The sequence below is a fragment of the Megascapheus bottae genome, chromosome 3 (assembly GCF_031878675.1).
Source record: "Megascapheus bottae isolate mThoBot1 chromosome 3, mThoBot2.hap1, whole genome shotgun sequence".
In the NCBI taxonomy this organism is placed as follows: Eukaryota; Metazoa; Chordata; class Mammalia; order Rodentia; family Geomyidae; genus Megascapheus; species Megascapheus bottae.
The window spans coordinates 74,291,529-74,363,272 of record NC_143511.1 but is presented as its reverse complement, the minus strand read 5'-3'; the positions used below and the strand labels follow the sequence as shown (position 1 = coordinate 74,363,272).

At 44.6% G+C, this 71,744-nt stretch overlaps 2 protein-coding genes across 3 annotated transcripts; one reads left to right on the top strand and one right to left on the bottom strand.

Moving 5' to 3' along the window:
• Nucleotides 1–21,459: 21,459 nt before the first annotated feature.
• Tex48 (testis expressed 48) lies at nucleotides 21,460–39,961 on the top strand. Of its 2 annotated transcripts, XM_090330504.1 has the most exons (6): nucleotides 21,460–21,512; nucleotides 31,840–31,948; nucleotides 32,140–32,235; nucleotides 33,000–33,071; nucleotides 34,922–35,008; nucleotides 36,070–36,394. In XM_090330504.1, exons 2-6 carry the CDS (start codon nucleotides 31,945–31,947, stop codon nucleotides 36,168–36,170), a joined length of 360 nt encoding a protein of 119 aa, XP_090186630.1. In that variant the 5' UTR covers nucleotides 21,460–21,512; nucleotides 31,840–31,944; the 3' UTR covers nucleotides 36,171–36,394. The 2 variants fall into 2 exon arrangements, with proteins under 2 accessions (XP_090186630.1, XP_090186631.1); XM_090330505.1 differs by lacking the exons at nucleotides 34,922–35,008; nucleotides 36,070–36,394 and adding an exon at nucleotides 39,573–39,961.
• Nucleotides 39,962–42,823: 2,862 nt separating this feature from the next.
• Nucleotides 42,824–68,806, bottom strand: Tmem268 (transmembrane protein 268). Its single transcript, XM_090330501.1, has 9 exons — nucleotides 68,701–68,806; nucleotides 63,142–63,328; nucleotides 60,770–60,879; nucleotides 57,904–58,011; nucleotides 54,910–55,059; nucleotides 49,949–50,059; nucleotides 49,108–49,188; nucleotides 47,455–47,634; nucleotides 42,824–43,788 (listed from the first exon to the last, which is right to left on the bottom strand). Exons 2-9 carry the CDS (start codon nucleotides 63,248–63,250, stop codon nucleotides 43,609–43,611), a joined length of 1,029 nt encoding a protein of 342 aa, XP_090186627.1. The 5' UTR covers nucleotides 63,251–63,328; nucleotides 68,701–68,806; the 3' UTR covers nucleotides 42,824–43,608.
• Between the last annotated feature and the right edge of the window lie 2,938 nt (nucleotides 68,807–71,744).

The following is a 71,744-nucleotide window of genomic DNA, read 5'->3' as shown; positions in this document are numbered from 1 at the left end:
AAGAGTCTCACAGACTTTCCTGTGGACTGTCCTTGAATAGCAATCCTCAGATCTTAACCTCCTGAGTAGCTAGGATTACAGGCATGAGCCACCAATGTCCCACCAAATAAATGTTTTGTTTGGCTCTTGCTAAGAGACAAAAGATAATGTCATTAGAGTCCAAGTTCCCACTATGGTTCCATGTTTACTGCAATGGAAAGCACAATGGAATCTCACAGAAAACATGGCAGGTTTCTGTGGGTCTACTATTTCTTCATGCATGATGAGTATGTAGATGAGGATGAAGTCAAGAAAGTTGCTCTGCTTTGGACTTTGGAAGGCAAGGGCATTCATCTGGTATCAGCTTTCATATGTCCTTTCATACCTTTCTTCTTCCATCTATTCTGAGCCCATAAAAAGTAAAATTGTAAAAGCTCTTGTTTGTGTTACTATAGGAAGAATACATGCTGTCTGCCTGCTTCACACATTAAGTGCACAATACAATATAGTTAACTATCAGCACTAAGCCATAGAGTAGGGTCCCTAGCTCTCACTACTCCTTTGTAACTAAAGCTTTATATTCACTAAACAACTATTCCCCATTCCCCAGCCCATTATTTTCCTCAATACTTCTGTGACTTTATGTTATATTTTTAAATGTCATTGTAAAGGTGATGTACAGAGGGGTTATAGTTACATGGATCAGGTAATGAGTCCCTTTCCTTTTGAACAGTGCCCCACCCTCATCCTCTCCCAGTTTCTTCCCCTTCAGTCTCCCCTTTCTCCAAAGTTGTATACCTCAATTTCCAACATAGTGTCACTGCTGAAATGGCTCACCCTTTGTCCCACCATTTCTGTGCTTCTTCTTTTCCTCCCCGAATCAGATAAACTTATATTCAAGACCAAGGGTATGGAAATCAAAAGCTGAAACAGAAGGAATAGATTCTTTACAGAAGTTAAATTATGTAGCATTGGTCCTTCTGTTTGGGGCATATGTCACTGTGCACAAAGTCCTCCAAGTTCTTACATGTTGTTGCATATGTACAGATTTCCTTCTTTTATGACCAGGATTCTATTGTGTCCATTTACCTGTTGGCTTCTATCTCTAGACTTTTATGAGCCATGCCACATGCAGAGATTTCTTCAAGATCCCACTGTCAATTCTTTTAGTTCTCACACTGAAGTAAAGGTCTGGGTCTCATCATCCCTTGGGATTTTGGTTTAGTGCCATCGCCTAAGCCTTCATATATAAAAATACAATCACCATATTGAGGTATTCAAAGGGTAGGAACTTAATTCAATGATGGTGTTTAGTGGTGTGGTGAAACCTGTGGGAGACGACTGACACAGAATAAGTCCTTAGGTTGGAGCCCCCGTGATAGAATCTTTGTAACCTGTGAGAAATAGGGAACACACACACACACACACACACACACACACACACACACACACACTTGCATTTCAGTGTTCTCTTCTATAACACCAGTTTCTTAGGAAACATAACCTTGAAAGGTACTGTCAGGAAAGGTTCCACGCCTCTGTGGTATTATTGTATTTGTTTCCAAATATATGCACTTAGCTAAATTGTTTAAATTGTTAATTCCATTACATGGATAGCTCTGGAACAAGACAATCATTCTCCACAGAGAAAAACATCAGGGCCCAGAGAGGTCCTAAATCTTAGCAAGGAAAACCAGCCATAACCATCCTTTGCCTTATCCCCATACTCAGAATTTGTTTCTGGGGTGACATAATCAGCAGCATCTAAAATTAGAAGCCAAGCTTCCTCCCTCCCCCTCCTTGTAGCTCCAAGTGGCTCAACAGACTGAAGAATCACTTATAATAATGATGGAATAACTCATTTTAAAAAATCACAAACTGAGAAAAGCAGTTGACTGTCTTTGCATAGTTTGAATCTGAAATGAAAACACTCTTTTTCCCACCAAACAAAGGGAAAAAATGCAATTATCTGAGATGAAAACACCAGGCTTATGGAAGATGAGATTCACTGATCAGAGTCCAAGTGCCAGTTCTAGGTAGAAAAAAAAATAAGGTGTCTGCATCATTAATTTCAATAGAATCTCAAATAATGGGATGCACCCAGGCAAAACTACAATGAAATTCAATGTCCCTTGTTTCCTGAGACATCTGCCCCCAGAATATTTTAGTGCATCAAAGGACACACTCACCTGAAAAATCACTTGGCCTTCTTTTATTTATGACATTTGAGCCATCCAGGAAAATGTGAAGGGTCATACAATAAATACTAACACTCTACCTCATCATATAATGCTGACATTTTGTCTAACAAAGCTTTTTGTTGTTGCTGCTGTTGCTTTAAGACAGAGTCTCACTAAGTAGCCTAGACTGGCCTGGAACTCATGACCCTCCTAACTCAGACTTCTAATTGCTGGGATTAAGGATGTGTAATACCATTCTTGGCTTAAAGGAATAAAATCATACAGATTCAATACCCACTGATCTTCCAGAAAGAGCGAGAGAGACAGAGACAGAGAACACCACTATCTTGATAGGGAATATACAGTTTCCCATATAGGTTTTCCTCCATTTGTCTCCTGTACATTTATCTGAACACGTCTATATACAGACAGATATTTCATATTGTTTCATCATTCCAGGAAGAAATGCCATCCTATGTAAGCAGTTATTCCCCATTCTCTCACTCTTCCCAGCCCTGGCAGCATTAATGGATTTGCATCCCTAGATGAGCTAGTGAAATAATCTATAGACATCTATAATCTAGTGAACATTTCACATAACCGAATCACAAGACTTGACTTTGGGATCTGTCTTCTTTCACATAGAAAAATGTGTTCAAGGTTCATCCATGTAATCATAGGCATCAACATTTTGTTCTTCATTTACGGCCAAATAATTTCATGTAGTAACTATGCTATATTTTAAATGGTTTTCCATTCCTCTTCTCGTGAACACTTCACTTGTTCCTATTTTGGGGTTGTTATAATGCTGCAATAAATATTCATGGGAAAGTTTCAGTATGGGCATGTGTTTTCAGTACTCTTGAGTAGCTACCAAGGAGTTTAATTATTGGGTGATACAGTAACTCTGTGTTTAACAGAGTTGTGTTTAACAGTTGCAGAACTGCTAGATTATTCCCAATACCAACTTTATACCTTTTCCCTTGTCTCATATTTTATCCACTTTTTCCATTCTCTCATATATTGTGGAGATCCCTCCAATTTAATATTTAAACATACTCCAATTATTTGCATGGAATGTGAAATCTAAAAGGGTCACATTTATAGAAATAGCAGAATGGATATCAGAAGAGAAGATGGAAAGGGGGGGTGATGAGCAAGAGTACAGCAGGGTATTAAAAGAAAGATAAATAAGTTCTAGAGATCTACTATTCAGTATGGGGCCCGGATCTAACAATATTGTATATTTAAACTTCCTGTGAGAGTAAATATTAGGATAATTTTCCTATCAAAAAGAACCCCATAAACTGCCCCATGCTCTAACAATTCCACTTCTGGGCATTTATCCAAAAGATCACAAACTATGATAGGGTCAAGCCTTTGGCACTTCCATGTTCCTTTCAGTGCCATTCACCGTAGCCAATATATGGAAACAGCCCACATGTCCCTCAGTGGATGAATGGATCAAGAAATATTGTGTGTATATAATATATATATTGCGATTTGGCTCATTTATCAAAAAGAATGATATTCCATTCATATATAAATGAAATGACTTGAAAAAAAATATATTGCTGAGCACAGATGGCTAATGCCTGTAATCCTAGCTACTCAGGAGGCTGAGATCTGAGGATCACGGTTCAAAGGCAGCCCAGGCACTAAAGTCTGTGAGAGTCTTATCTCCAATTAACCACCAGAAAAACCAGAAGTGGTGCTGTGGTACAAGTGGTAGAGTGGTAACCTTGAGCTGAAGAACTCAGGGACCGCACCCAGGCCCAGGGTTCAAGTCCCATAACCAGTCAAAAAAATATTAAGTAAGTCAGGTGCAGAGGACAAAGGATCCATGTTTTCCTTTATATGTGGAAGCTAGATTTAGCTTAAATATTTATAAGTAAATACATTGGGTGGGTGGCATGCAATGTATTCACTGAAGTACAGTAGAATCAAGAGAGATCTCAAATAAGGTTATTAGAAAAGCAAAACCAAAGTTCAACAAAATAAGAACCAGGAAATGTGTACCTGAACGTGGTTGGGTGGGGTAGAAAGAAGAGTGGAAGAATGAAGTCAAGAATTAAATGTGTAGGCTGGGAGTTTGGCCCCAGTGGTGGAGTACTTGCCTAGCATGCATGAAGACCTGGGTTCAATTCCTCCAGACCATATACACAGAAAAAGCTGAAAGTGGTGCTGTGGCTAGAGCACTAGCCTTAAGAAAACCTAAAGACAGTACTCAGGCCCTGAGTTCAAGCCCCAGGACTGGCACAAAAAAAAAATGTGTATCCTACAAAATTAGGACAAGCAAAGGAAAGGATAGATAAGGGAGGGATGGGTGAGAATATTGAAAGGGGTGTCGTTGATACAATGCATTGTATTCATAAACTACTTTGTTAAAGGGCAGCTCTCTGGTACAACTACTTAAAGATAATTTTTAAAAATGATTTTAAGGGTATATAAGTATATATGTACCATATGTATATGCTAAATATATACTTCCATATGGTATATATAGTTTCCATGTCTCTATATGCAGGCATGTGTATTTTCTATACATATGACATCACATGGCCATAGGGAAATCACAGTCCTTTTGTGATATTATATCCTGATTGTGATCTAATGACTGAATGCTGACATGTCATTGTGGCATCACAAACCCATTTGTGACCTCAACATCATTGTGATGTATACATTTGTGATGTATCCATATGTGTGTACATATTTGTATCTGCATAGACATATGAGGGTAATAATACCCAATACCCTTACATGTACATAACAAGCCAAATAATCAACAATACCCTTATATGAATATAACAAGCCAAATAACATCACTTGTCTTCCCCAAAAGAATAAACATCACCATAAATAAGAAGACCAAAGAGAAAGCCCAGGATGACATCTTGTCGTTCTGCTTCAGGTTGGCCTCTCCCATGGCCTCTGCCAGTGGCCCTCTCCACAGGGCTATGGTTCCCTGAGCAAGAAATAAAGCAAGAATGACAGCAGAGAGCAAAGCAGAAGCAAAGCTCTTCTCCTAGGAGCTCCTACCCACCCTGCTAGGGCCACCCTGCCCACTTCCTGCAGATCAAGGTCAGGAAGCCCTCATGTGCAACCTGAAGACTCTGCCTCCTCTTGGGCCCTTCCTTCTGGGCAATCTCTACTAGACTCATCAAACAACTGGAAACTAATCTCCTGGAGGTTAGAACTCTAGCATATGAATTGGGGGTGGGAATTACATTTCAGCCCCCAGCATCAAGTGTATCATGGAGCTGGAGCAATGGGTGGCATCGAGTGAGTACTCAGTGAGTGGTGCTACGTGTGAGGGTGATGCGGGAGAGATGAGTTCCAGGCTGGGAATCACTTCCACAAGGTGGCAAGCCAAGCCCATTGCCTCAGTGGGAATCCCTTTAGGACCACGGGTATTGCTGGGATCTCGAAGACCATGTCCCTGGTAAATTCAGGCATCTGCCAGCTGTGCCACCAGATTGAGAACTGTGTAAAATGTCTCAGGATCAGAGTCACACAAGGATATTCCATCAGATAACCCTGGAATGCAATCTACCTAGTCTGAACCAAATCCTGACCTCCCAAAATCATATACTGAAAGCCTAACTCCCAGCATCTCTGGACATGGAAACAGAGTCTAACCAACCGGGACTGGAGTCTTTAAAGAAGTAGTTAACTTAAATTCACAAAGGAAAATGCAGCAAGGTATGTAAACATGCATTTTATAGACTGCAGTGAGCTCTGTGCAGATCAGCTGCCCCCCTATTCCCAGGATGCAAGGCCAGGTTGTGGCAGACCTGATGAGAAGGTGTGAGCACCCATATACCAATTCAAAAACAAACAGATCCCCACCCCACCCCACCCCTGTGTGGTTGTGTGACTCACAGAGATCCCTCCAGCCTAGTATTCAAATCCTGTGGCTAAAAGAGCTCTGCTCTTTAACTAGTTAACCCTTTGCTAGCTACGACCTCTGGATGCAACTCTCCTCCACTCTTCTCTGGTTTATAAAGGAGGCAGTGGCAGGCCAAAGATAACCTGGGGATTTATTTCAGGACAGTTCAACTCCTGCAAGGTAAAATGTCAAGGATGTAAATGGGGAATTAAGAACTGGCCCAAATGAGAGAGAACAGGATACCCATTGCTGATCAGAAGAGACTCAAGTAGACAAGCCTGAGAGGTGGCAGGGATCCGAAGAGAACTAATAGATGACATCTTGATCTACTAGAAATGAGTGATGGGTAGATGACAGGAAAGAGATGAAAGAGAAAGGACAAGGAAGGTAGGGGTCAGCCCAAGCCAAAAAGCAAGAGACGCCAAGATTACTAACACTATATGGGATCATTTAACACTTAGTATCCTAGGGGAATGGGGTCCGTAGACTGGAAGGATGGAGGCTTCGGAGATCAAGGGATTATATATCTCTGGCTACATGGCCCACGGACAGGTGGCTTAAACTACTAACACATATTCCTCATCCTGGGTAGCACTGAGGTAACCAATGACAAATCTGATTTCATTTTGTTTGTTCCTTTGTGTGTTTTTAGGGGAGTTGGGAAATTGGGCCTTGGTGTGGAAAATATATTCATAGTGGTGTTCAGCATCTAGCTTTATGACAGCCTCTCCTTCTTATGCTCCTTTCTTTAATTTTTTTGTTTGAGGTAATAAGAGTTTTACTATTCAGTTCCACAAAGCCTCTAAGGTACCCATTAAAAAAAAAAAGGAAACAGCAGCTGCTTTGCAGAGCAAAACAAGCAAGCTCCTATTATAAAGTTGTTATTACTATGGATATTTAAACTTGATTGGGATAGTGCCATAAAACAAAATGTGAAGTACATTTAAATATGACCATGGTTGCTTTTTTAAAATTAATCTTAGCTAGAATATTAGCGACCTTGAGTTCAACAATGTGTAAAATACCTCACAATCAGAATCACACAAAAATATTTCATCAGATAATGCTGGAATGCAATACACCTACATTGAACTAAATCCTGACCTCCCAAAATTCATATTCTAAGGTCTAATTCTCAGCACTTCAGGGCTTGAAGACAGTCTTGAACAGGATGAAATTGGAATCTTTAAAGTAACAAACTTAAATGCATTAACCAGAGCCCTAATTCAATGTTGTCCTAAGAACTTTCCCAACAGTTGTAGCCATACCAAAAACTGGAAATTAAAACTTCTCACAATAAGTCCCAGGCTCTTTTTTGGCTCAGATGTGATTCATTTGGAAAGAACTCCAATATCAGGCCCTGGGCTTTAGGGCCCCCTAAGACATCAGGGTTCCACTACGTTCCACACACTTAAGTCAACGCTGAGAAATGTGGAAGAAAGTCTAGAAAATGAGAGGAGGAAAAAACTAATCAAAGGTAAGAGTTAACCCCCAGGAAAGGTTCTTAGGACAGGGAACAAGGAACAAGATATGTGGCAGTGGCTGAGCAGCGAACCACCCCATTGAACAGTACCCCACTCTTCTGCACAAGGAACCCACAAATGGAGAGGTGAGGATGTTTCCCAACACAGGGAAGTCAGCCATAGAGTGGGCCTCCATGCCCAGAATGACGGACAGATCCTCCATCTTGGAAGCCTTGAAAGGCAACTTGGCCCCCAAATCCTCTGCTTCTTTCATTTTTCAGGACATCCCTAATCTGAATGGCTCTAAAGAGGCCTAAAGGATAGTCAAAGCAAAAGAATACAGTAGAGAAATGGATGGGAGCACATCTAATAAGAGACACACACTGAGTGCTTTAAGATCAGGGATATTCATTCAGTCTGAAAAGCAGGCTGGGATTGGGTTTAAATTTGTCTCAAGATAATTTTTTTTTATTCTTAGACACGAGCTACATTTAAATCACTCTTGATCATTTGCTGCTCTAACATTAGCAATGGATCCCAGAGATATCAAAGTCTTAGTTTACTAAATACAGGTCACTGTGACCCAGGGCTCTGTTTTCCTAGAGAATTCTTGGAAACAACAATGTGTTTCATCAAATGCTCACTTTAGACTTTAGGCCAACTATCCTTAAGATGGAACTCCTTTCCCTTTACACTTTGTGTGACCAAAGGACTCATTTTGATAAATGTTTTGCTCCTAGGCAAAAATTGTTTTTTAAGAGATTCGGTAATGGTTGCGATGACATTCATATACTGACATGATGAACTGAAATCCCTTTACAGAAGATATTTAATGACATAAGTTCAGATTCTGTACCTAGATGGTACTAATCTTTTGGAAAAGGCAAGGAGAGAGAGAGAGAGAGAGAGAGAGAGAGAGAGAGAGAGAGAGAGAGAGAGAGAGAGAGAGGGAGGGAGGGAGGGAGGGAGGGAGGGAGGGAGGGAGGGAGGGAGGGAGGGAGAGAGAGAGAGACTTTTTAAAGAAAAACTATTTCAGCTTAGTGAGGGAGTGTTGATTAAAACAAAGAAAGCCGTAGCCTGTGTGCTTTCCATCAAGCTGTTAGCATTTGTCTCTAGGTTTCTGGCTCCTGTTCCTTTATCTCATTTTCTCTGGTCTGTGCTGGCTCAGCTTTAGTGCCAGAGAGAAACAAAGGACCAAAGAGTTACAAAAGAATCGATAGGGAAGGGGGGCGGTTGGTAGGGTAATGGGTACCAAGACACGTGAAAGGGTATCAATGTATGTGAATTAAGGCACCTTCTATCTGGCAAATATCATGTAACCCTTTTACTAATTACAATAAAAAATTAAAAAAAAAAAAGAATCTCAGGCTCATGGCTCTGTTGCCCAACATGATTTCAACAGGCAGAATCAGGATCCCTCGGGCTGAGCCTCCCAAGATCCATTTGCCTGTGAGGGCAGGAGATTTGACCTACTCCCAGGGAGACCTTCCATCTCACAGCTGCCAAGGGCCCAGAGCCAACACTTTCAGTCTCCCCCACCCCTTCTCATTATCCCATCATGAAGTGCAATCATAGACCAAGCGTTAGGGAAAAGCAGGCATGTTACTGATATATTTCAGAGTAAGCCATGGAGGAAGGGGATGAAAAAATGGACACAGAATGGGATGAGCTCTAGATCCATTTAGCAAACGTATGGAGGTTTGGTTAGGATGTACTGGAGTGATGAGAAAGTGAACAAAAGGCCCCCTAGGGCCATGTTATAGAACATCGGTTCTTCTCTTCAGAAAGCAGATCTGAAATATATTTTCAACCAGTGCATCTAGGAACTGGCAAGTTAATGTTTGAAGGGACCGGAGTTGGTTGGGATGGAAGGGATCCTATACAGTGTGCAGCAGATGGTGATCGAGTCCCCACCTCACACAGGCTTCTTTCTGCTTTCCAGAACGTCAGCATTCCCCAGGATGGCACACTGGGAGAAGACAATTAGATATATTTTTTTCAAATGCCTATGCTCTGACATCCTGAGATTTCATCATAGTTATCTTCAGCCTGCTCTAAAACCAGATCAGAAAGACCCCACCAGGCCTCCAGTGGTCAGACCCTCAGAAACAGACTTGTTTCAGTACCTTTTTATCATAGTCCTGCAGAGGAGGGGGGATCAGATGGAGTTTTCTTTGCACTGAAGCCAAGTAAGCAAGCAAAGCATTTGTGTTTAAGATTCTGAGAAATCGCCAGAATCACCTCGATTTCTGTCACAGAAGGAAAATGAGTGAATCGTGCATGCCAACACTAGCAAAGCACACTGAGCTTGTTGTTTTGGTTTGTTTTTTGTCCATCTTTGTGGAAAAGCTCTCTCTCTCTCACAGCAAGTATGATGAAATTGAAAACCATCATTGATTTTTTATTGTAATTAATAGAAGGGTTACATGATATTTGCCAGATACAAGGTGCATTAATTCACATACATTGATACCCTTTCACATGTCTTGGTCCCCATTTCCCTCCCCCACCATCATTGATTTTTACACTAACGTTTTGCTTTAACTTTCACACCAACAATCATTCCATTAATTTAATTTTCATGGTACCCATTGTTTCATGGCTTACACCAAGATTTATACATTATTTTGGAGGCATTTAAAAGAACACATGTTCAAGGCATTTTTCATGTGGATAGCAGAAAACCAAACTAGTAGCAAAAAAACTTTTAGCTTCTAGAAAATGCATATGATCAAAAATGCAAGAAGGCTGGGGAAAAGCTAATCTTATACCTTCTTTTCCAGCTTTCCCTTTTACTGGCACATTCTACAGTACCTACAAATTACCTAAGAGAAATGCTTACCTCTAATAATTTTTATGATCTCATAGAAGACAGGACTGGCACAGATATGCCTGGGGTCCTGGTTCAATTTTCAAGCCACAGCAAGACTGTTCTTATGATGTGAACACGGGGCCTCTGAAATGCTTCTCATCTCCAAAACAGAGCCTTCCCCACCACAAGGTGAAGCAAAAGCTTTCACAGTGACTCAGAAGTAGATTCACCAGTGGAAGAACACATTACAATGTAAGCATCCCAGAGTCTGGGCTGCAGCAGAGTTCCAGTTCTCCATGAAAGTTCCAGATCCTCTGTGTGCCACACACAACCTGCAAACCAAGATGGCCCCAGGGTAGGAGTTCCAGAGAGCCTTAAGTGGGAGGAAACTGACCACCTTTCCTGTCCCAGGGGACACAGAGCATAGGATTTCTCCCTAGTCTGTCTCTTTCTCTCTAGCCACCTCTCCACCCATTTAGGCATCCATCTTTTTAGTACTATGATATGACCTTTAGGTGGTTGTACAAAGGAATTGCCATTCAACAACAGTTTATGAATATAATATATCTTGATGAATGTCACTTTTTCAACATTCTTACCCATTCTTCCTCTACCCATCCCTTCCCTCATCTTAATTTTGTAGGATATACATAGGATTCCCCCTAGGGGGGTTGGATCCCCCTACCCCAGTCTGCCTGGGAATCTAGTCACAAGAGGTAAAAAAAAAAAAAAAAAAAAAAACACAGGTAAGGGGGAAAATGCTCATTCATTGCACATGACCTCTTTCATTAGCAATTGCTAGGCTGAAGGGAAGCAAGGTGAAACAGAGGCAAGCTACCCCCAGGGACCCAGCCTGGCCTCTGTAGATCACCCAGTTGAAAGCCACCTCCCAACACATGTGACCAGGCCCAGCCAATCCTAGCATAACAGCCCTGCAATCATACATAACAGTGATAAATAGCATCAACATAAGCCACTGAGGTCTTGTGGTTATTACTTACATAGCATAATCATGGCAATAAATCATCTCTATATTCCAGCCAGCTCAGAGGAAGGATGCGATAATGCTTCTAAAAATCACATGGTATGCTGTCATTTATGTGTGATTGGCCAGAACTTAGTCTTATAATCACTTTTATTGTAAAGGCTAGAAAGTAATAGTTTTCACTCCAGGTAGTTCCAGCCACAAATGAGAGGTTCTATTCCTTGAGAGAAATAGAGGATGGAAACTGAGAAGCAATTAAAAGTTTCTACTGTATATGCCAACAGGTTTGGGATCAAGTAACCTAGGTCTATGTCATAGCTCAACCTGGAACTTGACTTGAGATCTTACATGAATTCTTTCCTCTCTAGGCCTCAGTACACCATCCACCTACACAATGGAGCAGCATATCACCCACCTACACCTGCATGGCCTCATAAGCCACTGCTGGCTCTTTCCACAACTCTGAATTAGGATTTAGAGGGAGATGGCCTTACATCACTGTCAGCACAGATATACCTATTTACATGTTCATGTGGCATGTTCCTTCCATCCAAAATCAAGAGTGTTGTCTTCTAAGAACTCTAGTTATAACCCTCAGGCTTCCAAGGATATCAGAGAACAAAGAACCAATTGGGCTCATCAGTTCCTGCCTGGGAACCAATATAAGACCCAGATATTAAACCACAGACCTACGGCCACCTAATCTTTGACAAGGGAGCCAAAAAAAATAGAATGTAAGAAAGATAGCCCCTTGAACAAGTGGTGCTAGCAGAACTGGTTAAGCACATGCAGAAAACTAAAATTGGATCCTTCTTTGTCACCCTGTACTAGAATTAACTCCAAATGGATCAAAGACCTGGAGGTAAAAGCCGACACTCTGAAAACTTTACAAGAAGGAATAGGAGATACACTAGACCTCCTTGGCACAGGTCGAAACTTTCTTAATAAGGACCAAGAATCACAACAAATCAGAGAAAGGCTGGATAAGTGGGACTGCATTAAACTGCAGAGCTTTTGTATGGCAAAGGACATAGCTAGTAAACTAATTAGGAAGCCTACAGAGTGGGAGAAGATCTTCACCAACCATACAACAGACAAAGGCCTCATATCTAAAATATATCAACAGGGGTCCGAGAGTTTGGCCTAGTGGTAGTGTGCTTGCCTAGCATGCATGAAGACCCGGGTTCAATTCCTCGGGACCACATACATAGAAAAAAAAAGCCGAAAATGGTGCTGAGGCTCAAGTGGTAGAGCCTTGAGAAAGTCCAAGGACAGTGCTCAGGCCCTGAGCTTAAGCCCAGGACTGGCAAAAAATAAAAAATAAATAAAATATATCAACAGCTCAAAAAATTGAATCAATCCAAAACTAATCTCCAAAGTAAGAACCATCCAATTAAAAGATGGGCCAAAGACTTAAAGAGAGTCTTCTCTGAAGAAGAAACAAAAATGGCCTATAGACACATGAAGAAATGTTCAACATCTCTGGTAATAAAAGAAATGCAAATCAAAACAACTCAAAGATTCCACCTCACTCCAGTTAGAATGGCCAGGATCAAGAAAACTAATAACAACAGTTGCTAGAGGGGATGTGGCCAGGAGGGATCACTACTACACTGTTGGTGGGAGTGCAAACTCATTCAACCACTATGGAAAGCAGTATGGCAATTCCTCAAAAGACTAAACATAGAGCTCCCCTATGACCCAGCAATTCTATTACTTGGCATTTACCCAATCATCCAGAAACAAGGACATACTAAATCCACCAGCACAACAATGTTCATTGCAGCACTATTTACCATAGCAGAGATATGTCCCTCAGTTGATGAGTGGATCAACAAAATGTGGTATTTGTACACAATGGAATTAATTCTATGCTGCTTTCAGAAAGAATGACATCGCCCCATTTGTTAGGAAACGGAAAGACTTAGAAAAGATCATATTAAGTGAAGTAAGCCAGACTCAAAGGAACTTGGGCTCAATGGTTTCCCTCATTTGTCATAATCAGTAGAAACCTTGGGCTCTACTAGCAGAGATTTGCAATAGAGCAAAACTGTGATACAAAAGGCCATATAGTAGGACGCTGAATGAAAGGATCTCTAGGATATAGAAACATAAGCCATATAATGAATGATTGTTGTTCTTAAGGTACTATGTTATCTCTCATCTCTTTTGCTATCCCTTGGTTATCTCATTGTTACAGTATCTCACTTTGTTACCTGATATATTGGATATATTTGTATTTGGTTATTTGAAATTGGATAGGGAAGGGGGGAAAACAAGATGAGGGATGGGGGTGGAGGGGAGGGAAATGGGGACCAAGACATGTGAAAGGGTATCAATGTATGGGAATTAATGCACCTTCTATCTGGCAAATATCTAGAAGACCTTCTCAACCAAGAAAAGGTGGGAAAAGAATGGTCAGGTATTCAAAATCCATCCAGGCAACATTCACATGGCCTTGCTTCGAGTAAGAACAGAGAATATAATACATTTTAATGTACCATCATCAAATTATATAGCTCATATGTGCACTTTATGATGAGGGAAAAATCTATGCTCAGAGTCTAATTATAGACAGGAAGGTCTTGTTAAACCTTTCATCTCTGAGATGAAAGACACTACATACTCCTTGTGGACTCAGACCATATTATTGAGGCTTTCAAGTCCAATAAAGTAAAAGTTGCTTCCATCTGATATACATTTTTTTTTGCCAGTCCTGGGCTAGACTCAGGGCCTGAGCACTGCCCTTGGGTTTTTTTCTTAAGGCTAGAGCTCTACAACTTGAGCCACAGCACTACTTCTGGCTTTTTTTTTTTCCTATGTATGTGGTACCAAGGAATAGAACCTGGGTCTTCATGCATGCTAGACAAGCACTCTACCACTAGGCCAAACTCCCGGCCCCATGATATACATTTTTAATTAGCATCTTCTAAATGAAACAGCAGGTATCTATGGCCTTGTCTTTATCTATTTGAAATTGTGTTTGCTGAATTTGTGGTCAAATGTTACATTCTAACCTACCACCATCAATTCGCACAGCTGATAAGATGCACTTTAGAGAAAAACTTTGTTCAGAGTCTAGTTAGGACATTCAATAGTTTTATGAGGCCTTACCATCCTATCACGGAGACCACCCACTTTTATAAATCAGATGCATTTAATCTTACAACTCGGAAAACATCTTCCTTACTTTTAAAACCAGGTGTTTATTACTCCCTCTTTGAGAAACATGGGCGCCCATTACCCTCAGGATGCTGCATCTTACCATAAATATGGTTATCCAAGACTCTGTGAGAAGTGTATGAATCTTTACAACAGGACAGGGACATGAAGTATTGTTTGTTCTAAAATCTTGGGATTCGGCAAGTCATTGGATCCTTTACAAATCCTGTTGCCCAATACATTCCCATCCCCAGGCATAGACAGTTAAGCTGAGAGCACCTACATAACTTGTCCCAGTGCACACAGCCCACACATGGCTGAGCTGGAATTTCATCCCAGACAGCTGTCTCTAGAACAAAGCATTTAGTCCCAGGCACACAGTTAGCACGTATCATTATTACTTGTTCTGCCTGACTCCACTAAAAATTATTTGAGCAAGGGTCCCTCCAGGACACCCTGCCCTCCCAAATCCACCAGTCGTATCTAGTTGGTTCCCACTGGGAATGCCCATAGGCTCTTCTATATAGGGTTTCTACATTTCTGTCAGCCAAAGACTTTTGTCTTTATTTCATTCATTTCTGAGAGTGTGGATCTTACTTTTCAGGGCTCCTACATAATGGTTTGAAGAAAGTATGTCTTCCAGATCCCTGGAAGCTAGAGAGGTGGGTATGGCATCAGGAGGGCACAGAATTCCTTCCCTGACAGCTCAGAATTCCAATACAGTTGAAAGAAGGAACCAAATCTCTGGCTCTCAAAGGAGGGACAAGAGATGGGTTTGCACACACCATGGGTCTTAGAAGGAAAATAACTTTTTATTCGCTCAAAAAAACATCTTCATCCATGCTGGTTCTTTTTGCCCTGGGGTAAGAAGAGGAGGGATTGTGAATTCACTTCAGAGATGAGCAAGGGAGCCATAGCAGAGCACTGATATGCCTGAACAGCAAAAGCAGAAGTCTGCATCTCACCAACCATAGACACATTTTCCATAGACCTATCAGATGTCTTAGGGAGGCGGGGAAAATGGCACTCTGGATCACGTTCCACCCTATACTGCCAAGCTCCTTCTCCCCGCATTCACCAAAGGGGAGGTACAAAGAACACTTTGTACCAACAGGCATTACCTAGCAGTGATCTTGTGAAGTGACCTGCCACTGTGACCTTACACTGTGAGCTCATCTATCAAGCCCAAATACATGGGAAAGGAACCCACATCCAAACACTTTCCACACTGCCCAAAAGGGACAAAATAGCACCAGCTCTTCTCTGTGCTTGACACACACTGTCACTGTGCAGTTTCACTGTAGTCAAGGGATGAGGTCAGTCATTAGTCAGAGAAACCAGAGAGCCTTATACCCCCCCAGGACCACAGCATGGACAGTGGTTTGAGTTTCATCTTCCCACGGCAGCCTTTGCATTAGGTGTTGGATCTGAGTAATGGGTGACATTAAGTGACTGGTGACAATATTCACCCTTACATCCTCCCAGGTGCCATCACACTCAGCAGTCAGCCTGGATGAGAAAATTTCAATATCAAAACCTCCAATGACAATAGTGAAACCCTTCTCTCCATCTTCCCCTAAGTCTCAAGTTGATACTGGAAATGTCTGTCACCAGTGTCACCCAAAATACATTTTTTAAAGCAAAAGTCAAGCCTATTTTTAAGAATGTGAAATTACAGAGTAGGAATTTTTTTCTTTAATGTCAATTACGTAAGAGCCTCCTGTGTGTACTGCATTTGCAATGGTCACCTTAGAGATTGAAAATAAGTTGAGAGTTAGGATTCCTAGAAACTGAGAGCCCCAGATCCTTTGAAAGAATGAAACAAATCTCCAACTCAAACAGCATGCACAGGAGTTTGCACACATAATAAGTCAGGGCTTCTTAAGAACAAAACAAAAGCCAACCATCCTATAAATTTGATTATAGAGGGCATACCTATAATGGCGTGGTTATTCATTGTATGTGGCAACCTAACTATAACACGATAATGTCCATACAACTGCTTCAGTGTTATGTTTAGGTAAGTATGGAGGGGATTAATTAGTATTAGAATCAGCTACATTGCTCTCCCAGCGGGATGGACATCATCCAATCTGGTGATGGCCCAAAGAGAACAAAAAGATACAAGGGAAGCTCTGACCTCTCCAGGCCTGGCTACTTCCACTGGAGCATCTGTGTCCTGTCCTCCACACACAAAACTTTTGTACCCACTTGTCATCTTATAAATAGTAGGACATAGCTGGTAAATAGCTGATACATAGACAGACAGATGTCTCCCCTTGGTTCTGATTCTCTGGAGAACTCTGGTATAATACAATGATGCCCATCAAATCCCTATGTCCTAAAGTCTGTTTACATAAAACTATGACTGTATGGCCTCTACAGTTATTTCCTTAATTATTTTCTTTACACTGTTTCGTTCTTTTTCATCAAAAAATGTACCTAGCACTAGTGTACGGAAAATGTCAACACAAAAACATGATTTAAAAAAAAAAACACATGCTTAAATTCTGAGCTGAGGCTATCACCTGCCAAAGATTCTCTGTACTGTTCTCTGGGCTGTCTTCCATTTGCATGAAGGGAGGTTAGCTGGTGGCTAACATCTCTAGCCCTCTCCCTTTATGGAATGGAAGGAGTAAGAAGCAAGTCAGTCTTTCAGGATGTGATTCAATGCCGTATATTATCATGTGCATATCTGGCCTTATCTCATCTTCTCATCAGAGGACCCGGGCCCTACACTGAGGGGAGCCTATCATTCGTATCTGCAACTGGCAAGTGCCCCATTGTCTCTAAAGGAGCAGAGTCCGAGTTCAACAGATAGGGATGGATGGGATATAATGTCTCTCCTATCATCTGGGTAATATTGTCCTATGCCCATAGGGTATCCATAGGATTGAGCGTCTCCCCTTGGATCCCCAAATCCAATCCACAGAGGTTCAAATCCCTTATATAAAATTATGCACTGCTTGCATACAACCTATAAACCTCCATTATATACTTCACACCCAGATTGTCTTTAATACCTAAGATCATGTACATTTCATAAAAAATGGTTTTCATTCTGTATCGATTAGGGAATATGAACAAGGAAAATTAGTGTGTACGTGCTTAATACAGGGACAATGCTTTCTTTGCTCAAATATTTTCAACATCTGGTTGGTTGAATCCACAAATGTGAGGTGTATGGATGCAGGAGTTGGATCTCACACATACTAAACCATAGCCCAACCAACCATTCCAAAACTCAACTATAGTCATGTACTAACATCTCTCTGTAAGTAGCCTAAGTTAGTGGAGCTGTTTATATGAAGTAGCTTTGATCTATGTCTCTCATCCTCCTGGGACTAATGGGTTAGAGGAAGCACATTCTTTCATGGCAATTCTAGAAAAGCAAGAGCAAACAAACAAACTCATTAGTGTTGCTCTGTCCTTTCTACCCACAAGGCACTGATCAAAGAAAGTCACTTAGTCAAATCCAAAGCCAAAGGCAGGGAATTATCTTCTGCTCATGGCCAGAACACATACCTGCCCCACAGCTGATCTAATTTGCCCTTCTAGACCTCTCTATTATTCCCATCCTAAAGGCAAGGCAACTGGGGAAAGGAAGTTTTGATGGCTGTGGTCGCAATCAGACAGGATGTAAAGATGCTAGGTTTCCCACCCAGGTGTTCTGAACCCACAGCCCATTCGCTCTGAAATCACTGGACTCAAAAGCACCAAGGGATAGTAGCCCCGTGCCTCTATTTAAGATTCATCATTTACTACCTAAACCACAAATCAATATGGTAGTAGAAATTTGATCCTTTGAACTTAAAGAGCACAGGGTTTTTAAAGAAAAAGGCAGTAAAGTTATCTTACTTTTTTTTTTTTAACCAGTCCTGGGGTTTGAACTCAGAGCCAGGGAACTGTCCCTGAATTTCTTTTGCTCAAGGCTAACACTCTACCATTAGAGCCACAGTGCCACTTCTGGCTTTTTCTGTTTATGTGGTACTGAGGAATCGAACGCAGGGCTTCATACATGCTAGGCAAGCATTCTACCATGAAGTAATCTCCTCAGCCAAGTTATAATACTTTCATCAGTCCTTTTTCTGGGGCAAAGGAGGGCTGACAGGTTTTTTTCATATATTTTTATTGTAATTAATAGAAGGGTTACATTATATTCATCAGATAGAAGGTGCATTACTTCACAAACATTGATACCCTTTCTTATTTCTTGGTCCCCATTCCCCGCCCCCACCCCCACCCCTCATCTTGTTTTCCCCCCTTCCCTATCTGATTCAAATAACCAAATAAGCATATATTCAATATATCAGATAACAAGGTAAAATACTGTAACCATATGAGATAACCAAGGGACAGCAAAAGAGATGAGAGATAACATAGTACATTAAGGACAACAATCACTTATTATATGGCTTTTGTTTCTATATCCTGGAGGTCCTTACATTTAGCATCATACTATATGGCCTTATGTATCTAGGTTTTTCTCTGTTGTAAATCTCTGCTAGGAGTGCCTAAGGTTTTTACTGATTATGACAAATGAGGGAAACCATTGAGCCTATGCTCCTTTGAGTCTGGCTTATCTCACTTAATATGATTTTTTTCTAAGTCTTTCCATTTCCTAACAAATGGGGCGATGTCATTCTTTCTGACGACAGCATAGAATTAATTCCATTGTGTACAAATACCACATCTTGTTGATCCACTCATCAACTGAGGGGCATCTGTGTTGATTCCCTATCTTTGCTATGGTAAATAGTGCTGCAATGAACATTGGGCTAGTGGATTCCGTATGTCCTTGTTTCTGGACAATTAGGTAAATGCCCAGTAGTGGAACTGCTAGGGGCTGACAGGTTTTTAAAGGAAAGAAAGCCCAGCAGCCTGAGGCTCTGGATGTACAGGCTGAGACAGGTCTCTGAGCCAATGGTGACCTGAGATCTACTTATTGTATAAGTGTGCTCAGAAGCTGGACAGATTAAAAGAAGAACCTGATGACCTGGCCTAGGGCTATGAAAACATTCTTCAGTTCTCCCGCTTGGGAAACTAGGGAGGAGGAGGAAAGACAAAGGGAACATGAAGAATATCCTGTCTGTTTAAAATCTTTTTTTTTTTTTCAAAACTTGCCTAACTGAAAGGCTGGTGAGTAAAGTGAGTTAGTTACTAGACTGGAAACTACAATGGGGAGCATTTTTTTTTCTTCAGTTGTGGGGCTTGAATTCATCAGGGCCTGGGCACTGACCTGAGCTCTCTCACTCAGAGCTAGTGTTCTACCACTCTGAGCCATTTTGGTGGTTAATTGGAGATGAGAGTCTCATGGATTTTCCTTCCAGAGCTGGCTTCAAACTGTAATCCCCAAATCTCAGCCTCTTGAGTGGCTAAGATTACACGAGTGAGTCATGGGAACCTGGCAGTTGTGAGTCTACTCTTCAGGCTTGATCACTGAACCACCCCCAAGCAGACAGCAATCTCTGCATTTCCTCACATAAAGTGATATTTGAGTGTTTTTTTTTACTAACTGGAACATAGGGTTGTGATGCACTATGGTTGAATACCCAAGTATGAACTTATAAGGATTCTTGTGAGATGTATGTTTACAATGGCATTGTTCTATAAACCATGTTGGCGTGGACAGACTGCCAGCCTCACCCTGCCACATGCTGAAACAATTTCATACAAATGCATCACACGCATCTTGAACAGCAGAGTGTCCACGGCTTTCATCAAACATAGACTTCCAGGATGTATTACCTTCATTTCCAAATTATCCAAGAAAGCATGCTGTTGATCATTTATATAAAATCTTGCCCATGGAAAGCTCATTGGAAGCTGAAAGAGCACATTCATATGGTATCAGGGTATCTTAGTATTTTTAAAAAATCAATTGTTAGCCACTGTCCATGCTGGCTGGAGAGGTTTTCAATCTACCAATAACTGAATTCCATCCCTATCCACACCCCACAAAAGTTGTTTCACTCACCTTACATGCTCTTCTTATGATTTTATCACACAGCAAGCCAGAGCTGAAGGACGGAGTAAGTCCCACAATCTACTCTTTGATCGCACACAAAAATCACCTGGAAAACTTGGTACAATTACTGCCTCTCAGGCTCCAGCTGCAACCTAGGCTTCTAATTTATTTAGAGTTAGGCCTCAGGCATTCTGAATTTTATTAACACCTCAGGTGAATCTCATTTGCAGCCAGAATTAAAAGCTTTAATAGCACCACTCAAGGGGTTTTTTTGCTTTTCAAGAGAGATTTATTAAGCTGTTTTGACCACCATCAAATATGTAGAGGGGTATGCTCAAACCGCCCTCCTGGTCTCACCACCACCACTCCACAGACTCCAAGGATTTGCCAAATTTCTTCCCTTCTGTTTTCTATTGCATTCAATGACCTCCAAGGAAATCCAAAGATAGCACTAAGAAAAAAACAGTTTAACCTAATTTGACTTCCCTAAATAGCACGGGGTTGTCCCAAATAAAGGAACTGAAAGGAGGTCCCAAAAAGCAAGACATTTTATTAGAACACCACTAGAAGACAATTCCCCTTTTCATGGAAGATAATAAACTGAGAAGAAATGTCACTTCATTTTGTACATTAATTCTCCCCTTCTTTCTTGTAATGCTTACTACATCTAGACACCATCTTGAATGTTTTTTGTCCCATTCTTAATTCTAAAATATATATTATTCCTGTTTTGAGGAGGGAGAAACAGAGGTATGAAGCCCACCGGCCCAAGGTTAGCAACCAGAGGTGAAGGGAAGAGGAGAGTGTGGCCCCAGCCTCCCAAATCCAGGACTGTGCCCTCAAAATGCTTCCACAAGAGGCACCAGGACTTGCAAGTGTTGTCTCAATGGTCAGTGAGGTGGACAACCTGGCATCAAGGACAGCAGGACTGGAGAGAGGGTCAGGACACTGCTTCCTTCCTGTCTACCTTCAGAGTCCAGTGCTCTGCCCTGCAACATTCCCTGGTTCCCTGCTCTATGACATCACAGCCTCCTGCCCACTATGTCAGCTGCAGGTGAATGAGGCTCAAAGGTAAGACCTAAGGGCAGGAAGGAACATCTTTCTTCACTGAAAGGGACAAGGTCCCCACATTCCTGGGTGCCCACCCCTTGCTACAGGAAGCAGACACCACCACTTCTTAACTTTGATTCAATTGCTTCCCTTTCTGAGCCTCCCCATCCCCACATATACTAGATGAACCCAAAGGGCTCCTCCAATTCCAGTAGCCTGCTTGCTTGACCTCATTGACCTTGCTTGTCTGGTCACCAGGCTATGGGATCTGTAGAGACCTATTACCAGAAGCCAAGGGCCTTTTCCAGGGCTCTTGACTCCATCTAGAGGAGGGCACAGGCAATGCAAGGGACTCTCCCACCACCCTCAGCCCAACTCCTCAGGCACCATCAGCACCACCATCACTGACATTTAGGACAGACTTCGCAATACACCAGAAAGCTGAGCTAAGCACTTTCCATCCATCTCTACTGTGGATGCTATTAGTCTCCCACTGGTTAAAATATGATGTGCTCTTTAATGAAATCGAGATCAGACTTAAAAGCTGCGCTTGTAACTGCTATACCACTGACTTTCCTCCACACCTGAGGAAAGCCCAGAGTTCAAAACTCTCTGCTATCAATACTCAAAAGAGGAAGTGTTTCTGCTTCTTTTGTTCTGGTAAAATTTCCTGGGAAAGATTCTACAGAGGTAGCATCAGCCATGGATTCAGACAGACTTCTGCTTTGACGTAGGCACAGTGTTAGGACATCCCTGGTCTATTCTTGGCTAGAACAATCCAGGTCTAGGCCGGGAGTTTGGCCTAGTGGTAGAGTGCTTGCCTAGCATGTATGAAGACCTGGGTTCAATTCCTCGGTACCACATACATAGAAAAAAGCTGGAAGTGGTGCTGAGGCTCAAGTGGTAGAGCTCTAGCCTTGAGAAAGTCCAACGATAGTGCTCAGACCCTGAGCTCAAGCCCAAGGATGGGCAAAAAAAAAAAAAAATACTGTGTCTAGTAAACCTCCATTTGGTTTTAAAGCTTGCATTATTTTATCCTGTGTGTGTGTATGTATATATATATATATATCATATGACTATATATTGATGCATCTATAGATATAGATATGTGGATACATATGTCCATATTTATATAGATGGGTATATCTTTATAGATATAGACATATATAGATATCTAAATAGACATGTAGATATATATAGACATCTATATACATATAGCTTTAGAAATATAGATAGATCTATATAGAGACATGGCTATATATGTATCATATACACATATGCATGATTTGAAAAAAGAATCTTCCACTTAATATGTGAAGCACAAACAGAGATGATTTACTAGACGATGGAGAGCTAGGTTTTCATGGAAGCCTGAACAAAGCTAGCAGCTGAAGCACACAGGGCCTAGGAAGGCACAGAGTGCTCTGGCATGGGACCCTCTGCTGAAAGTGTCAGCATTCACACACATGCATCTCTCACTTTCAGGAAACTGGTCCTTGGCAATGCTTCACTGGTGGATTAGCTGAGTTGGGGAAATCTCTGGTGATTCTCCATCGCCATAGTTAGAAGCCAGCAGTCTTTGCCTAGCAGCGTGGGTGTCCCTCCCACTTTTTCCTAGCTGTAGCATGACCCTCTGTGATAATCCAGATCTTGCTCACAGTCACCAACCTTCCTTAAAAAACAGCTCCATTTTTCCATCTCTGGTGTTCAACCTGAGTACCAGTCCCCCCAGTTTTGGTTTTGTCTTTGTATTATTTGCCAAACCATCCATTGGGTCACCAGGGACTAAACACACTCAAAACTCTGGATGACAGAGTTATAACCCATTGGAATAGGGAAACCAGGAACTTACAGAAAGTACCCCAAAGGAGACTCTTAGGAATGGGGGATATCTAAAATTTCCTTTGTATTTGCAGCTGAGTCTTTGAAAACCTCCTTGTTAGGGAAATTTAATGACTTATTTTCTGAGTTTCTGTATCCCCTAAGGATTTAAAGACATCAACGTTTTTCTTATGTAATAAAGTTAGAAGAAAAAAAAACTCTGGGTGACACAAAAAATGCATGTCATCAAAATGACGATGGGAAGCCATCCACTTAGAATGCTAGGTAGAAGTGCTGTAATAATTTAGGTCTCCTCACAAGGATCTGACAGCTGGGTGTGAGGACACATGCCTTCTATAATCCTGGCACACATGCCTTTATAATTCTGCCACTTATGTAACTGAAGCAGAAGGATGAAAAGTTCCAGGCAAGTCTGGGATATACAGAAGGACCCAGCCTCAAAAAGATGGGAAGGAAAAGGACCCAGCCTCAAAAAGGGGGGAAGAGGGCCAGGAGTTTGGCCTAGTGGTAGAATGCTTGCCTAGCATACATGAAGACCCGGGTTCGATTCCTCAGTACCACATTCATAGAAAAAAGCCAGAAATGGTGCTGTGGCTCAAGTGGTAGAGCTCTGGCCATGAGAAAGTCCAAGGACAGTGCTCAGGCCCTGAGTTCAAAGCCCCAGACTGGCAAAATAAATTAAATAAATAAATAAAGGGGGTGACCAAAAGCTTCAGAATCACCACCCAGGTCTGTAGAAGGCCAGGTTGCTTGCCTTTTAGCCCAAGTGATTGATTAATCTCCAGACATAGGGTGAGTATTAGCAATGGGGCAGCAAAATGAAGCCCAAGAGCTAAAGACTTTAATTTTGGTCTGTTGTCTGTGTTATGGGCCATGGTGGGAGAAAAAGGACAACTCAGTTCAAACCACCCTGCTCAAGGTCTGTTCCATATATCAGTCATTGGGTTCCCTCGGACTCCAGACCATGGGAGGCTTAGAATGCTTGGTAGAGAGGACCGAATGTCGAAACTGATTTCTATACTGAATACCTGACTATTCCTCACACAGACACAGACATCTTTTTTGGCACAGAGGAGTTTGCTTTCCACGTAAAAACACCCAGATTAACAAGCAGTATTGCTTGCTGTCCATCATATTATAGATGATTCCTCCTGGGAGTTTAGGAGATGAGTCGAAAAGCATTGAGTGCTAAGGGCTCTTCAGAGGGACAGATAAGACAGGCATCCTTCTGAAGGACATCTGAAGCGCTGGTTCTCACAGTGGCCCTTCTGATCACATTTAGTGCCTGTTCTTATTTAACGAATTAATTATTTTATCCAGGATACCCTAGGGGTATTTTTAAAATAATTTCTGGTTAATACTTTAGGATTTTTAGAAAATTATTGAGAGCTTTGTTGTCCATTCCCATCCCAATTCGCTTTTCTAAGCCCCCTGTAGCAGTTCCGAAGGTATTGCCAAAAGAAAGAAAGAAAGAAAGAAATAGAAAGCAAAAGTGTCCTTTACTTAAGCCCCTGGTCATTCTAGAATGTTCTTCAAAGGTGACCTGAAACACATGGAAAGTCCTGTTGATCCATACTCACACTGTTTGTAACTTGAAGCTTCATCCAATCTACCTCTAAGATAGTTTTAGCTGATGTTTCCTATTTTTCTTACACTCAATGCCGTTTTTTTAAATTATGCATAAGTAGGTTATTTAAATGCTCTGCCCCTTTCCATCCTGATTTTAAACCTTTTCCACATCACTGAAACGCAGTAATTAAATGAACTTACCAGTGCCATTAGATGGTAGGTAGTCTAGGGCAATGGACTCTTTCCAGAATCTTGAATTAAATAGCAACTTTTTGTTGTGAAGTTTGCATCTAATTCTCACCCAACGTTTAAATCCTGCCTCTCTCACCTGTCCTCTAGCATGGGAGTTTTGGAAGATAGTATGACTGTCCTTTTCTAGAAAAGGGGCCCCAGGAGAGGTATAGAAACAGCATAAGTAGGTGGGTGGAGAAGAAAGTAGACTTCAGAAGGTTTGAGTAGGAGTAAGATCTAGTTCTTTCCATTTTCTTTTCTTTTTTTTTTAAGACCAGATCATGTCAATCAAAGAAGTCCCGTACTGAGCATTAGTTTTTGTTTTTCCAGAGTCTATTTTCAATCTTTTATTTGGAGCATCAAAAGCTCATCACAATCGCCAAGGTTATTTGTCACCTAGTGAAATTTTGCCATTTATTAGGCACATAAGGAGAAATGTGGTAAAGGTGGCGTTTTTCTGGGAAGAGGAAGCAATTTGACTGCAGAGGGGACCAGAACAAACAGAATAAAGTCCTCCACTATTGATGAAACATCTGTTGAAAGGCACACAGGGTCTTGAATTCCTTAGTGAGCAATCCCTTCACTTCAGAATACAGGCCAAGTAAAGGAACCTATGATTTAACAAGAGGGGATACTCATGAGAGTTTTGGAGGACTCAAGTCAAAATATTGGCGATTTCCTTGATCTGTTTTGGATCAAGCAATCTAACAGAACTTCAATCATGAGTTCTCTGGATTGGTTGGCAGTGGATGTGTAGCAGATTTGGGCCCCCCCCCCCCACACACACCCTTCCCTGATGGAGCACTTCCTTCTACATTTCACACCCACCAAGGCAATTCCCCAGGAGACAAGGGACTGAGGAAGTGGATGAGGAAGGGGGTGGAGAGGAGAAGGGGAAGCTAAAGCAATTAGCAGAAGAGTAAGTAGATTAGTGGAAAGGATATTTGCTAAATAGTGCATCTCGAAAACAAAAGATCTACCTGCTTTATAAAAATTTATATTTGCTTAAAATTTCTGGAAAATAAATCCACTAAGACACATCAGAGTTCAAGCTATCTCACCTAGCAACAGAACCCAAAATACCAGTGAAGAATAGGCTTAATTTAACCAGTGGGTGGCCCTTTCTGATCCAAAGATCCACATAAAGGTGTGTGTGTGTGTGTGTGTGTGTGTGTGTGTGTGTGTGTGTGTGTGTGTGTGTGTGTGTGTGTCCGGCTAGATATTTCTAATCATGAGGAATAGAATATGTGAAGAAAATTAAAGGTCATTAAGGAGAAAATGTTACATGAGACTTAGATCAGCAAGATTAAGAGAAGCCACATTTTAAAAGGTCAAATTGTGAGAAAGCCAGCATCTGCAAGTGGACTCATGTCCCTCCCTCTCTCCCTCCAAAAACAACAACAACAAAAAACAACTTGCAGCCTGGAATGTAGCTAGCACAAAGCTTAGATAGGCCAAAACCACATATGGTGTGAGGAATTAAGCCTAATAACAAAATGTTTTACATATATGAAACAAGTCAGGTGAGGGACTAAACCTAACAGGAGTATTTTACATAAGTAAAAAAAAAGCCAGGTGGGGAACAGTAAGGGATTAGGGCAAGGTGTCAAGATGGCAGTGAGGACAAGATGGCATTACTTAGATCTATATCGATATTTCAAAAGGAGGAAAGGAGATGTTAGGTATATCATTGTTACCCAATATTAGAGATGGCTCATATGTTTTTTCAAAAAATATTTAAGAAATATGTACTCTGTGCCAGTCTGTGGGTTACTGCTGGGACACAAAGGTGAGGAAAGAAAAATAGTACCCTCCCTCCACAGGAGTGGGATATTTGTCACTCTAATATCTTGTTCACTGCCATACCCCAAGCACCAAACAGTATGCAGCACAAAGTAAGTTCTTAATGAATATATGTCAATAGGAAAGGCTCCAGGACAATCAGCAAGATTATTGACAGTTACAATCCCCTGTTTTAACAAGTAGCCATGAAGCATGAGTCAGGCAGTCACTGTATATTACCAAGCTGGAAAATTTAGCAATAGGGATAGAGGGTAGGGAGTGGTGTGGAAACACAGGGAGAGGTCCTGACGTCATCCCAGAAAAGGTTTTAACTTCCCACAACCGTAGAGGTTAGTCTTGAAGTTTGATGAGCAAAGGTGTGTAAGGTAAGAACAATCCAAGTGCAGGGAAAATCACATCAACAAGATACTTTAATAAAAGGGAATAGGACATTGCCTACTCAGCAGCTCTCGTGGCTTGAAGGTAATGGGCAAAACCAAGAAGTTGAGGCTGAAGGCTTTTAACAGTGTGGTCACTAAAGATGTCTTGGGGAGTTCATGAAGAGTGTAGGGCAGAACTGATTATGATGGGATTTATATTTAGGACTCTAGCTTGACCTAAAGGTAACCTCCAGTGAGAAAGTTATGTCAGTAGTCCAGGTGAGAAGCGAGTAGAAAATAGTAATGGGAGGAGCAGAGAGACTGCCAAGATATCCAGAGAGTAAATTCCAGTGGTTAATGGATGTAGGGATGGTAAAAGCCTGGCAGGTTTCTAACTCTGGAGACCAAATGAACAGAGGATTGTTCTGCAAATCTCTGCACATGGGATCCAGTAATAGATCTGGATTGCACTAGCTATGGAAGGATAAGAGTTCCAACTAGTAATCAGAACTAAAATGGACTTATGGGATGGCAACTCCTTTTAGCATAGGAGTGTGGGGAGGGGTGCACACCTGTGTATACATGAAGGGGTGTTCCACAGATTGTAAGGTTCCTTGAACAAGAAATATCACTCTTCTTACTATTGCCCCTGGTGTCTGGCCCAAGATAAAAGAGGAATAAATGCTGGTTCATTCATTGAGCTAATGTGTATTGACTGCCCACATTAAATTAGGTACTGTTCTGACACTGAGGACAGAGCAATAAACCAAACATGAAACCCATGACCCCTTGCAACTTGTAATTCAATGAAGCAGACCCTAAACACAGTAAGTAGGAAATTTATAGTGTCAAAGAATGACAGAGAAGAAATAGGGGGAGGCAGCTAGGAAGTGCTTAGCAAAAAAGGGAAAGGGTAGTCTTAAATATAGTAGACCAAGAAAATCTCCCTAAAAAAGATGACATTAAGAAAACCTTGGAGATAGCAGGGTGTGGTGGCTCATGCCTGTAATCCTAGCTATTCAGGAAGCTGAGATCTGAGGATCACAGTTCAAAGCCAGCTTGGGCACTAAAGTCCATGAGCCTATTATCTCCAATTAATCACCAGAAAACCAGAAGTGGTACTATGGCTCAAGGGGTAGGGTGGTAGCCTTGAGCTGAAGAGCTCAGGGACAATACCCAGCCCCAGAGCAGACTAACATTCCAAACAGAGTGGAAAAAGAGGCACAAATGCCTGAGTTGAAAAGCCTGGAAGCCAGTGTACCTGAATGGAATTTGTAGGAGAATAGCAGGAACGGAAGGTCAAAAGTTAATGATGGTGATGTTGGTTTGAGATTTGGTAGAGAGGAGGCAAGTGTGGCAATCAGATTACAGAGCATCAAGAGACCTAGGTAAAAGAATTAGGGTTTTATTTCCCCTTCTGAGGAATATGAGAAATCACTGAAAGATTTTTTTGTTTTGGTTTGGATGTTTGGTTGATTTTTGTCAGTTATGAGCCCTGAACTCAGAACCTGGGTGCTGTTCTTGAATTCTTTCGCTCAAGGTAGAATTCTACCTATTTGAGCCACAACTCCACTTCTGGTTTTTAGATGGTTAACTGGAGATGAGTCTCAGGGGATTTCTCTGCCCAGTTGATGTCAAATCATAATCCTCTGATCTTAGCCTCCTGAGTAGCTAGAATTACAATGTGAACTACCAGCTAACAGCCCATGGAAGATTTTTTTTCCCAGTCCTGGGCTTGAACTCAGGGCCTGCGTACTTGGCTTTTTCTATGTATATGGTGCTAAGGAATCAAACCTACGGCTTAGTACATGGTAGGCAAGCACTCTACCAGTAGGCCATGTTATTTTTTTTGCCAGTTGTGGGACTTGAACCCTGCGCTTGAGTGCTGTCCCTGAGCTCTTCAGCTCAAGGTTACCATCCTAAGTTATTTTTATGAAGAAACATTAAGAGGAAAAAAGTCTTCTCGCTTCTCCCACATATTTTGTTTCTGTCCTGTTCATCTATAGATACTTGTATCTGGCATTATTTTCCTTCAAGCTTTTACCATTTTTATAGCTTGGGTCATCTAAATTCCTTATATAAAAAAATTATAGGTAACTTCATTTCTCCTTAATTATTGAAAGATATTTTGAGTGACTATGGAATTGGAGGGGAGGTTCCATTCCAATGTTACCCAATCCCCATTGTTTTCTAGCATTCATAGTTTCTGGTGCATTATCAGCTGTTTTACTTGGTCATGGTTCTGTTTTATTTGTTTTCCTCATATTAGTTTTTATAAGTTTTTAAGATTTGGAGAGTTGAAAAGGGGGTTGCTTTCTTTTGTTTGTTTGGTTGTGGGACTTGAACACTGAGCCTGGGTGTTGTCCCTGAGCTCTTCAGTGCAAGGCTGCCGCCCTACCCCTTGAGCCACAGTGCCACTTCCACTTTTCTGGTGGTTAACTGGATATGAGTCTTACAGACTTCAGTACCTAGGCTGGCTTTAAACCTCGAGCCTCAGTGCTCAGCCTCCTGAGTAGCTAGGATTACAGGCATGGAGCCACTGGCGCCCGGTGGGGGTTGTTTTGTTTTTAGCTATCTACGATATACCTTGGTGTAATTTTATGTTTCCTATATTTAGTGTTTTTCTGAGTGTTTATACTGATGCCTCCCATTTGATTTGGAAATTATTCAGTCATTCTTGATTCAAATATTTCTGCTGCTCCTTCCTCCCTAAGAGAGCAGTTGCATGTGTATGGTAGCTGGATAAGAGCCCTTGGTTGCTCTCCTCATTCATAGTCTTTTAAATTTTATTGCCAGTCTTGGGGCTTGAACTTAGGACCTAAGCACTGTCCCTTAACTTCCTCTTACTCAAGACTAGTGCTCTATCACTTGAGCTACGGAGCTACTTCCAGCTTTTTCTCAGTGGTTAATTGGAATAAGAGGCTCACAGGAACTTTTCTTCCCACTCTGGCTTTGAAACATGTTCCTCAGATCTCAGACTAGTAACTAGGATTACAGGCCTGAGCGACCAGGCTCATTCTTTTAAATGTTTACTTTCTACTTTCCTGTGGATAATTTCTATAGACCTTTTTTTCCCAAGTTCCTTGTTTGTTTGTTTGTTTTAGTATTGTTGTTTTGCTGCCCAGTTTGTGGTTGATTTTACCCAATGCATTTTTCTTTCTGATGCTATAACTTTAGAACAAGAATTTCTAAAATTTTACTTCAGAGCTCCTGTTTCTTTCTTCACTACTGTATCTCTTTGTCAACGATGTGCATTTTTTCCCCCATCACTCTAAAGTAGGACATGAAACATTGGAACAGGACAATCCTTTTCTGTGGATCATTAAGAGCAAAATAAAATGAATCATGTTAAATGAGGTAAGCCAAGCTCAGACACACAAACAGCTCAGGTTTCATACCATGACACTAAAGGAGACTATTCTTAGGGGAGAAACCCAAAAATGTGCCAGGTCATAGCAGTTGAAAAAAGAAGAGGAAAAAGTCTATGAAAGAATCGTTGAATAAAGTGCAGTGGTATTGTGAGAAACACCTAGCCACCAACACTATGGCAACAATTTCCTAAAAGAGGAGTGGGAACAAGTTATAACCAGAGACCTAGAAATGTCAATCTACAGAGGAAGGAGTTTAGGGCTAAATAAGACCCTGTACTACAGCACAGATCTTCCTCTTATCACTGTGAAGGAGACTGTGACAGAGCAACAAAAAGGACTTTGGGCTAGGGTGTGGTTTGAGTGGCAAAATACTTGCCTAGCCAACATGAGGCGCTGTTTGAACACCAGAAAAATAAATAAATGAAAGAAAAGCAGGGACTTAGATAATTAAAGGAAAAATAATACAAAACAAAACAAAAACAAAAAAAGACTGGAAAAACTGGCCACTGTAAAAGTGATAGGTAAATGAAGATTTACTACATTATTTTTTAAAACAAAATTATTGCTATGTATACATTTTAAAAAAAGAACTGGAGCTGTAACTCAGAGTGGTAGAGTGCTAGCCTTGAACAAATTGCTCAAAGACAGTGCCCAGGTCCTGAGTTCACACCCCATGACTGACAAAAATAAAAAATAAAAAGAATTACCAAAAAACCATACAGCAAGTTATTGTCAAACCAGGATGTAAGGCTGCAAGACTTCATTGGTTTACCATGTTCCTATGGGACTTGAGAGCCATGAGCTTCAGAAGGAAATGGAATAACCATTGGCTGAGCACTTACTGCAGACCTGCCACCTGTCAGCCATCCTTGGTTTCTGCAAAGTAGGCATTGCCATCCTCATTTTCTACATTGTAGAAGTGAGGCTCAAGAAGGTTAAGGAATCTGCTAGACACATACACACACACACACACACACACACACACACACACACACACACACACACACACACACGCACACAGAAATGTAGTAGAATACAGATCCCGATCTAGCTAAAACCTCATACATACAGATCACCTTTGCGCAAACTGGGATTATGGTGCTGGTGGGATTCTAGCAGGAGGTGTGAGAAAGTAAAGTCTGGCATTTAAACTATAGCTTTATGTTCATCTAGGAAACAACCCCGCCTGGCGAACTGGGCTGCAATTCAAGATCAGCTGATTCAACAAGAGACACAACAGACACACAGCTGGATGAGTAGAAGCTTCACCTTCTTCCCATGGGTAAGAAAACTGTACAGAATAGGACAGATGGCTTTCACAGCTTAGGCAGAAGATCCTGGAGAAGAAAGGAGTATCATGCCCGAGCAGAGACTGCCCCAATGCAACCCCTACTACAATACCTCCCCAATGGACACAGAGAGCTCATGTCCACAGCCCCCAGAACTCATGGTCACGTTCCTTTACTTCCACAGCAGCCCATCAAAACCTAGCCTCGAAGTTCCTCTGCTTTTGCTGTTGGTGTGAGGAAGCCTATGACACAGATGACAAGGTTGACGGTCAGATCCCCAGTAAGTATTGGCCACAAGTCTCATGAGCTTGTAATTAAGCATCCTTAGGATGCCTCCTAGAATTCATTCTCAAGCATGGTTCTAGACCTACTGAATCTGAACCTTCATTTTAGTATGCTCTCTAGGTAAATCTGTAGTTTCTGTAGAACAGGAGACTGTAGAGATCATGGCCAAGCTCCAAGGCTTTCAGTCTCTGAAGCCTCATTTGAATCTCAGTTCTGCCACTAAAGTTAGGCAAATCACCTAACCTCTCTGAGATACATTTGTCCTTGCCTGTAAAAGAGAAATATTCAAAATACTTTGTTGGTTTCTTTCAAATTGGTAAAATGAGGCGATACACAAAAGTACCTAACATAAAATACAGTATAGAGTAAACTGTTAAACAAAAAGTTGGCCTGGTGCCATGGCTCATACTTGTAATCCTACCTAGAGGCTGGGACCTGGGGATTACAGCTTAAATCCAGCTGGGTAAGAAAGTCTATGAAACTTGTGTCTCCAATTAGTCACTGAAAAACTAGAAGTGCCACTGTGGCTCAGAGTGGTAAAGTGCTAGTCTTGAGTAAAAAAGCTCAGGGACAGCATCTAGGACCAGAATTCAAGCCCCTTGACCAACAACAACAACAACAAAAAGGCTATGAAATGTATCTCAGTTATGATGCTCTGCTATCAAAACAAATAAGCTTTGACATTTCAATGGTTTAAAAAAAGTATTTCTTGATCATGCAAAGTCCAGGACACATCAATCATTCCTTTTTTATCTCTAGCCAAGCGCAGTAGCATCCTACCCCTGATCACTACAGAGAAGAGAGCTTCCTCCAGCAGCAGTTCATATGAGGGTGAGTCCCAAACTGGGGTACAAACAGACTGACAATGGGAAGAGGGAGACACAGAGGAGGTACCTAGGCCCTCTGTTTCTAATCATAATCCTTCTGGGTGATCCAGGAAACAAAGCATCACAGAGAACTGGGATTCAAATAATTTTTTCCTGCCAGACAGGAAAAAATACGCATCTATATATCATCAGATCAGGCATGCTAAAGCTTACAGGTGCATGATGGGACAGGATGTTTCTGGGAGTCTGTCATGGCTCCATTGAGAAATGGGGATATACAAGTGCAGGGGGGAAAAAAATCTCAAGGCAGACATTCATAAGTGAGAGCTTGTAAAAGATTCTTTTGAGAATAGCATAACAATAAAATCAAGAGTAAATGCACAGTAATGCATTTTTCAAAGATGATAATGCATCAGGTTTTTTTTATCAAATGCAAAGTATTCCCTGAAGAACCCTGCCATGATCAGATGAATTTCTCCCCCCGCATCAGACTTTACAAGTTACCAATAAAAGGACATAATTTAATCTGCACAAAACTTTAGAAATAGACATCATAATATAGAACTTTAGAAAGACATCATAATATAAGATGAACAAACATTCCTTACTGCACGTATGCCAAAAACAGAGCAATTAATTCAAGGTGTATAGTTAATAAATGACAGAGACTTTTTCCCCAGTGTTAGAAAAACAGCTCAAGCCAGGTATTAGTGGCTTACACCTGTAATCCTAACCATTCAGGAGGCTGAGCTCTGAGAATCATGGTTCAATCCCAGTTCAGGAAGAAAATTCTGTGAGACTCATATCCAATTAACCAGAAGTGGGGATGTAGATCAAGTGATAGACAGCCAACCTTGAGCAAAAAAGACAAGCAAGAGAAACAGGCCCTGAGTTCAAGCCTCAGTGCCAGCAACAGTCACAATTACACACACACACACACACACACACACACACACACACACAGTATCAAAGACACAGCCTTGAATGACAGTGTTCATCACAACAGCCTTATAGCAGCAAAACAGAAAGAAAAAAAAAGTCCAGGGCCAGGAGTTTGGCCTACTGGTAGACTGCTTGTCCAGCATTCATGAAAACCTGGGTTCAATTCCTCGGTACCACATACATAGAAAAAAAAGCTGGAAGTGGTGCTGAGGCTTAAGTGGTAGAGCTCTAACCTTGAGAAAGTCCAAGGACAGTGCTCAGGCCCTGAGCTCAAGCCCAGGACTGGCAAAAAAAAAAAAGATGACATGAGGAAAAGATTTGATATAATATATAGAAAAATTAAATGCACATATAGTACATAGGTTGCAAGAGACTCTATAAACATACTAGGAAACGATCACTTGTGAGGTGGTTATGGGGAGGAAGGTGCTTGGAAGAACTATTTCCTGTTTCATACTATTCAACATTCCATAACACGTGTGTGCCTATGCACACGAATGCCGGTCCTAGGACTTGAACTCAGGGCTTAGGCACTAAGTTTTTTTGCTCAAAGCTAGCACTCTACCACTTGGGCCAGAGTTCCACTTCTGGTTTTTTGATGGTTAACTGGAGATCGAAGTCTCACAGAACTTTCAACCTGGGTTGGCTTCCAACTTCCTCAGCTCTCAGCCTTCTGAGTAGCTAGGATTTACAGGCATGAGCCACCAGCACCCAAAAAGAATATACACTTTGAATCTAGCACCTGCTTACAAGGGGAAGTACTGGAAGAGGGAGGAAGAGACAGATTTAGAAACCCCCCCACCCCAGAATGTCCACTGCCCACCCATGTGTGCCTCAGCACTGGCGCAAGGCCTTACTTCTGGCCTCTCGGCTGAGACTCCCCATGTGACCTCATGCAACTGTCTTTGTCAGGTTTACAGTCTCAAAATGAGCACAACAAACCAAAAGCCCTGCTCCGTTCAGATAAGAAAATCTCCTCCACCAGCAGCGACTGTGATGGTGAGTCCTACTACTGACCCACACCCAGGGGACTGTCCTGATGACCAGACCCCATGGATATTTGAATTGAGCTGAGTAACCACTGCCATCAGAAGGCTACAGTCACATCTACAACCCACGGAGAGTGTCCAGGGATCTGAGATGTACTCATTTCATGCTTTTCCAAGCTAGGAATTCCATGAGCCAAAGAAAAGGAAGGGGTCGGTAGTTTTGCCTAATGGTAGAGTGCTTGCCTAGCATTCATGAAGACCTGGGTTCAACTCCTCAGTACCACATACAAAGAAAAAGCTGAAAAGTAATGCTGTGGCTCAAGTGGTAGAGCTCTAGCCTTGAGAAAGCCCAAGGACAGTGCTCAGGCCCTGAGTTCAAGCCCCAGGACTGGAAAAAAGAAAAAAGAAAAGGAAGGACCTATCACACAGCCATACTTCTACTACACCCTTGTGGCATCATCTTGTGTGTGCATTTTTGTGTGAGCGTTCACTCGCCATCTACCTTCAGTTGCTAGATATTAAGTTCCAGGAGGTCAGGGGCCATGTTGATTCTCCAGAGTGTCATTAAACTCTGACCCTAGCCTGGTCTGTCTGTTCCAGGAAAACAATGCTAAACAATGCTGTGGAATGAGTATAACTCAGTTAGGGGTGACACCTGTCTGGGTCATGACAGTCCACATGACCAAATTAGGACAATGGCACAAATCAGAATGAAATGAAGCCAAATTGCTGGGTGCCAACTTGGGTCCCTCTAGCTCACCCACCTCCTTCTTCCTTCCCACCCCCAACAGTGTGAAGGCTTCCGGATGGGAAGGGATAAGCCACAAGCCCACTAGGGGGCGATCTTAGTGTGTTCCAGCCAGGATAGGCCCAAGTCCTTATTACACTGAACTTTTCAAGGTACTCTACCATCAACTCTCTTAATCAACAGGTCTGTGGCAAGTAACCCCTAGGCTGGGATCTGCTTGAGCACCCCTAGGAACCACGAATCTGAGGACCTGTCAGAGAGGGGTAGAGACATCCAAGCCCAGCTCAAAAGCCTCCACCCAGCATCATCTTTCCTTCTTTCAGATATTTATTCATACCATTCCCATGGATTTTACAAGAGGGACCTAAATCGTTACCGCCAGGAGCGCTGGCCCTTCGAGCCATGCCTTATCGGGAAGCCCTGATCGTTCTAGTCACAGCATCCATGTGGTCTCTGAGCTGCTCGGCTGCCAGTGTCTCCATGAGGAAGAAGATGGTGGGCAGGAGTATTGAAGACTGATTCGGAAACTCCCCGCAGGAGGAGAAGACGTCTGAGCCACCACTGGCCACCTGTGGGAGACCCTCCAGCTCCTAACAGCCAGGGCAGGGGGAGCTGTCTCCAATTAAAGTCCTCGGTCCCATCAGAAAATGTGTCCCTCCTCTTTGCCCCTCCTTTTGCAGATTATCATCTGATGCTGGGCACCAGTGGCCTACAACCTTAGAGCTATTCAGGAGGCTGAGATTTGAGGGCCAACCCAGGCGGGAAAACCTATGAGACTTGAGCTGTAGCTCAAGTGGTAGATCACTAGCCTTGAGCAAAAAAGTTCAGGGACAGAATTCAAGTTCCAAGCACAAAAATAATAATAACTGGGCACCAATAATAATAACTGGGCACCAATGGGTCATACCTGTAATCCTAGCTACTCCGAAGACTGAGATCTGAGAATCGCAGTTCAAAGCCAGCCCAGGCAGGGGGTTCCATGAGACTCATCTCCAATTAATCAAAGAAAAAGCCAGCAGTGGTGCTGTGGCTCAAGTAGTAGAGCGCTAGCCTGGAACAAAAGGAGCCCAGGGACAGTGACCAAGCACATAGTTCAAGTCCCAAGACTAGAAAGAAAATGTCATCAATTTCAAAATATATTGTCACATAATTACCTTAAAAAATATTGAGCTTTTCGGATAGCTTTTAAAACCAGACTTGACTTACAAACAAGTTGCAAGGACCACAAAAAGAACTCTTACTCACTTTTTACAGTTTGCTTATCATCCTCTCCATACTATTACCCACCCAAATAACCTGAGTGGGTCATCATTCCCTTAACCTCTGAATACTTCAATACATATTTCCTAAAAGCAAAGATATCCTTTTACATACTACAGAATGGTCATTAAAAGCAATACATTCAACACAGATAACAATATCATTCAAATTTCCTCATCTATCCCCAAAATGTCACATTTCTTTTCCCAGTCCAAGATCTAATCCAAGATTGTGAAATAAATGTAGTTACCACATCTCTCCAGCCTCTCAAAACATTTAATCTCTTTTTATCTCTCATGTGCTTCACATTTCTGGAGTATAGATACCACTGACTGCACAATTTGAATTTTTTTCTAATGTTTCCTTTTGATCAGATACAAGTTTTCTGCTCAGGACAGGATACCCCAGGAGCGATACTGTGTCCTCTTCCATGCCTTGTAGCAGCATGCACATGTAGGCAGGCTCCGCTGGTGAGAATTCAGAGCACTAGGTGAAGGCACTGGGGCTGTAGCTCATTGGTAGAGCAGTTGCCTTGTATTTGTGAGGCCCTGGCTTTGATCCCCAGCATCACTCACAGACAAAATGATATGTAAATCATGTGACTAGCACACTGTCTTCCAGCTGGTTTCTCCACTATTTGTTGATTTCTGTTCATTTCTTTTTTACTATTTTGTTGGACTCAGGGTCTAGGTGCTGTTCCTGAGCTTTTTCACATAAGACTAGTACTTTAACACTTTGTAACATAGCTCTACTTCTGTTTTTCTTAGTGGTTAATTGGTGATAAGAGTCTCAAGGACTTTTCTGCCCTGGCTTCCAAACTAGATCCTCAGATCTCAGTCTCCTGCGTAGTTAGGATTATAAGTGTGAACCACCAGCCCCCAGCCTTACTGTCTTTTTATACCTTAGTATTCATTTCTGGTTGAATCTTGAGCCATCTTTTGAATTAAAACTCCTTTTCTAGGTATGAGAATGCCCTAGGCTTTCACATCCTGTGCCTTAGCTGAGCTTTGTGATCCTGTTTCCATGGAGCTGGACCCAGATGGAATAAGCTGGAGCTAGGGAGACAATAAAGGGAGGAGAAAGCCAAGAGCTTGTACTCCTAGCTATTCAGAAGGATGAGGTCAGAGGATCATGGTACAAAGTCAGCCGAGGCAGAATGGTCTGTGAGGATCTTATCTCCAACAGCCATCAGAAATCCGGAAGTGACTCAAAGTGGTAGAGCACTAGCCTTGAGCAAAAAAAGAAAAAAAAAAAAAAAAGCTCAGAAACAGTGCCCAGGCCCAGGGTACAAGCCCTAGGACTGAATGACAAGGAAGAAAAAAAAAAGGAGATAGGAGATGAGAGGGAGGAAAAGAAAGAGAAAGGAGGGTTGGAGGGAAAGGAGAATGGAGACAGCAGTGTGAATGCTTTTGAATAGTCACAGTGGCTGATTCCCAAGATACACGTTCCTCTGGGGTGACACCACTTGTTTCCAAGACAATGGAGACATCAGACCTATCCTGCCCATAACACATCTCAAGAGTAGACAGCAAAGCTGGCTTCTGGCCAAACATACCTGTGTGCACTTCTGTGCGAGCTGGTGTTCTACTGGACCCAACGGAGGAAGCATCTTAAACTCAAACAGATCCACAGAGGTATCCCTGGGCAGAAATGTTGGACAGTAGAGGACGAGCTGGATTTCAGAGAGGCAGCCTGGGAAAGTGCAGCTGGACCAGCCAGCCACAGGGAGCTGCTACAGCTTTAGGCCAGGGAGGCCAGTGTGACCCACTGCTTAAACAACAATGGGCTTCTGGGATTCGGGCTACATAGCCAGTTGCCTCATACCCTTCCCTCTTGCCAAAGCCAACAAAACATGGGCTCCAATATTTTCGGTTGCTGCTATGAAGCCAATGAGGCTCCTTCCAGACCCGCAGGTTCCCTCAGTCCGACATTCCAACAGCAGCAGCACCCAAGGGCCTTCTGTAGGTTCTGGTGGGGGGGGGGGCGAGGGGGGAGAGGAAGGGGAAGGAGAGAGGGGAAGAGCAACAACTGAGCTAGCCCTTTGGGCTCCGGTCTCCCCAGTCACCTACTGTGGCTTTATTTCAGCACATGGGGGCTGTGGAAAGGGGAAGTTACCAAAAGCTATAATGAAGTAGCCTAAAAACAATATTCATTAGATGTTCATTATTGAATATTAACAGGATCACGATGAAAGGGCAGGTTAAATGATAAGTTTAAGCATGTCATGGACCCTCCCTCTTTCTCTACAAAATGATGAGGTGACAATAAAATGCCATCTATTGTACAAGGTGTTGGGAGAATGCAATGTAAGCATCTAAAAAATATGATCCATACAAACAGGCATTTTACTGTGCAAGGATATGGATTAGTCAGGTTGTAATGAAGTAACAAGCAAACCCCCAGGCTGTAACTATTTCACAGCAAGTGGTCATTCTTTGTTCAAACTAGCAGAGTTTGTTTTCAAAGCTACCAGCAATTTGAGGAATCTTTGAGTAGAGATGAGAACAAAGACTACCCACCAATCCAAGTACTTGGGCAAGGTAAAGAGTTTCTTTCTTTCTTTCAGATATCAACCCAGATTCCCACCAGCAAGTTTTCCAAGGGAGAGACCCATACCGCCACTACTCTAACCACCGGGCAGTCCCATACAGCTACCACTTCTCTAACCACCACTTTAACCACCACCGGGTAGCCCCTGCCCATCACTATAACCACCGGGCAGGAACCAAGCCTTGCCACAATGTACAGCACTGACTATTTTAGTCAGGGACTGCATCCATGCAGTCTCTGAGCTGACACCTGCTAGAGCGTTTCCACGAGGAAGAAGGTGGTGGACAGGAGTCATGAAGACTGATTCAGAAACTCCTCACCGGAGGAGATGATGTCTGAGCCGTCCCTATCCACCTGCACGTGGGAAAGTCCAGGCAGGAGGTGCTGTCTTTGATTAAAGTCTTTGGTCACATCAGAGGATGTGTCTCTCTTCTTTTGCCTCGTTTCCTACTTCTGAAAGTCTCACAAATGTGGAAGAAGCTGACTCTGGCATCTATTAGGAGGAAATGCTTCAATCCCGTTGAACTACTCCAGTGGCTCCTAGTCACTTAACAAGAACATGCTTGCTAAGAAAGATGCTGTTGGGGCCTGAAGTTTGGCCTAGTGGTAGAGTGCTTGGCTAGCATGCACAAAGACCCAGGTTCGATTCCTCAGTACTACATGCATAGAAAAAGCCAGAAATGGTGCTGTGCCTCAAGTGGTAGAGCTCTAACCTTGAGAAAAAAGCTCAAGGACAGTGCTCAGGCCCTGAGTTCAAGCCCCAAGACTGGCCAAAAAAAAAAAAAGATACTGTTGATAGATGCTACAGGAAGTCTGCCACCAGGGGGTGCAATTCTGCTCACCTACTGTGTGACTTCACCTGTGCCCAGGCCCATAATCAATAAATAGTGATGTGATCAGAACTCTGTAGTTCATCAGTGTTCTGCACTACTCAACCAGTGCCACTAGACAGCGTGGCTTATACCAATAGAGAGACCCTTCAAGTGGCTTTCCCTTTAGACAAAAGAATCCTATGAGTTTGATATAGTAAGAGAGCAACCTCCAGAGCCTAAAACATTTTACAACTGAGGTGAGTGTTCAGGGAAAGCTTGAGCTGCCTGCAGATTGAAAGGGAACTAAGGGAACAAGCTGAGCAAGAGGAATAGTCAGCAAAGCTGGGAAACAAGATACACAACCTGGAGGAGGTATGAGGATGGCAAATCTCAAGCTCCAGGGTAAGACAGTGAAAACAAGGATCCATGGCCAAGTGCCAGTGGCTCAGTGGCTCACAGCTGAAATCCTAGCTATTCAGGAGGTTGATATCTGAGACTCATGGTTCAAAGCCAGTCCAGGTCTCCAACTAATCAACAATAAACAAGAAGTGGGGAAGAGTGGTAGCCTTAGACAAAAGAGCTCAGGGGCCTCATGAGTGACAAAAGAGAATGAAAGATAGAGACAGAGACAGTGATGCCACTATACACCTATTGGAAATAGCCAACCTAAAGTAAATCTTAAGGCAAACATGTTACTAGTGATAAAGAGACACTTCCCAAGGGAGTGCTTCACAGACAAAAAATAAATACTATTATATATAAGAAAATCCACTAAAACCTATTAAAAAAGGAAGAAGGTAGAGGTTAAAAAAAAAGTAATATAGGTGGGTGAATCTGATGAGAGTACATTATATTTGTATATTTAAATGTCACAAAGAAACGCCTTTGTAAAATTAATTTGTGCTAATAGAATGTTTAATAAGATTAAAAAATCTGAACAAACAAAAACTTGAACAAACCTATTCATTTACAACTTCATTTTGAATAACCAAGACAAATCCAACAAGCTAATGGTAAAAACCATAGTAGATTCATAGTGGAAAAACATTTAGCCCTGACAACCCCCTACAAATATTCGTTTGTGGTTGTCAGAGGCTGAGGAGAAGGGCAGAGAGGGGTGACTACATAGGCGATGGGCGAGGGGAGTCTATAAAGGGGATAATAAAAACATGCTAGAATTAAATAACTTCACTGATGAGCAATGTCTGGCGTTTGCTCTATGCATGTGTAGACCAAGTGGACCTTCAGATGATATGCCTCATTCCAGTGTTCAGACATTTCAGATCATTTGGCAAAGGAGACAACAGACACTCAAGAGAGGGTAAGAGACTCAGCCAAGGTCACAAAAAAAGGATGCAGAAGATCTGGGAAAGGCATTTAGATTTCAGCCAGGTGTTGGTGACTCACACCTGTAATCCTCACTGCCCTGGGAGCTGGGATCTGATCACCACAATTCAAAGCTAGGCAGAAAAAGTCCATGAGACTCTTATCTCCAATTAAATAGCAAAAAGCTGGTAGAAGAGGTGCCTTGGCCTTCAGCAAAAAAAAAAAAAAAAAAAAAAAAGCCAGGTAAGAGCACAAGGCTCTAAGCTCAATAAAAAAAAAAAGGACGCAGATCTCTCACCTACAAGGCCAAGGGTGTTATCAAGCCCAGGCCTCAGTCAGGGGAGGTGGGGGTATAGGGCCTTCTGCTTGAAAGAAAGGAAAACCAGAAGAACAAGCTGGAAATTACCAGAACTTTGGCCCTGGAACTTTAAGAATCTGAATCTAAAGGAAAAACAGAGAGTGTGGGGGAAGGGGTAGCAATGTCCAAAAAGAAATGTACTCTTTGACTACTTATATAACTATAACCCCTCTGTATATCACCTTTATAATAAAAAAGTGTTAAAGACACTGACTGAAACTCTCTTGTTCAACAATTGAAAGACAATTTTTAAAAATAAATTTAATTTCTTTAAAAGTTGGTTTTTTTAAAAGTCAGAGCCTTCAAGAACCATCCAAGCCACCAACTTGGAGGGCCAGCCAAAGAAAGCAACTCGCCAAGTTCCACAGCTAGAACGTTAGATCACAAAGCATCCAGAGCCATCACAACCCAGGCCCCTTCCTTGAACTGCATTTGAAAATTCATTTGCCCAAGCTGCTACAGAGATGGAAAACATTTAAGCACAAGACTTCTTTCCTAAGCAAATCCAGGCCAAACACAAAAAAATATACAGTGTTATCTTTGACCTTGGGGAGTTGACATTCTAGCTAGAAAAGCATGAACATGCACACAGGAATGTATAATTCATAACAAAACAACAGTATGGGTAGTCATTGCATCATATCATGGATTTAAAAGAGACAGAAAGAAGCGGAGCTAAGTGAGTTGGAAATTTTCCTAAGGGAGGAAGGGAGAAGGAAAATTGGGTTTTGAAATAAGAGTTCAAACAACAGACAGAAATGCATACAACAGTTCAGGAGAACGTTTAAACTTCTAATATGGGTTTTATGGGAAGTGAGGCCTAATTGCACGTTTAGGTTTGGGGGGTTGGCTGCCATCAGAGGCCAGGCCAGGACTTTGGGATCTGGGCCTGTTAGAACAATGGATCTTTAGCCTCTTTGAAGCAGAGTACCTGGATATTTCTGAGCTCTTCACAGAATCCCAAGAGATTCATCACACCTCCCCCCAGGACAAGGTTGGTTCTGAAAGCCACAGCCATTGCTCTATTTCTCAGGATGAAACCACTCGGACAAGCACATATGTCCTTGAACCAGTCAGTCTTCAAGTCAAACAGGATCCATCTTTCCAAATCCGTGAATGGTAATCTGTCCTTTGCTGCCTCCTCCTTCCTCCTGTCTTCTCCCTCTGTCTTCTGTAGCCCGGTGCTAGCAGACAAGCACAAGTGTCCCTGCAGTCCACAAAATATGGAGCAAAACCAGGAACGGGGAAAGTTCTGTGTCTCCCTTCTGTAGAACTTCAGAGGTCAGAGGCCAAGCATGGAGAGCAATATCCTGGCTGAGAGGCAGGAGATGGCAACATGACCTGGACATTTTCCCTGTGAGGTCATCTCCCCTTCTCCTGAGCTCTGTGGGAAGGGGAGGGAGGAAAAGCAGCCTCTCCATCCACACCACAGATCCAAGCAGCCCAAAGGGGATCTGGGCTGGGGTATCCCCCAGTGGTGCTCTCCTTGCCATCTTGGATTCCTGAGGTCTCCCCCTGGCTCAGTCTTACAGGAAGGTGAATGCTTTGTCCCTGGGTCACCTGGTCAGCAGCGGGCAGCACCCCTTGCCCAGGAAGTAGGCTTCTATGAGTTGGCAGGGACATGGAACCCTTGGAGAGTCCGTGTGTCGTATCCCCATGTTCTGGGGAAGCTGGGAGGTCACAAGGAGCCGGGTGTAGTAGCCACCAAACACTGCCAGCAGCTGCTGGGCCATTTCCTGGAGGAGGCAGGGAAGCAGAGTGAGGACCACGGGGACATTAAGGGCAGTGGAGTTGGGGCACCAGAGGAAGGCCAAGCCATCATGGTGGTGTTGGTAACACAGCAATGCCTGGCACCTGTGCCCATGTGTCACTGCAGGACAGTGATGTCACTGGAGCCAGTGATACACCGTGCATGTTTTACCAAAATGGCAAAAACAAAAACCAAGACAGGTAAGGAAGAAAAGAGATTCTAAAACTTGAATTTAATATTAACCTACTGAATCACCCCATGTGGGTCTATGGCTGGGATAATAAAGAAAATGCTTCCATTGCTCACGAGTGGTCACAGATGCTCACAACACTGTGTCCATTCTTCATGTGCGTGACACGGAGGCTGCTCACATCTACAGCGTTATGAGGTAAGAGCAGGCTTCTACCACAAGAAGGCCAGGAGGAAATTCCAGCCCATCCACTCTGTGCTGTCCTGCATGGGCCACTCCACCCTCTGAGCACACAGCTCCAACCATGTCGGGCAGATGGCAGCACTGGCTACACTGTGGAGAGTACACCTAGCCCAGTGCAAAACACTTAACAAATATCGTCAAGAAATGTCAGGAAATGGTTCAGTAAATGCCATGAATATCACCACCATTATTGTTAAGCCTGTCCAAACTCAACACAGCTCCTAGCGCTGGTTTTTGCGTAAGCTATTCTCTGGGCTAGCAAACAATCGAAACTTTCAAATAATCTATCACTCATGGCTGAGAGTTTGGCCTAGTGGTAGAGTGCTTGTCTAGCATTCACGAAGACCCAGGTTCTATTCCTCATACTACATACATAGAAAAGCTGGAAGCTGTTGCTTGGCTCCAGTGGTAGAGTACTGGCCTTGAAGAAAGCCCAAGGACAGTGCTCAAGCCCTGAGCTCAAGCAATGGGATTGGCAAACATAATAATAATAATAATCTATCACTCACTAACTTGGATGGTCTTCTCACCTACTTAGTCCAAATCAATAAAATAAAAACATCTCTGTACAATTAAAGATAATAAAAATAAAATAAAAGCTGGGTGCCGATGGCTCACACTTGTAATCCTACCTACTCAGGAGGCTGATATCTGAACATTGATGTTCAAAGCCAGCCTGAAAAGGAAAGTCCATAGACATTTATCTCAATTGAACCACCAGAAAACTGGAAGTAGCTCTGTGGCTCAAAATGGCAGATTGCTAGCCTTGAGCAAAAGAGCTCAGGGACAGCATCCAGGCTCGAGTTCAAACCTATGACCAACCAAACAAATATATTAGTTAATTAAAAGAAAATGAAGTAAAGAACTATAATTAGACAAATGGCCTCCTGACATATCAGCTGACCTCTTAGTCATCAAAGAAGACAAAGTAATCCCAGCATCCTCAGAGGGCATGTTAAAGAATTTTATGCAGGATAAAAGTCTGTAAAACTGTAAGAGGTCATTCTAGCTCTCCGCCTTTCACAGACATTAGGCTCCAGCTGAAATAGAATGGTCTAGCCCCCACTGAGACCTGGGTCATGACTCTATTTTCCCTAGCTGAATTATAAGAACAGCCACTTTTAAAACATGCACATACATGCTTGACATTCAGGACAGGAAATTGTATTACTATGCGCTTGAATGAATTTGAAAAAATAATTTAAAAGACACATATTTAATGGACTTTTTGCGCATAAATTCAGACAATAAAGTATATGGCCTTATCCATCTTTTTCTGATATAGATTATATAGATAGATATATATATACATATATATATATATCTTCCCAGTAAGATGGAGGTGAAGAGATTTAATATGGTCATCATTCTGTCTCTCAAACAGACCTATTGGAAGGCCTCCCACTGCCCACCAGTGCAAAAGAGGAACATCAGGGACCGTGAATCTCCAAAGCCTTGGCTGAAAATTCAAGAGGTCTCCTCAAGCTCCAAAGGTCACATGTCATCACTCTCACTGCTTGTCACCAAGACGTAGGTCTGTCCTTGCAGTGTGAAGAAGGCAGAACCAGCTGTAAACCACACTATCAGTTTTGGGGTTGGAGGACTGGCTCAGTTGGTAGAGCACTAACCATCTAAAGCATCAGGTACTGGTATTCAGTTCCAGTCCCAGTTTTGCAGCAAAAATAAATAAATGAAAAGAGAGCAAATAAAAAAAAAAAACCAATGTCAGGTTTAATAGCAATGAACCAAACCCAACGCAGTGTGTGTGGCAGAACTAACCAGACGTTGGGACTAGGTGGTCTAGAACTCAAATTCCAAGAAGTGGACCACATCCAAACATCAACTGAAGTTTTAAGTAGACGGGCACATAGACAGTGGGATAGATGATTGCTCTACAAATAAATTTCTTGCTGTTTCTTTGGGTGTGTACGGGTGTGTGTATGTGTGTGCGTGCATGCACACCAGCACTAGGCTTGAACTCAGTGCCTCTTGCTCACACTTGGAATCACAGTCTTCCAGATCTCAGCTTCCTGAGTAGCTAGGATAACAGGTGTGAGCCACCGGTACCACTTCATGAGTAGCTTTTTGTATGTGTGTATGTGTGTGAGTCATGGGGCTTGAACTCAAGGCCTAGGCGCTGTCCCTGAGCTTTTTCACTAAAGGCTAACACTCTACCACTTGGAGCCACAACTCCACTTCCAGTTTTCAGGTAATAAATTGGAGATAATAGACTCATGGACTTTCCTGCTCCAGCTGGCACTGAACTCTGATCCTCAGATCTCAGCCTCCTAAGTAGCTGGGATTATAGGCATGAACCACCAATGCCCAGCTATGAATATATTTTTTAAAGACCAATCATACTCAATATTGGTGAAACATACTGTATCAATAGGCAACCACCTTCCAATGTAACTGTCCAAAATGGATAGCCAATTCAGCACTTAACTGACTAGTGAGAAATGGACGGCAAGTTCAAAGCTAGTCTAGGCTACCTAATGACACCACGTCTCAAAAACAAAAGAGGAAACGGGGCCGGAAGCTTGACCTAGTAGTAGAGTGCTTGCCTAGCATTCATGAAGACCAGGGTTTGATTCCTTGGAACCACATACATAGAAAAAAGCCATTGAGGCTCAAGTGGTAGAGCTCCAGCCTTGAGAAAGCCCAAGGACAGTGCTCAGGCCCTGAGTTCAAGCCCCAGGACTGGGGGGAAAAAAAGAAAGAAAATGAAGTCTAAAAAAGAAGGGAGGGCCAGGAGTTTGGCCTTGTGGTTAAAATGCTTGCCTAGCATGCATGAAGATCCAGGTTCGATTCCTTGGTACCACATATATAGAAAAAAAAAGCCGGAAGTGGTGCTGAGGCTCAAGTGGTAGAGCTCTAGCCTTGAGAAAGTCCAAGGCCAGTGCTCAGGCCCTGAGCTCAAGCCCAGGACTGGCAAAAAAAAAAAAAAAAGAAGGGAAAAAAAGCCAAGATACTTAAAAAATTCCAGTAAATACAAACTGAGTCCTATAAGCTAACTGTTAAATTACTGGGGTGAAGCAAGCATGGCAGTTTACACCTGTAATCCCGGCACCTGGAAGGCTGATGCTGTAAGTTCTGAGTGGCCTCCAGAAACTCAAAGAAGTGTTGTTCCCCAAAAGCCTAGAACCTAAAACTGCCTCTGGACAAAGTCTACCCAGGTGCCCTCCGGGAACAGCAGCCTCACTGCTGTGCACTGATTACCTCGGGCTCAGCCTCGGGGACGAGCTGGTGGAGATGGGTCTGTATGAGGGGTCTCTCCTGAGGGGCAGGGCCTCTGGGTAGCAGAGGGGCATCTTCATCATCTTCAGGCCCCTCCACCGTGGGGCTCACCCTCGTCTCCATGACAACGCACAACTGGTTCAATCTGCTTCTCAGCAAGGACTATGGAGAAAAGGAAGGAGGCTGGAGTGTGTCATCAGTCATGAGGGATTTGGCCAGAGGTGGATCCAGCTACAGAGCCAGAGGCTGACCTCAGAGAATGTAGACTGGTGAGACCACATCACACATACAAACACATACACACACCACCACTACCACCACCCCACCACACACATACCCCCAAGAAAAATGTCTAGACTGCTCATTTGCAGATTAAGATGGGGTCTTTATCACTACAGATAGACACACTGAGTTTTGGGGACCTTGCCCAAAGACACACTACAGACCATGAGCCAGAATCCGAGTGAGCCCATATCCCTGACTTCAAGACTGACCACAGAGTGCCTACAGCTAAGAGCTGGCTAAATCCTAGGGAAGGAGCTGGGACCCAGAGCCCTGTGCATCTCCAGTGCTGTGACCATAACCGGTCAGGCAACTGCTCTCATGCCTACTTCCTCCTTGGCAGAACCAGCAAAATCTCCTGGTAGAAAGGCTTATCTTTAAACAAGCGATATCACCTAAATACATGAGACCTTTGGACATGCCAGTTTATTATTAATAGAATTCTCAATGTGAAGAAATGCATGCCTACCATGAGGAAATATGGAAGATTTGCTTCACTGAAAAGCAAATGCCTTCCAAGAATATTTTTTTTTCTTCTGGTCAAGGGGCTTGAACTGCAGGCCTGGGCTTTCCCTGAGCTTTTCTGTTCAAGACTAGTGCTCTACCACTTGAGCCACAGCTCCACACTTCCAGCTTGGTTTCCTGTGTGTGTGTAACTGAAGATAAGACTCTTCATGGACTTTTCTGCCTGGGCTGGCTTCAAACCATGATCCTCAGATCTCAGCCTCCTGAGTAGCTAGGATTACATGCGTGAGCCACCCGCACCTGGCATCTTCTCCCTTCCTCTTGACCCTATCACCCCGTTCAAGCACCCACTTCCTGGTTTTTTATTCTGCTGAACTTTGATTTTGCCTTTCTAAGGAATTACACTGAGATCACATGTGAATCTACTGTGTTTCAGTTAATACATTTGTATATACTAGAATCCCATCCAACATATGAGTTTGTAAACTAAATCTAGCTTCCACATATGAAAAAAAACAAAACATGGATGCTGTCTCTCTGAGCATGAGTTACTTCCCTTAACACAATTTCCCTTTCTTTCTTTCTTTCTTTCTTTCTTTCTTTCTTTCTTTCTTTCCCTTTTTTTTTTTTCCAGTCCTGAGGCTCGGGCCTCAGGCACTGTCCCTGAGTGTTTTTGTTCAAGGCTAGAACTCTACCAGTTGAGCCACAATGCCACTTCTGGCATTTTCTGTTCACTGAGGAATTGAACCCAGGGCTTCGGGCATGCTAGACAAGCACTCTACCACCAAGCCACATTCCCAGTCCCACAATTTCTTTCCATCATTTTCCATTTCACTTTTTCTAATGGATGAATAAAATTCCATCGCGTATGTACTTAGGATGTCTTACCTCTTGGCTCATCTTCATTTCCTGAACATAGTCAGACAAAAACTGCACACAATTCTCCACATCGAAGTAGACAAACCAGAGCTGAGGAGAGAAGCAGCCAGGACCACAGCGGCTCAGCACCGGCCTGATCTTGAACTCCCAGCCCTGAGTCCACCCTCCTGGCACCCCTCCTCCCCAAGGTCCCCCTCAAAGGATCACTTGATGCATCCTGCTCTCTGGCAGGCACACATGACCATGAAGTCTCACGTGTATAGACGGCAGAAAAGTTAGCATTTTTCTTTTCTCTTTTTGGCTCTGCTACCAATTGAACCCAGAGCTTGTGCATGCTATAGCCAAGGGCTCCGCCACTGAGCTACATACATTTCCCAGCTCTCGCCTCATCACGAAACGGCTTTGTGTGAAATTTCAGAACTTATAAACCTTGGTCTCAAACAAAGCAATGAGTGGAGCCCTTCAAAGGTGGTACCCAAGACCACCCAAGACCAGTGGTCCAGAGTCTCACCTCCCCTGGGCTGCCATGTCAACAGTCCCCAGAGGCCAGGCGGAAACCCCTGGGGTTCCCACATTGTGACACATTATATGGACCACACATCACAATCAAATGGGTGCAGCCAGGTGCCATCCCTCCTCCCCAGGGGGCCCTGCAGGCTCCATGGTACCTGTAGTACCAGGGAGGTGGACAGAGGAGGCATCTCAGGAAGACCCTCATGCAGGGAGCAGTGTAGGGCCACCCACAGCCTTCAGGAGCAGAGTCCCTGACACGCAGTGTAGGCTGGGAGGACACAGGCCACCTGCCTTCCAAGTGGACACCCCAGAAGTGGACCCCTTAGAGACGGAGTACCTGGATCACGCTCTGGCATCCTTCCACGGCATCTGTCACGCCCAGCAGCACCCGGTGCCTCAGGAGGCTTCCATTGGCTGCTGTCAACCGCAGATCCGTATTTGTGTTGGCCTATAAGATAAATGACAGGCTCGTGACTTGGCTGAGGGCTCCTGAGATCCAGGGCACCATACCCTGGTCCTCTTCTAACTGCCGCAGGGCAGTCCTCACCCTGGACTCCATTTCCTTCCCCTGTAAAACAGAATTGTTGTTAGGACGGCAAAAGGAACAGTGTCAGACAGCCTGGGCTGAAGGCCGGCTCTGCAAGCTGCTCCTCACTGTGCGACCTGGACAAGCTCTGGATCTGAGAATGGAACGTGTCCCCACCACCCAGGAACAGGGGAGGGCCTGCTTGGAGGGCATGTGGTAGAGACAAGGTAGACATCTGTGGGAAGAGGGGGACCGACGGTGAGAGCAGCCAGGGTTTGTAGTCTCCATCTCTGTTCTCACAGACCTCCTTTGAAAGTCCCCAGCTCAGCCTGGCCCTCCAAAGGGGCAGCTTCCTTCTGCTACCACCCACGCCAGCCCATGCCAGGGAGACAGGGAAGGAAAGGACCCAAACCAAGTGCTGGGTTAAGAAGAGCCCCAGGAAGCTAGGCGTCTATGAGCCTCTTGTCTCCAATTAACCACCAGAAAACCAGATTAGAGCTCTGGCTCAAAGTGGCAAAGTAACAGCCTTAGGCACAAAAGTTCAGGGATAGCATTTAGGCCCTGAGTTCAAACCCCATGGAAATAAATAAATAAATAGCAGGATACCTGAAAATGTGAGGCTGTTACAGATGCTGACACAGGAAAGCACTGATAGAATGACAACAGTCAGGAAAAGGGGTCTGTCAGGCCCTGTATGGTAAGAAATCCTAAGGGCTACAGATTCATGAGCCAAGACCTGAGGAGAGCTGTGTGCCCTCAGACTACTCGAGCAACCTCTCTGAGCTATTCTTTGCTGGTAAACAAAAATCAATAAGAAGAGCAATCGATACTTACTCAGCTTCTTTTCCAAAGTACCATTAAGCCCTTGATGTATTCAATCACTCAGTTCTCACAATAATCCTATGACAGCACTACAGTCATTTTGCCATTTTACAGATAAGGAGACTAAAGTCCTGGGAGGTAGCACCATAGTTTACCCCAAGTTGAAGAACGTATTAGCAAGCTCAGAGTATCCTCTTCACAAGGTCATTATTGGGCGAAGACACCAGGCACCAAACACAGGGCCCTCAGTAGGCGATGAGGAGCTGCGGTCACTGTTAGAAGCTCACTGTCATCTGGCAGTTTGGAGGGATTTCCAGAGCCAGCAGTGGTGGGACAGGTGCCTCTGTACACTGGGGTCTCCAAGCTATGCCTATGAGCAGGAGCAGGTCTTGCTCATCTCTGAGACCTGCACCTCGTACCTCACCTGGCATTCCTGGGGGATGCCCACATACAGCTGCAGAAAGCAGAAGGGAGCCAGGAAGGCAGGGCCCCAGGCAGCCCAGCCATCTCCTCAAACTACTCAAATTACATCTGCATTTGCCAGGTGCCCAACTTCTTGCTCCTGAAGTCACTTTATGTCACTTTTCTCTTCCCAAGAGAGGTTTCTGGCTCATTTTTATTTTTTATAGGCCAAGCACACAAGCTGTGAAATCTTCTACAGAACCCCCCCACCCCCGCACCCCACGGGTGCCATTACCTTATCAGCCTGGTGGAAAAGCATAATAAAAATCCTTCCAGAATGATTAAACCATAAAGTTCTATTTATCCTTGGAATGCAGGCAGGAAAAAAAAAATGGAACTCGTGTTTCAAACTCTGCCTGTCTTTTCCAACACTCTCTGAGTTAGGCGAGAGCTGGGCATTCACTGAAGATGTCAGAGCCTAGCACTGTGTCCAGGCCTGCAAGGGCCGAGGGCTAAGAGCATCCAAGCACTGTGTGCTAGGCAGGATAATGGTGCCTGAGTCACTTGCTCCATTCCCTTGAAGCCTATAAAAATGCTCTTACGTAGCAAACAGGAATTAAAATGCCAGGGGAAATTCATGTGGCTGTTCAATTGACCACAGGATGCACAAAAGTGGATGTGAGGCAGAAGAGGAAGAGAAAGACTTGACGGCCTGTTGCTGGCTTTGAACATGGGAAAAGGCCACAAGCCAAGGAATGTAGGTGGCCTCTAGCAGCTGAAGAGGTCAAGAAGTAAACTCTCATCAAAGCCTCCAGGGGGCACAGTACCTAGATATAAGCAGGAGCCACATTGGACTATTTAAAGAAACCAAGTTTATGGTCATTTGTTACTGGAGTCCCAAATTCCTATAGAGAAGGTCTTTACTGAGAACATGGTTTGGAATTTGAACCTCCAATTCTTATGTTTAGCAACAAGGCCTAGAGCTGCTTTCAGAACTTTTGTGGGTCTGGTCTTCCATCTGTAAATTGATGGAACAGCCTCTACTTACAATGTCAACAGGACATGGACTGTGTTAACACTAAAGCTTTGGCACACACCCTACTCCACAGGAAATGTCCAGCACACGCCAAAGGACAAGCACTGAAAACAAAATGCCATCAGTGAAACTACAGGAAGCTGGGAGGATTCCACCTCCTTTCTGATCCAGAGGACTCACATGATTCTGCCACTGACACTGGGATCCAAGACAAGTTACCTCAACTCTAAAACCAGCCACTCTCTGCGGCAGAGATTTCAGCTGGGTGTAGAGGCATGGGCGCCCACAGAGTACCTCCATGCAAGGGGAAGTCAGGCACATCACCTCCCATCCCTCCCTCACAAGCCCTACTGCTACATGAGCATTGGGAGGTACATGAAAGGGCTCAGTTCAACAGGAGGCTGGTAGCTCAAGCCCATCATCCTAGCTTCTCAGGAGGCTGAGATCTGGGGATCAGCCCAGGCAGAGAAGTCCTGGAGACTCTCATCTCCAATTAACCACCAGAAAAACCACAAGCAGAGCTGTGCCTCGAAGCTGAAGAGTGTTAGCCCTGAGCAAAAAAATCTCAGGGACAGCACCTAAGCCCTGAGTCCAAGCCCATGACCGAAGGAAGGAAGGAAGGAAGGAAGGAAGGAAGGAAGGAAGGAAGGAGGGAGGGAGGGAGGGAGGGAGGGAGGAAGGAAGGGAGGGAGGGAGGGAGGAAGGAAGGAAGGAAGGAAGGAAGGAAGGAAGGAAGGAAGGAAGGAAGGAAGACTAAAGAGGACCCTTGAATGCTGAGATCTCTCTAACAGCTTGCTTCCAGCAAAACAATCTACAGAGCTGGGAACAAGTGGTAGCACAAGCCTGTACCTAGCCTGTACAAGCACACACACACACACACACACACACACACACACACACACACACACACACAATTAAAAAATAGCCTACAGCCTTTTCACCAAGATGGCGCTGAAAACAAAGAAGGGAGCTCCTGTGCCTCTTAAAATCGAAGCCAGAAAAAGGCTTTGAAGGCCAAGAAGGCAGTGCTGAAAGGATCCACAGCAAAAATAAGATACGCACTTCACCCACCATTAGGTGGCCCAAGACACTGCGGCTCCAGAGACAGCCCAAATATCCCCAGAAGAGTGCTCTGAGAAGCAAGCTTGACCACTAAACGATTATCAAGTTCCCCTTGACCACTGAGTCAGCCATGAAGAAGATAGAAGACAACTGCACACTTGTGTTCACTGTGGAGTCAAGGCCAACACGCATCAGATCAAACAAGCTGTGAAGAAGCTCTATGACATTGATGTGGCTAAGGTCAATACTCTGATCAGACCTGATGGAGAGAAGAAGGCATATGTTCCACTCGCTCCTGATGATGATGCTTTAGATGCTGCCAACAAAATTCAAATCATCTAAACTGCATCCAGCTGGCTAATTATAAATATACATCTTTTTCCCACAATAAAAACAAATAGCCTACAGAGAGTAGGGAAGAAGCACAAAAATCTCTCTTCTTCTCCCTAACTAGGAAGCGAGGCAAATGGCTTCACTCCACCAAGAGCTGTTGTCTCTTCATGAGCTAAAAGGTAAGTGTGGCTCACAAGTACAATAGAAGGTATTTTGTTTTCCCTTCACCAAGAACACCAGGCAGGCTACGATGTAATCATAGCATACAGCAGCTGACAGAAGGGATCATAAGTTCCAGGCTAGCCTAGGCTACAAGATTAGACCTTATTTATTTATTGACAGTCTTGGGGCTCGAACTCAGGGCCTGAGCAATGGCCCTGGGCTTTCTCAAGGCTAGAACTCTACCATGTGAGTCACAGTGCCACTTCCAGCTTTTTCTATGTATGTGGTACTGAGGAACTGAACCCAGGGCTTCATATATGCTAGGCAAGCACTTTACCGCTAGGACAAACTCCCAGCCCGCAGATCTTATCTTTTGCAGGGGAGGAGAAAGAGGAGGGGGAGGGGGAGGGGGGAAGGAGGAGGAGGGAGAGGAGGAGGGAGGAAAGGAGGGTGGGAGGAAGGATATAATTACGTGTGATTTGATTTCTTTTAAGTCAGTGTGAATTTCTATGTTTGGAGGTTTTTTTTTTTTTAAACTTTAAGCAATCCTCAGGGATTGAATTGAGGACCTCTCACATTATAAGCAAGCACTGGACTATTTGAGCCGTGCCAGGCACTTTAGTTTACATGTTGGTGATGGTGATTTTCGCATTTTTCTATTTCTGAGACTCAAAACTTGTTAATTGACAGCTGCTTTCACTTACTGGTGTGTGCTTCCGCCTGAGCCATGCCTCCAACCGTACATTTTGTTTTTGAGACAGTCTCTTGCTACCTTTGCCCAGGCTGGCCCGAAATTCATCACAATCCTCCTGGGTTCCTCTCCTGTGCAGCTAAAATGATAGGTACCCAGCTTGGAGGAATTTTTTTGAGGCGGAGGGGAGAAGACGTAGACTTGGGTCTCTCAGGCCTGCCCATCCTCTCAGAGGCAGTGAGGCAGGAGCTCCAGACATCTCACCTTCTTCTGATGCCTCTCAAAGATGACCACGAGAGTCAAGGTCACACTCACTGCAGCCAGAGTCACCAGCAGCACACCTGCCCAGTGCTTGCCCAGAGCAAACAGCTGGCTGGTGGAGTAGATGTTGGCCCAAACCACCATATAGAATACCTGCAGAAACCAAGGAAAGTGTGGTTATGGAGCCAGGTCTGCTTGAATACCCCCCACAGATCTTCCTGCCACTCCAATCCCACAAAGAAAGAAACCAGAAGTCTAGGCAAATGTTCCTCACTTGTAAGTGAATGCTGGGACAGTTTCCTAGCCATTCCTAGCACCACTTTTTGGTTGTTGATCATAGGGCTTGAAGTCAAGGCCTGGGCCTTGTCCCTGAGCTCTATTTCCTCAAGGCTAGCCACAGCCCGACTTCCAGTTTTTGTTTTTTGTTGTTTTGGGTTTTTTTTTTTTTGCCAGTCGTGGGGCTTGAACTCAGGACCTGAGCATTGTCCTTGGGCTTTCTCAAGGCTAGAGCTCTACCACTGGAGCCACAGTACCACTTCCACCTTTTTTCTATGCATGTGGTACTGAGGAATTGAACCCAGGCCTTCGTGCATGCTAGGCAAGCACTCTACCACTAGGCCAAACTCCCGGCCCCTTCCAGTTTTTGAATGGTTAATTCTGCCCCAGCTGGCTTCGAACTACAATCCTCAGATCTCAACCTCCTACATAGCTAGGATTGCCAGTGTGAGCTACTGGTGACTGGCCCAACCATTTTTACTCTCCTTTTAAAAAAAAAAGAACGTGCCAGTACTGGGGCTTAAACTCAGGGCCACATGCCGTAACTCAGCTTTTTCACTTAAGGCTAGAATTCTTGAACCACACCTCTACTTCTGGTTTTTTGCTAGTGAATTGGGGGTAAGAATCTCATAGACTTTTCTGCAGGGGCTGGCTTCAAACTGTGATCCACAGATCCTAGCCTCCTGAGTAGCTAAGATTCCAGGCTTGAGTCATGCTGGTGCCTGGCTTTTACCCTGATTTTAAACAAGGAAAAGTGCAAGAGGTTCTGGAGCCGGAAGGCCACTTAACCCTTCACTTGCCAGGCAGCCTTGGATTGTCTATGATTCATACCTCCCTAGGCCTTCGTCTCCTCATCTAAAAAGTAGGGATAATCAAGCCTACTTCACAGGGTTGCGCCAATAAGTAACCAAGTCCTGTCACCCCAGCACTGGTTAGGAGATTCATAAATATTGCTTCCACCCTTTTCCCACTCCCAAGAAGGGAGAAACATGCATCAACTGTGCCCTCTCACCATGGACACATAAAGAAAAGTAGGAAGTCATTTCACAGGTACTCGGAAGTCGATTTTGCTGAAAAATATGGACCCTCTATGGGCCCAAATATGTCCAAAGGGTGCATAAAGCAGCTTTTTCCTGAGTCCTTCTCTCTAGGGTCACCTTGAATCAACCATGGAATCCAGGATGAGGCAGGACTGATGGAAAACACCTTGTGACCCCACCCCAAATACCAATGCCTTTCTTGCTGGTCCATCATCATCACCATACCCCCCACCTCACCCCCATCCCCATCATCATTATCACCATACCCCCCACCCCACCCCCATCCCCATCCTGAGATGAAGATCAACCAGACTACACCTGAGACCAAGACTGTTTAACAGGGATGTGCACCAGCCCAGCCAGAGGCTGCTGGAGGCCCACACCTATAATCCTAGCTGCTCAGAAGACTGAGATCTGAGGATCTCAGGTCAAAGCCAGCTCAGGCAGGAAAGTCTGTGAAACTCTCAGCTCCAATTAATAACCCCAAAAAAGCCAGAATTGGAAGTGTGGTTCAAGTGTTACCTTTGAGCACAGAAATTCAGTGACTGCACCCAGGTCTTCAGCTCAAGCTCAAGGACGGACCCCTGCCCATCTGTCCTCTAGTTAAACCCAGAGCTCATATCTGTGTACTCCAAGTGCCTACTTGGCCCCTCCCTGAGATTCACCCGGGCGGTGTATAAATGTCTTTTGTCTACCTGTACCACTACTCTTCTGTTTATGTGGCACATGGGGGTGAGTGAGCAGACCTGACGTGGAATGGCTAGAGTTGGGTCTAGGGTTTAGGTCTCTGGTCCCAGTGAGTCATTACAAATGCATGTGTGAATGTGTCCATGTATGAAGACATCATAAAGAATCTCGCTGAAAACTGTGGTCAATAGAGAGTTGAGGGATAAGGAAAGAGAGAGCAATAGAGGGGTTATTCTGATTAGGACATTCAAAATGCCAGGGTGAAATGTCTGGCATTTTAACAGACACTGAAAATAAAATGAAGAATGATAGGAAATTGAAACAGGCAAGGGGGAAGGGGGAGATGCAATTCTTTAAAAATAAAAGAAAGAAAGAAAAGAAAAGAAGCTGGGCACAATGGCTCAAGTGCAATCGCAGCCACTTGAGAGGTGGAAAACCAGGGAAAGAGGTCCAAGCGAGCCTGAGCATAAACATTCACAAGACTCCATCTCCATCAGTGCCTGGGTTCAGGGCTGCATGTATGTCATCTGAGGGACATGGAGAAGCACATGTAAGAAAGGTCACAGCCCAGGCCAAACAGGACATAAAGTGAGACCTGACCAGCCCAAAAAGAGAGACTGGAGGCGTGGCTCAAGTGGTAGAGTGCCTACCTGACTAGCAAGTGTGAGACCCTAAGGTCAAACCCCAGTAAAATACATGCAGGATGCAGACACACAGGATCCAGACTGTTATCCTGTATGGGTGTGCTCAAGTGTGTAGACACACACACATGGATGCCCATATATATACATATGTGTACGTATGACTAGAGCTGACACAGCCTGTATATCTGAGATTCTTAGCCTCGGGCAAACATGAGCCCAGAGTCTGGAGGGCCTGAGGACTCCCTGCCCCCAGCCTGCCCATGGTAAACCTAACTCTGTCTTCCATACAGGAACCTGACGACTCCAGGACTCAAGGCTGCCCACGGGGCAGGGGGGAGGGGAATGCTCACCGCAGCAAAGGCCAGCCGCACAGGCCTGGAGTTGTAGATGAGGTACCGCCTCACCTGGGGCTCCAGTAACGCACTCTCCACCAGGCTCCTGTACTGCTCGGCAGGGACCTGCAGGGCACGTAGAGAAAGGCATCAGTCACACAGCACCCCCACACCCACTTCCTTCCTGCCAGCAGCAGCCTGCTGCTTGTCCCTGAAGACATTCAGGACCCTCCTTGAGGGAAGAATGAGGATCTCAGGGTAGTGGGTGGAAGTCACCATGGAGGTAGACAGCCTGAGGGCCTGGAGGGTACCTGAAGGCACCTGCAGCAGGCATCTGGAAGCTGAGTCTCAGTACCCTACAGCTGGCACAGGAGGGACTAACTGTAAAGGCACAGGCCCTGGGACAAACTGGTACTCCATCCAAATGCTGTGTGACCTAGAATAAGTTATTCACCATCTCTGAGCCTTAGTTTCCTCCTCTATTCAGTAAGGGTTATTTGAGGTATGTGTTAAATGAGCTAATATTTACAACACAGTGCAGGGCACATTGCCAGTAGCAGGATGAGCCTAAAGAGCCCTACAAATGCAGGGGAGAAAGGAGAACTGACCAGCTGTATTTAGGAACATGATTAGCACTGTTCACCAGTAAGAAAACCAAATCTGAGCCAGGAGCCAGTGGCCTGCTCCTGTAATCCTAGCTACTCAGGAGGCTGAGCTCTGAGGATTAAAGTTCAGAGCCAGCCTAGGCAGGAAAGTCTGAGACTCTTTTTACCAATTAAGCCACCAGAAAACCAGAAGTCCTGTGTCTCAAAGTAGAAGAGCATTAGCCTTGAGCTAAGCCCTGAGTTCAAGGCCCCAAAACAACAAAAACAAATCTGAAAACTAATTTAACAAAAAGACATGTTTCAGTGCCAAGATGGGGAAAACAAGGCTTGTTGGTGATCATGTGGGAAGTTTTCCTTCAATTGAATCTATGTATTTCTCTAAAACAAAAAATTGTTTTAAAATATCGGGGGGAGGGTGGGGTGGGAGTGTAGCCTAGCAGTAGAGTGCTTGCCTAGCATGCACAAAGCCCTGGGTTCAATTCCTCCATAGCACATACACAGCAAAAACAGGAAATGGCGCTGTGGCTCAAGTGGCAGAGCACTAGCCTTGAATGCTAGTGCCTAGGCCCTGAGTTCAAGCCCTAGGACTTACAAAAATTGTCTTTTGTGGACCATGGAGCTTGAACTCAGGGTATAGGCACTGCCCCTGAGCATTTATGTCCAAGACTAGTGGTCTACCACTCTGAGCCACAGCTCCACCTCCAGTTTTTGAGTGATTAATTGGAGATTAGAGTCTCACAGCTTTTCCTGGGCTGGCTTTGAACTGTGATCCTCAGCTCTCAGCTTTCTGAGTAGCTATGATTATAGCAATTGGCCAATGTGGGGAGTTTGAGGCTGGGGTTGTTTTCATTTTTTTAAGACAAGGTCTTGCTATATAGCACTATGGCCTCCTGACCTTCCAGCCTCTACCTCCTCAGCAGGATTACAAATCACAATTTGGGGGGTTATTGCTTTTGCTTTGTTGTACTAATCCCAGGGCTTTAACTCGGGATTTTGAGTTCTCCTTTGGCCTCCTCCCTATCCCCAAATACTGGTGCTCTGCCAGTTCAACCACACCTCTAGTCCAGCTTTCATGCAGGTTAACTGGAGATAATCTCCCCAGACTTTTCTGCATAGGCTGGTTTTGAATTGTGATCCTCTAGATCTCACTAACTTAGTAACTAGAACAGGTGCGAGACACTGTCACAGAATCCATTTTACAGCAATAAACTATAAAAATCTCAGAGCAAAATAATCAGTGCATTCTCCATCATGGCGAATGGCCCCTGGCTAGCTCAAGGAAGGCCTAATCGCTCAAGGGCTCAGAAAACAAAACAACAACAACAACAAAAAAAAACACTTAGAGCACTTTGCACTGACAGCAAGATACACCTTACTAAGCACTTACTACATGCCAGAGAAAGTGCAAGCATTCCTCAAGCATTATTTCACAGAACCTAACCAGAGCCCCATGTAGCAGGTATTAGCATTGCCCTCATCTGCAGTGATAAAGACTGAGATTGAGATAAGTGACATCACCCCTCCCAGGCTCCCAAGGCAGAGGTGGACACCTGCAGACACTGTTTCATGACATAGCAGTGAGATCCTGGAACATTCTCTTTCCAGAAGCAGTTTCCACTTCCTGTCCACCTAGCACACTCCTATTTAACCTTCAAGGCCCTACATCAGGCCTGCTCCTCTGTAACACTTAGCTATCCCTCACCTCTGGGATCTGTTTATCACTTCCTGCCTTTAATATATATTATATCTATTATCTATCTGCAGGCCTGACCTTTTCAACACCTGTCCATCTCCCCAGCAGGCTCTGTGGGCATCTTGAGCCTCTGTCCTATGTACCTCTGTGCTGCTTATCTCATGAAGAGTTCTGCACACAGTGGGTGTCCCACTGAGAAGATTGGGCAGTTCTCAACATCCCCCATGGGCCTGCCTCAGCCCGCACAGGGTGAGTGTTTAGTAGCTGCATTGTAAAGGTATAAAAGCATAGACAGATGGATGGGCAGGTGGATGGACAGATGGATGCACGCATGTACATATAATGGATGCATGGATGGATAAATGATGGGCGAGTGGGTGGATGGATGGATGGATGGATGGGCGAGTGGGTGGATGCATGGACCAATGGATGGACAAATGGATGGACAAATGAATGAATGAACAGGCAGACGGAAGGGTGGAGGGATGGATGGATGGATGGATAAACGGATGTATGGATGCATGGATAGAGAGATAGAGGATGAATAGTCAGAGGGGAACATGAACTCTAGACAGTCAGCACGCACCTGAATGCCCCAGGCCTGCAGCTGCTCCTCTGCAGCTCCCAGATCAAAGGAGATAGGTGCACAGGAATTGTTGATCCGGAGCACTGTGAGAACCTGGCCGTTGTGAAGCTCTGAAAACAGAGGGGTCCCCAACAAGCTCCATGCACAACCTGTACCTTGCCAAAACTATCTCAGAAGTTGGGTGCTAGCAGCTCATGCTTGTAACGCTAGCTACTCAGGAGGCTGAGACATGAGGATCCAAGTTTGAAGCTAGTTTGGAGAAAAGTCCTTGAGATTCTTGTCTCCAATTAACCACTAAAAGTAAAAGCCAGGGCCGGGAGTTTGGCCTAGTGGTAGTCTAGCACATATGAAGACCTGGGTTTGATTCCTTGTTACCACATACATAGAAAAAGCCAAAAGTGGTGCTGTGGCTCAAATGGCAGAGCTCTAACCTTGAGAAAGCCCAAAGACAATGCTCAAGCCCTGAGTTCAAGCCCCAGGACTGGGAGAAAAAAAAAAAGTAAAAGCCAGAAGTAGAGGTGTGGGTCAAGTAAAAAAAAGTTTGAGCAAAAAAAAAAAATAGAAAGAAAAACTTAAAGGAGCCTTGAGAAAAATCCAAGGACAGTGCTCAGGCCCTGAGCTGAAGCCCAGGACTGGCAAAAAAAAAAAAAAGACAAACTTAAAGGACAGCCTCCAGGTCCTGAGTTCAAGCCTCACCACCAGCACTAAGTAAATAAATAAATAATAAAAGGGTAAAATAACAAGATACCCTGAATGATATACAAGTGAGGAAAACTAGACAAAAAAGATAAACTGAACAAGAACAGGTTGTAATCCCAGCCATGTATGCAGGAGGCACCGGTTAAGAAGGTTAAAAGGATCACTGTGTGAGGCCAACCCAGGGTGGGGGAAATGCACAAAATAGTGCAAACTAAAAAAACAACTTCCCTCAGGGGAACAAGAACTGGCTTGGTAGAATACTTGGTAAAGTAAGTCCAAAGTACAAACCTTAGTACTACCAAAATAAATAAATAGAGGTTCTGCGGAGGGAGTCTTTACCAGAGCCCCAAGAGGCGGATGCCATCCAGAGGTGATAGAGACAGGGCAGGGAGTGTGAGTAGACACGGGGTGGGCTTCAAACGTCCTCTTCACCTCCACGTCCACACAAAGCACTGCGTGAAAATCTCCCCAAGACCTGGGACCTGGCTCTGTTCCCCAGCCTGGCAGTGTTTACCAGAGTGACAGAAAGACTTTTTCAAGTTTGAGTCCTGGCAAGACTCTCTTCTGTTCCTTCTGGGGAGGAGGGAAGAGCCCTCCACTTAGACACACTTTGTTTTTACACCTAGGCTAAGGAAAGCTATTGAAGCAAAGAAGTGTACCCGCGTGCTCATGTGTGCAGGATGCAGCAAACGCCTACACACGAGCAAGAACTGGCTTGCCAACATTCACAAGAGCCGTGTCTTTAAAGTCCACAAGGGAGATTTCATTCCATTCTGTGCCACTGCTATAAATATCAACGTCTAAATTGGTTTCCTAAGTAAAACTATAATAAAAAAATATTGCTTTCAAGCAGTCAAGTTTCAAATCCCCTAAATAACCAGCACATTGGTTGTTGTGGCCCTCCCTCCTTCACACACACACACACACACACACACACACACACACAGAGGGCTGGGTCCCTTTGCTACACTTAATACCCATGAAACATCGCTTGTGACCAGGCCACGTATAAACACTGCAGACAGAGCTTAATTCTAGTGGGGAGGCTGAATGCTTATCCCACAGATAATTATCTGTACAAGTACTGGAGGGAGAAATGGGAAGGTATCAGAGGGTCTTCACAGGCTGAGCCATTAGAAGATTCCTCATAGAAGGGATATTTGAACTGAGTTCTGAAGATGGGTGCAAATTAAGCAGGGAAGAAACATATGGGCAGGAGGAACAGCATGTACAAAGGCACTGAGGTAAAAAGAACAGTATGGAGAAAGAGCAAAACAAAACAAAACAAAAAACAGAACAAGGATCGCAAGAGTACAAGACGATGAATGACAGATCTTCGTGCCAAACGCCAAGCCCAGAGGGAGACATCGAAACAGAAAATGACATGACTGGAGGTACAGTTGAAACAAAACAAAACAAAACCTCTTTGGGTATCATGTAGAGAAAGGATGAACAGGGTAGGGGAGACTTCTTAGGAAGTGGAGATCAGTGGAAAGAAGACATCAAGGGGGCCTGGAAATGAATTTCAAAGTCACTCCCCCACTTATCTAAAGGCCACCGAATACCCCTTCCAGCACCCACTGCTGCAGTGAGTCCACACACCACAGGGAACGGGGTGGAGGGGGGTGGCGGAGGGATGAGGAGAGGGCAGGGGGAGGAGGCAGCAACCTTACCTTGCCCCCATGGGGGAGGGCTTCCCCTAGACAGAGCACTCCAGCCAGGGGAGGAGGTGGGCAGAGGGCTGGCTGCCCCTCCAGGGTCCATCTGCGTCTCACAGGCCATGGCAGGGAGCCAGATGGCTTTACTTCCCCCTCCGAGAGCTGAGGTTCATTCCGGAGCAGTTGATTCAGCTTCACTGGCCTTTCGAAAAACAGCACAAAAAGGAACTTCAGGCTTGGGCCTGGGCAGGCTGGGCTTCCTGGAGCTCGCAGAGACCTCGGTGAGCAGAGATGGTGGAGAATGACCACAAGCGTTTACGCTAACTTTGGTCTTTCTGAAGGTGGTGAGGAAGTTTCTCGGAGAGAGGAGAGGAACTAAGACTTGACCAGGCCTCAGCTAGGACCTTCCTTGTGCCTTAGGCCTTGTCCATCCCTGTCCACTCAGGACCCTGGCAGACCCAGGCATCCCAGCTAATCAGGCAAGAGTCAGATGATACACACATTCTCAAACAGCTTCCCACAAAGCAGGGCAAAATACACGGGATAAAAAGGAGGGGACGAAATACCCATTACAGAAAACAAAAGCTGACAATCATAAAGACAAAAATGGCCAGCAATTTTGGGTAACGGGGGATTCCTAACAGAGGTCTGTGTTTACCAAAGATGCCTCAGGGCCTCTGAACACACAAACAATACTTATCAAAATAAATTCCAGGAAATAGACACAGGATTTTTGTTTGTTTGCTTGTTCTGATATTGGTGGTAAAGATGGCATTATCTGTTTTTTGCTTTCTGGTGTGTGTGTGTGTGTGTTTGTGTGTCTGTGTGTGTGTCTGTGTGTGTGCCTGTGTGTCTGTTTCTTGTGTGTGTTTGTGTTTCTTTTTCTTTTGTCTTGTTTTTGTTTTGTCTTGTTCATTTATCTGTCTTTAGGGGACAAGGCAGGCACAGAAATGAAGGGACAAAAGGTGAATAAATGCAGTCATGGTACACATTTGACACTATGCTGAAAATGAACTCTACAGCTTGTGGGTAGGGATGAGAGGGAAAACTGGGAGAAAGCAAAAGAAGGGGTGACATTGCCCAAAAAGAAATGTACTCCTTACCTGACTTACATAACTGTAACCCTTCTGTACATCATCTTTCTACACAATATTTTTTTTTGTCAGTTCTGGGCTTGAGCTCAGGGCCTGAGCACTGTCCTTGGACTTTCTCAAGGCTAGAGCTCTACCACTTGAGCCTCAGCACCACTTCCAGCTTTTCTGTATGTATGTGGTACCAAGGAATCGAACCCGGGTCTTTGTGCATGCTAGGCAAGCACTTTAACCACTAGGCCAAACTCCCAGCCCCTCTACACAATATTTTTTTAAAGAACTTAAAAAAAAATACCCAGTATAAGACTAAACAAGGTAAAAGCCAGCCCGGGTCTGTCCCCAGTGGACACAGTGATTTCACATCACAGTTTCAGAGTTCCTTGCCAAAGACCCTTCCTCCCACCCCCCACAGGAGCCCAGCAAGGAATCAATAAATGGATGGATAATTCCAGTAAAGAGCACAGGCCATGAAATATTAGCTCTTAAAAACAAAACTCTGGGGGCCAGGAGCATAGCCTAGTGGTAGAGTGCTTGCCTAGTGTGTATGAAGCCCTGGGTTCGATTCCTTGGTACCACAAAAACAGAAAAGGCTGAAAGTGGTGCTATGGCTCAAGTGGCAGAGCACTAGCCTTGAGCAAAAAGTGTGGAAGGACAGAGCGCAGGCCCTGAGTTGAAGCTTCAGGACTGGCAAACAACCACAAAAAACAACAAACAAAATACACCTCTTGGCACTGCACCAAAGATTTCATTTTGAACTTCCAGATGGCCAATGCAAACATGGAAACACTATGACGAAAATAGTTCGACCTAAGTAGAAAAGAAAAGATGGCGACACTCAATTCTAAAAGATCTTCAGGATACTTCCAGCTCCGAGGCCTCACACAGAGGCACAACGGGCAGCAGCCCTGGGCCACTTTCACCAGCAGAAGCAGAAGTTCATTCAGTGTGGACTTCCTCGGTAAAACACAGCATCCCCAGGCTACCTGCTCCAGCTACAACCAGCAACTCTGCCATGTCATGGATCCCCTGGGAAGCTGAGAACTGTCCTCTGCCAAGGAAAACCATGTCAGAGTCCCTGGGGAGGATACATCAGCTCTTGCTAAATTGCTGAGTAAAAAGTCACCTAGAAGCTTCTTCGTTACCGTGGCTGGTGACATCGGCAAAGACATGAAGTGTGCATGACTCCAGGCAAGAGCACACTGTCACCATCAGGACCTCCACAGGGTGCCAGGCACTGGAGGCTCCCTTCTCTAATCCCAGCTACTCAGGAGGCTGAGATCTGGGGGCTGCCGTTCCAAACGAGACTGGACAGGGATGTCCATGAGACTCTTTTCTCTGATTAACCACCAAAAAGCTAATAATGGAGCTGTGTGGCTCAAGTTAGTAGGACACCAGGGGAAAAACGCTCAGAGACAATGCCCAGGCCACAAGTTTAAGACCTAGAACAAGCACAAGTGCACACATGCACACACACACACACACATACACACACACAACCTCCTCTGCAGGGGAGAATCTAATCCTTGGGATCATGCCACCATCCACTTACACTTCAAATAAGACCAAGACCAGCCACACAGTCTGGAACGTGCACAGCAAAATGAAAAATGTGGGAACCCTTATACAAAAGTGATGGAGACTGGGCTGGGAGTTTGGCCTACTGGCCAAAGGCCAGGGTTCAATTCCTCAGTACCACATACATAGGAGTAAAAAAAGGCCGGAAGTGGTGCTATGGCACAAGTGGTGGAGCTCTAGCCTTGAGAAAGCCCAAGGACAGTGCCCTGAGTTAAAGCCCCAGAACTGGCAAAAAGAAAAAAATAATAATATTAATGGAGAGCTCAAGGGGCCTTTCTAGGGATCATGCAAGCTATGTTAGAGAAGCTGGGCCTGATTTCAAGCTCCAGAAAGATCCCTGGATTCTTTCTCCCAAACAAAAATATACCAAAGATGAGCTTCTTTCTCCCCACCCCCCCACCCTATGTCCTGGGGCTTGAACTCAGGGCCTAGGCACTGTCCCTAAGTTTCTTTACTCAAGGATAGGGTTCTACTACTTAAGCCACAGCTCTCCTTCTGGCTTTTACTGGTTAATTGGAGAAGAGAATCTCACAGACTTTTCTGCCCAGGCTGGCTTCAAACTTTGATCCTCAGATCTCAGCCTCCCAAGTAGCTAGGATTATAGGCATGAGCCACCAACACCCTGCATAAAGATGACCTTTTAACTACCAATTATCACACACTAGCCAGGAACCAGAGTCTAAAGTCAGAAAGCAGCCAAATGGTATGAAAAGACTAAAGACTTTCAATCCAGAAAGGATGGACTTGAATTCTTGCTCAGCCCCTCACTTCTCTAGAACCACTGCTATCAAAGCACTCAGCCTGTGCCTTGCTGCTTCTATAACAAGGGCTGCCTGGCTTAGATGCTGTGGGGCAGACACTGGAAGCAGACATGAATACAGTGCTCTGTGTCTACTAACCAGGTCCCTTCTCTGCATGCTTTGTGAGTGTTCTAGTTGCAAGATAGTTTCCCCAAACTGGCCACTTAGGGTATCTGAAGAACTTCGGTATTCTTGCTCAGAGTCTGAACCTACCAATTCCACACCCTTTTTGCACCTCTGGCTCCTGGTCTGGCTGTCTCCGAACTTCTTCTTGAAATTGCTTTTAAAGAGAGTGAATCAGGGCTGGGAGTTTGGCCTAGTGGTAGAGTGCATGCCTAGCATGCACGAAGACCCGGGTTCTATTCCTTGGTACCACATACATAGAAAAAAGAGCTGGAAGTGGTGCTGAGGCTCCAGTGGTAGAGCTCTAGCCTTGAGAAAGTCCAAGGACAGTGCTCAGGTCCTGAGCTCAAGCCCAGAACTGGCAAAAAAAAAAAAAAGAGAAAGTGAATCACGAGACGGGGAATATGGTAGAGTGCTTGCCTCGCATGCACAAAACCCTGGATTCTATTCCTTGGTACCACATACACAGAAAAGGCTAGAAGTGGTACTACGGCTCAAGTGGTAGAGTGCTAGCCTTGACAAAGCTCAGGGGCAGTGCCCAGGCCCTGCCTGAGTTCAAGCCCCAGGATTGGCAAAAACAAATTAATTTAATTTTAAAAAGAGAGAGTAAATCAGAAGATTTCACATCCCAGGCATAATCTAAAAACAAATGCTAGTCAGCCTGAGATGCTCAGGCATGTGGACCAGCAGGACATTCTCTTCCCTAGCCCAAGGCTGCCCCCCCCACCCCCGCCAGTGACAATGCCACACACAAGCATGGACCAGCCAGTCTTAGGACTTTCTTCCTTCTTACCAGGGACCCACAAGGGGCATGAAAGCAACAAAAACAGACACAAGGATATGCCTTGCACTGACAACCACCGAAGGCCTTGTCTGTTTAACAGAATAGCTTTGGCTAGGCCCCTGGGACTCATGTGGAATGTCCACATGAGTTGCAAAATCCCACAATGAAGCAGAAATCACAACACCTTCCATGGTGTCCCAATCAGCAGACTTTCATTCCTTCACCTACAGTTCTGTGGGATAAACTGAAAGTCACCTGTTCAGTCTACCACTGCCAACCTGTGTGGCCTGGAGCAAGTTGCAGAACTTCTCTCTGCCTCTGTTTCCTTCAATGGAGGTAGAGATCATGATGATGGAGTTAGATTATCCTGAGCTTGAGTGTTCACACATGTAAACCACTCAGAGCAGCACTAGAGACATAACAGTCACTACAGGTGAAGGGCTGTCGCCCGTTCAGAACCTTCTAGGGCTTGACTACAAAAGTCTGAAGTGCCAGACAGGCTTTCTCACTGGGAATCTCTACCAGATGAAAAGACAAAGGCAGAGAAAATTCCCCAAGGGCCAAAGAAGGCAGCTAGGCATCCAGGAAGGGGGTCCTACAGAAGGGGCCCCTTAGCTTGGCAAAAGTAGACGTGAAAGAGGTCACAGGGCATTGTCACGTATGCCCTCACCTGGCAGCTGCCCATCCAGTGCAGAGGGCAGATGGGGTATGGCCAAGGCCCCAGGGAAGAAATGGCACTATCACCCTTGTACCCCGTCCTTAGGACCACTTGGATCCAGAAACTAGGGAAGGCTGTCACCTGAGTGGAAGGAGGGAGTCTGGAGAGTGCCCACTGCCAGCCTCTGAGCAACCTTAGAGAGACTACATTTTGCAGGATCCTGGTCACAAGAGATTATTGGGGGAGTGAGCTGGGCTGCCCAGCCTCGCCCCAGCCACCAAGTGTCTGCCTAAGACTCCTCACATGGAGAGAGAAATTCGTTTCCACCGGAGGGTTCCCTTTGGTCTGTCACACTGGAAATCTCAGGAGGACCAGACGCAGAAGCCAGGGGGAGGGGCAGTGAGGCACGGGGACAGGACAGACAGCAAGTCCCAGCTCCCCAATTCTCAGATGGGGAAACGAAGGCCCAGAAAAGAGAATGACCAAACTATCCGGGGTCGAGGAGCCATTCCCAGAGGTCCTTCGAGGCCGGGGATACCGTACCTGGCCTTGGCCTGGGGCAGCCGTGTCTGAGCCCCGTCTCTGCCCTGTGGTCTGGTCCAGGCCCGCTGCCAGGAAGTGGGGGGCGGGGGGAGGAGTGTTCGAGATCTCCTTCACCCCCAAAACCAGCCCCGCCCGGAGGACGGCGCCGTGCACAGCTCCCAATCGCAGCCCTCGGGGTGGGGGAACACCGCGCCAGGCGTGAACACAGGCCCGAGCGGCCCTGCCGTGCCCGCGCCGCGCGGCCCCGCCGACCCCGCCGACCCAGGGCGCGCACTCACCCCCCGCCTGGGCACGTGGAAGGTCGGGCCCCCACCCTGCCCCGAGTCCCTCCGCGCAGCCTCGGGGAGCCCCAGCGATAGGGCCCACCTCCCTCCCTCCGAGCCCGCCCCACCCCTGGCCCCACCTCCACCCCGCCCTCCCCGCGGGCGGAGCCGCCCTCAGGGCTCAGCCTGGCAGGGGCCGCGCGCTTTCATCACCTCCCCCGAGACCTGGAGTACGCACTCTCCCTAAAGACGCGGGGCGCGGGCAGGGCCGGGCTTTGGGGACACAGTTACCAGTCTTGGTGCCCGCCTTCCCCCTCCCTCACTACGGAGGCACGGGGTGGGACCCCAAGCTTCTCAGGGATCTGTTTTTTAATGCAGACCTGCGCTGGGTGCGCTTGCTGTGTTTCTGCTCTCCAGCGGTGTTTGGAAGTCCCTCCTCCTCCCTCCCACTCCACTCCAGGACACCCTGCTTCACTCCCGGTGTCACCGGCATTCCACTGTACTGACACTCTCCATGCCTGGTTTTCCTTCAGAATCATCCAGCTATGTCAGGTCTACCGAACCACCACACTGCGGTGGTGTGCTGGCGTTCGTGGATGCCACACGCAGGTCACGGGGCCACAGTGGTCATTCCATTACTGCCGGGGAGAAGTCAATGGAAAACGCTCCCTCAATGGGGGCAGGAGATGCACAAGACAGCCAATTCTGTGGCCCACCCTGCCCCTTCATTCCACGGAGTTCCTAGGTATCCATCTGCAGAACACTCCCCTCTGCTTCCATTCTTCTCACAGGGCTCATAAACCTCCACTCAGGCGTTTTCTTTCCTTGTTGCCCAGGAGGGGGCTCCCTCCAGGCTTCCCACGGCAAAGGTGGTGCACACTCCAAGGCCAGCACTTCAAGTGGTTGGATATGTATTTTTAACCTACTGCCCTGCCCAATTGTTGGGGACTTTCTGCCCACGCGACTTACCTAGCTGTATGCTCAAGTAGCATGAAAGGATTCTGCAACAAGTTGTGGCCTGGTTCACCTCTCTAAAGCCTGCCCTGCCAGCCTTCACTCACCCTCTGACATGAATTTACACATTGACGCGTCTTCATACAGGGGAGACCCAGAAGATAGGGGCCTTGGAGCTGGCTCACCCATCAACAGTGACTGGCCTGTCACCTGGGATAGCTCAGTTCTCGGAGTGCCAATCCCTCACTTACGCAAGGGGGACAGTCATGCCTGCTAAGGACAACATGCTTATTAGTGTTCCATAAAATAAGGTATATTCTTAGATAGCAAGGCAAAATGCATTTGTAGTTCTGAAACTTCTGCATTCCTGAAGATCTACTCTGGATGGGCGGAGGGGCTCCATGCAGAATGGAGGAAAGGCAATGCAATTCTGTCAAGCCTGCTGGGAAGCTGTCTTCAGTGGTAACAGCTTGATGGATTGATTCTCCAGGGCCTTTGTAGTGATCCTGAGCCATTATCTATCCCCAGACCACCCTGGACTACTTCTTACCCCATCTCCCCAAGCCACTAAAACTCCTAAGTTCCATGAATGCTAAGTATCTCAGTTCCTCTTCTGCCCATGTTCTCTTTCACTTCCAGTTCTCAGTGGTGGCCACTGGCTCCCCATTTGGAAAGTTAACCCAAGATCTCTCTTCCTTTCATCAATCACCAGGACATGGGGTTAAGGCAGGGAGTTAAGAACCTAATCACTAAGAGTTATAGTTTGGATAGTGACTTTTTTTTGTTTTTTGGTTTTTTGCCAGTCCTGGGCTTGAGCTCAGGGCTTGAGCACTGTCCTTGGACTTTCTCAAGGCTAGAGCTCTACCTCTTGAGCCTCAGCACCACTTCTGGTTTTTTTTCTATATATATGGTACCAAGGAATTGAACCTGGGTCTTCGTGCATGCTAGGCAAGTATTCTACCACTAGGCCAAACTCCCGGCTGGATAGTGATTTTTTTAGGAAAAGAAAAATCACATCCTGGCTCACGTCAATGGAACAACTCATGATATCCAGCAGGGTCTAGCTGACCCACAGCCCAAGAAAATGACAGCCCTGGTCTGCTACCCAAGGCCAAGAACTACCCAGCCACCCACCCCTACCCCAGACATATAATTGTCACCACCACTATTGATTTAGGAGTTGATATATAACCCAGTTTTTAGGAGAATCTGCTTTCCAGGAATGATGACCTACATGCCTGCAGACCCCAACTAAAACTTAGGATCTTTGGAGTCTTAAGGCAATCAATCATCAAGGATCAGGTTGGAATAAATACCAGGACTCAAGAGCCTGAAAGCAGAACACAAACTATTTTTCCTCACCTGCTCAGGTAGTTATTTGGTTTCTGTGTGTCTCGGTAACTCCCTGCAACCCAGAACATCAACTAGGCCTCTGCTTACTCATTCAGGGAGGTGGAATTTTTGATGTCTACCCTGCAGGACAGGTAAAAATTGCCCAAAACAGAATAAGCCTCTCTCCCTAGATGGCTGCAGAGATTGGATCATGTGGCCTCTAAGTTATTTCCTCTCTCTTGAGTTTCTTCTCAACCATAAAATGGGAGTGGCTCTTCTCGGAAGTTGTGTATAACCCACAAGGTTATACAACATCTCAGGGGAAGCTTTCCTATCTCCCTTCAAGCTTTTGAGGTCTGAGCTATGGCACCCAATGGAATGGTGTTTTTCTGTGTTTATAACAGGCAATGGGGCCATCCTCTTCTCTAGGCAACTATACAACTACTCAGAGTAGTCAAGAAGCATTAGCTTAGAAACTGCGTACTCAGTACTGAG

What these genes read in the sequence shown, in the direction of transcription:
- Tex48 (XM_090330505.1), top strand. An exon ending in GGTTGACGGTCAGATCCCCA is followed by an intron (nt 32,236 to 32,999) that starts GTAAGTATTGGC and finishes TTTTATCTCTAG; the next exon opens with CCAAGCGCAGTAGCATCCTA. An exon ending in CAGCAGCAGTTCATATGAGG is followed by an intron (nt 33,072 to 39,572) that starts GTGAGTCCCAAA and finishes TCTTTCTTTCAG; the next exon opens with ATATCAACCCAGATTCCCAC.
- Tmem268 (XM_090330501.1), bottom strand. Translation starts at nt 63,250, where the DNA reads ATGGCCTGTGAGACGCAGATGGACCCTGGAGGGGCAGCCAGCCCTCTG. An exon ending in TTGAGAGGCATCAGAAGAAG is followed by an intron (nt 50,060 to 54,909) that starts GTGAGATGTCTG and finishes TTTATCTTATAG; the next exon opens with GCCAACACAAATACGGATCT. An exon ending in AAATGAAGATGAGCCAAGAG is followed by an intron (nt 47,635 to 49,107) that starts GTAAGACATCCT and finishes TTTTCTCCATAG; the next exon opens with TCCTTGCTGAGAAGCAGATT.